The sequence below is a fragment of the Coloeus monedula genome, assembly GCF_965178545.1.
Source record: "Coloeus monedula genome assembly, chromosome: 1".
Classification (NCBI taxonomy): Eukaryota; Metazoa; Chordata; class Aves; order Passeriformes; family Corvidae; genus Coloeus; species Coloeus monedula.
In genome coordinates this window covers 84336779-84408867 of record NC_138781.1, presented here as the reverse complement: position 1 = coordinate 84408867, position 72089 = coordinate 84336779, and positions in this window count along the sequence as shown.

Sequence of the window (72089 nt, the reverse complement as noted above, 5' to 3'; positions counted from 1 at the left end):
TCTATACTGAATGTAGGCCATGACGCTTTGCTGATCACTAAACATTCTTCTAGTACTTGCTTGTGAATCTGAGAGTTTTAACTCAATGTATATGCCTTACTTATAGTTCCACAGTCCATAATTTATTTTATTTTTATAACTCCATCTCTGCACTCCTTATCTACGCCTGCACTTTTCAAGTGTCAGAAAGGTATAAGTGAACAAATGCAACTGAACATGTATTGTTCAAGATGCTCTTTCTTAAGAAAGAGGTGTGTTCATACAGCGTGGTTATAAGGTAACTGACATCTGGTGTCCATGTGAGATGAAGTCTAGTTCTCCATTCCCTTGGCAGTCTTAGGATACTGACTTTTTATGCAGACATGATTTATTTTGACTCTTCCAGGCAGGTTCCTTCACCAGGAACTGCTGAAAGTTAACTTTCCCAAGAGATATGTTTGTGTGACTTGTCTTTTTATATGACCCCATTTAAATGGTCCATCTGAAATTTTTTCATTCCCCAAAAGCCTTCCTAAGATCCAGACAGGAAATAAAAGTCTTATCTATCTCTTTAAGTTAATGCCTTTTTCATGAACAACAGAGACAGTCTGTTTTTGTCAAGTGCATTAGGACTAAAACAAACCCTATATGTTCTTACACAATATTCTTGTGAAACTTGTGTGGTAAATGGATTAAACTATCAAGTTCTGCTATCACTACTAGATGTTTGTGAAAGACAGCTTCTCTATAGGAGGTATGATAAAACCTACAAAAGAACTCATTACACTGCCATTTGCATTAAAAATTTTTCATAATTTTGCAATATTAGTAAAATCATCAACAAATTGTCTTAATTTGACAATGGTTCAAATAATGCTGTAATGTTTGGCCAGAAATTCAAGGTCTTTCAGATTCCAATTTTATTACGTTTGACATCAGACAGAAATTTTGCACAAAATTTCATACAGCAATTTTACTAGAGGAAGGATAAGTTCTCTGATCAAAGATTTCTTCTCAAGATAAACCAGTTCGTTTATGGCTTCATTTTTTTGCTTGCATTTAGCTCAGGCACCCTTTGTTTGAATGGTGTATTGCAGTATTTTCCTCTAAAAATTTGTATCTTTTTTAGCAAATATGTCTAATTTAACATTATGGGCTTCACTTTGATTTGAAATGTAATAGCTGAGAGATATTGACTGAGGTTCACCTCAGCTCTCTTTGTCTAAACCCAGATTTGTAAATATCTATGTGAATTCAGGTCAGAACTGATATAATAGAGCATGTAAGAAACTTCTTTTGAATTTAAATCTGAGGATATTTTCCATTCACACCATGTTCTTGCTACCACATCCACAGAAATAATACTTTTTTGGCTCCATTCTAGGATTAATGGGTGATGAAGCAATTATAGAACATCCTTTCAGCTTTTAAAGGTTGCAGGAAATAAAACATCAAGGATGCAGACTTAGACCTGTAAAGTGTGACAGCTCATACGGCCTACTCAAGCCAGCTTTTTGGTTCTATAGCCCAAAAGAGATGTAGTAGCTATTTTCAACCTCCTAGAGGTGACAGGGCACAGTCAGCACATACATCCTGGTTGCAACCAAAAAACAGTAATTGTGCTCTTTTGCTGACAAGATTAATTTATGGAAAATCTGTGGACAGAGAGGTAATAGAGAGAGCCCTTCACTGTCCAGCACTGATAATCCAAAAGTTTTAGTGGATTGCCAAATCACTCAAGGTGGAAGTCTACATCAGGATCATAGATCATCAAAAAAATTACCAAACATGGAAATCTTACATCTCTTGTGATTCTGACTTTGTATCTGTTTCCACTTCATATTTTTCCTTAAAGAGAGCTTGGTCGGCTTTACAAGACCAGGAAGTTGCATCATCTCTTAAAACTTTGTGCTGCCACTGGAGCTAAATGAGACTATACTGATTTCATTTTTCTGTCTCCTCTGCTCTATTAATACTGAATAGGGACTGAGTTGATACACACTCCAGTCATGTCTTTTATTTCCAGTAGACATTTGATTTTCTAACTATGCTTACATTTTGTTTATAATACCCAAATTTTGAAGCATAAAAATCAATTTATACTTGCTCTGTGCTGCTTGATTTGTTAGTGAAGTACAGTTGTTGCATACTTGAACTAGCTAATAGAAAAAAATGGTTTTGTACAGTTAGTCTCACCAGTACCACCTGCCAACGCATCTTCTGCAGTGCAAATCAGATATGCTAAGTGGGCAAGTGAGTGATTTCTCCCTGCATGTATGAATTTACAACATTGCATTCCTAATAAAACTGCTGGCCAGTGGCATGTGGCATGAATGGCAGATAAATTGGTGGTGGTTTACAAGACTGTTGTGTGCTGTTTTCTGAAAACTGGCTGTAAAGCAGCAATGCTCTGCTTTGCAATTCTTTATTACCAGCTCTGTACATCTGCAGGGGTTTCTGTTCTGTGCAGCAAGCAGAAAGACAGGCAAACAGTCTCTGGATCACCAGCACTGGGTCATCAGCTGCTCATCTGACTGAGGAAATAAAAAGGCAGGGTGCTCTAAAGTGAAAAGAAATAGCTTTTGACAATCCACTGTTGTGGAACACCAAAAATCTGCCATTCATATGACTCCTATAAACTGACTCAAAAAGCTAATTAAATGCTCAAATGAGCCTTGAGTATTATATGGCTGGTCTTGAAGCACATTTGTGCTTCTGCTACATACACCTGAAGTGCAAGACAAATAGATGGAAGCAGTGCTTACCCTTGTTGAAAACAGATTTTCACCTTGTACTGAAGGTCCTCCTGTGACACAATTCTGTCCCACTGCTTTACAGCAGTATGGATTGCCCATCAGTTTTAAAAATCATTTGAACCAGTCCTCTTTGCACTCAGGAATGGCAAAAATTTTCTGTTTTTTCCCTTAAGAGTCAATACTGAATTAGTAGGTGGTATCTTTTAATTCTGTTCTATTTTGAAGTAGTCTGCTTTAAAGTTTTAACTACTGGAAACAAAAGGTTTTCTCAGGTTTTTAAACCCACTAGCTACTATGAGAAAGGTGAGATTGCTTACAGTACATTTACTGATATAGCCATTAGATGACTGTGGTACTGCAAAGGAAGAAGAGAATTCACCTGCATTAATTGTTTCTCAATTTGCCTTTATTTCATATTATTCAACAACATATAAAGTGTTAGAAATTAATTTTAGTAATGTATTTAACTGAAATTCAATATTTTTGATGGTAAAAAAGGGAAAGAGAACATGACCTCAATTTGAAAATGGACCATGACAGTACCCACAGGTTTCCTATTGCTGTGTATAACTGCATAAAGTAATTGCTTACATTTCCCTGTCTATTTTATATTTCTTCTCCTTATCATTCAAATGTGGTAAATTAGAACTGCAAAATTTGGTGTGTTATAAGCCAATTATGTTTTGTTGCTTCTCCAGATTTTTAATTTTCCAATGGAAAGCCGTCTTCCCCTATACTGTAATACAGTTTGCTGAAGCAGAATTCCCTGGTGAAAGACTGAGTAGGAAGCAGCTAATACCTGTGCTGTTCTTAAACAGCCTTTGGTACACTCAGAGAAGAAAATTATCTGCCAAATGATTTTGCGTATTTCTTTTCCCGGTTCTTTAACAGTTCACTGCTTCACATCTAGCCAAAGTCTCTGCAGAAGGCTCTTGAAAGCATTTTCGATTGTGAAGTGCTTTCAGTGATACTGAAACCTTTGAATGTCCTGGACGGTAGTTTTGAGAGATTGGAAACTGAAAATGCCATCATGCTGCTAAAGCATTTCATTATATTTGAATTGTTATAGCTTTTGAATGAAAGTCACAATGCTACCTATAAAGGTATGATCTTATGGGGGATGGCAGCTCTTAGTCTCATTGTCTGATTCTGCTGCTTTTAACTTGTTTGTGTTAGCTGTACAATATCAATTAAAAACAAAACAAAACAAAATTAAACAAAAAAACCTCAAAACTGAAAAACTAAAAAAACCCCCAAAAACCCAACCAAAAACAAAACCAAAAACAAAACAAAGAGATGCATCTCAGATATCCCAAAAGAAGCTCAGCAAAACCATTCAGAACAGTCACTTCATTTTTCTTTTTTTTGTGACTGAGTACTCATTACTGTAAAGGTCAAAGAATTTGCAAAACTCAAAGGTAAAAATCCTGTAGTCAGTTGCAAGACATTGTCCCATTTGGTAATCTTATGAGTTAGTGAGTTCACACCACTGTTGAAGTGATTTTTGTTTTTAACTTAATAGGATGCTACTATTAAATTCTTGTGTTAGAGGATTAGGTTTGGTTAACTGCTGGGGACAAAAAAGATACTTTTTTACCATTAGAACTGAATATGTCTGACTCTGCTTAATGGTTGTATTTTAAAATCCCCAATGAGTTAATTTTCAGTAAATAACTTCAGGTACTGATTCTTGTAGATACTTGTAGATCCAACTCCTTAGTTAAAAATACTTTATTTTTCACTTAGGTCATATGGCGGTTTACACTCACAAAGTAAAGTGAACAATAGTTCAATCTATTATTTAGTATTTTTATGTTTATGTCAAAACTGAGATCCACAATTGTATCCTGAAAGAGTTTGTGAAACTTGCATGTCTGTCTAATGGGTGCAGCATAGAACTGCAACTGAAATGATAAAGAAACTTTGAAAATGGCCCCAGGCAGAGTTTGCTGCAGTCACCTGATTCTGGAGGATATAAAATGCTGTTGACTGCTATTTTTTGACATCTTTGAAAAGAAACATGGCAGGACATGATATATACCAGAAAAATAAATAGTATGCCTACACTGATTCAGACTAAAAATGCAGGTAAATGAGACATGAATGTAGTGATCATTCTCTTTTTATGATCTCCCAGCTCCCGGCAAGTTGTGAGCCAAGTACTTAATGAATTGGATGTCATCTCTTTGTATTGAATACGTCAAGATAGTTATTTTTTTACCATTCATTTTCTTGTTTTCTGAATTCATGCACATTCTTGTCATCATATATCTCTGTGATACCATCTAGTTACATGTTGAATGAAGTACACCTTTTATTTTCAACGTGCCTCCTGTTACTTTGTTTTGATGCCCGCTTTTCCTCATACTCTGAGAGGCAATCTGTAATCAACTCCTCTTCAGCTTAATGTCCTGTCTGTAATGATTTCATAATCAATTACTGCATTTCCTTTGTCATCTTTTATTTGGTAAGAGCCCTTGTCCCTTCAGGAGCTGTTCAGAGAAAAACCTTTAATATGGATCTTGGTTTCTCCTTGTTGGACTTTCCTGCACTTGGTCTTTTTCTACTGTAACTCTTGAGGATGGGAAGTTTTAAGGTTTTAAAGGTTTAAAGTTTTAAAGGTTTTGTTTGTCTTCCTTACCAAGAGTTCTTAATATTCTATACTTTTTTACTGTTTTTCACTATAAGAGGAAGATAGAAATGTGATGGTTTAAACTTTACAGGGCAGATTAACAAGAAGGTAATTTATGATTATGAGCACTCTATTTGATGTGTGTTAGTCACAGTGGTGAGAGGTTATCCAGGTTTTGTATTATATTGGATGGGAGTTAACATGAGCAATTTACAAGGCACATATTAAAGGAGCTTTTGATTTAGTGCAAACAGTACATACAAATATTTATGTTACATTCCTCATTGTGATCTACCAGTTTGCTAAATGCTTGTGGCTGGTCAGTGCTCATATTTGACATTCACTTTTTCAAGCAGGCATAGAACACAGCTAGACTGAAATGTATATTCATACTAATGAATAACTGAAAATGCTAAAGTACACCCAAAACCCAAGACTGCTTGAACAGCTGCAGATAAAATGGGCCGAATTACACTGATAGAGACAGCATTTCTGATGCTAGAGACTGAGGTGTAGGATGATGGTCAGAGAAGAATTTTTAATATAATTTTGAACACAAACCTTATTAAAATTGAGAAATTTGCTGTTCAGTACAATTGCTGTAATTGCTGAAATTGCTGTACACCAGTTTCTTATGGGTTTGGATTTTTGGGTGGTTTGGCCTCTCTGGAAGATTTACATTTTGCCTGCAGTCTGAGTCAGATCATCTGACCTCCCTTGGATACTCATATAACTGTGGAGGAGACTGATGTTGAAAGAGAGGATTTTACATGTTGATATTTTCTTTTCTCTGATTGATGGTGCTTTTTTAAGTATTCAAAACTTGGCTGCAAGAAGGAAAATAATTATTTTATATTTATTTTCTCTCCAACTTTGCAATGGATTCAAATTGGTGATTACTGTTGATGCTACTATCCAGTCCAAACAAACTAAGAATGAAATGAAAGCTTCATCTCTGGGAAACAGCACAAAGCCTGTTACAGAGCTATAGACAATTTGGTAGGAAAGCCAAATATATGGTTTTCTTTTGTGTCTTCTCCTAAGCATGCTAAACAGAAGAATATTTATCCAAGCTATTAAGATTCAGAAATCCCAACCTAAAAAATGTATTCATTTCCTAGAGAACATTAACAATCACATTCAAGTCACTGCTTCCTTAAAAGTAATCACAGCAAAGTAACAAGCTTTGAATATTTCAAAACTAGGACAATTCATTCTAGATTAACTTGTCCTTTGATTGGTTTTCATGTCACCTGTATTTATTTTTTTAAATGAACCTGAAATCGAGTATTTCAGGTACTAAAAGACATACAAGCTAATTAGAAGAATTTGCATTCATACTAATCATTATTTCTTAGACAGAGATGTATTCACTCATGTAAAGCAACTATTTCTAAGTATGATGAAGTGAATGCTACAATTTTTTAAATTGTACTATGCCCTTGAAAACTTTCCATAGGTAAACTTATTGTCTGAAATTAACAAAATATATTTCAGAAACAGAATGTGGATTCATTTTTTTAATTATCTGTATCTAGTTCATTTAGAAAAAAATTCAAACTATCAAGGAACTGTTGTGACATTATCTTGTGGTAAGAAAAAAAAGTTTTAGGATCTCATTTTTTCAGAGTCATCTTATTTCATAACAGTGGTGGAGATTGCAAGGAGTCATTTCAGGAGAGAAATCAGATGTAAAAATCTGCAGCTTTCATCTTTCTCTGATCTTGAGTAGTTTGTAAACTCAGTTTTTAATCCTCCCTTTATCACTTTCTAAACTTGAAAAAAAAAGTTTGAGCACGTTTCTTCTCCTTTGATTCTACAGCAACTTGTGTAGAAGTAAAGGCTGCTTCAAACTGCCTACATCCAACCCCTCTAGTGAATGTGGCAAACCAATGAAATCATGAAGAATGCATTGCTAGGTTGAGAGTATCCAAGTCATCATTTTCTCATACATCAATAGCTTCAATTCAGGATCTTTTTTAAGAGGATGAAAATGTACTAAAAGCAGTCAGTGCTGGATTGACTAGATTATCCTGCTGGATGATCATACAGGTGATACCAAACCAGCTATGCAGGCAAATGAATAAGAAATTCTGTCCACTGAGAAGTGAAAACTCTCCAGTGTGGGAGAAAACATTGAAACATTCAGCTTGGAGACTAAGATATTTCAGGCGATAGAGCATGAAATTATCTCAGTGCTGAAGAAAAACATTGTTCTTATATTGTGAGGTTTAATTAAGTTTTCATTAATTTTTTGACTCTTACATTAAGCTACCTTAAATAATAACAACTTCAACTTAAATTTATGTGTTTACTCCATACCAATATATTCCAGCTGCAACATTTCTAAAGGCTAAATTAGAGATTTTAATGCTTAAACACTTCCAGCATAATTAATTTGCATGCACGCATGCACACACACATACACACATATATATTTGTAAATTCATCCCCTTTTTCATAGCTTGAACTTTTTCTTTGAGAAAGTAATAAGGTTTATAGCATAGTCAATTGGAGGGAAGAGTAATAATTTGAAATCTGATGGATATCAGCCTGTAAAGATTTTGAATGTATTAAATATTATATATTCGTATTGTACTGTTAGAAAATACCTAGTGGAAAAATTAACAACTGAAAAAAATGAAGCGATCTGCATAATATGAAAAATATTCAGTTTGCTAATGTTTTCCACAGACCTGTACTTTCAGCAATTCTTAGGACTGAAAATGAACTGCAGTTATCTTTCCATCCTCTTATTTGCAATAAGGAGGAATTAAAAAATAATAAAATAAAGAAAATTATAGTGAAGGAGGAAGAAGGAGGAAGATAAGTTAAAGCTATTCCTTGGATGCTTTTTATTGATTCATTTTTCTTAGATATGAAGTATTTGGACAAATTAAAAGAATTTATAACATTTCTTTCCTCCCTAGTTAGGGATAAGTTACTGAGTCAAGGGAAATAATATTTTTGTGTAGAAGAGAAGAGAAGCATTTAATGGAAAGTGCCTCACAAATCTGAGTGACCTCACAAGTTTGACAAATTTACTTGTACTTAGTAGGAAAAATAAAGAAGTGTGCTGCTTTCTTCTCCTCCTGTAGGATGATAGGTAAAGACTGGTAGCAGAAGGTTTTTCTCTAAATCACCATGAGAAACAAATGAATCAAAAGCATAAGAGAGAAAGAAAGTTTCAAACCAAGGGAGTCTTCCTCACATTCCTTTTGTTGTCTAGACACAAAGAATATTTCTGGAGGTTCTGTTTCTGAGGAAAAAGACTATTGTATGAAATTACTTAGCTATCTATTCTTATTCCATCATCTAAATGGAGCAAGAAGTTTTTATCACCTTTATAAAAATGGTCTTGTAGATTTAGCTGTGATAAATTGAGCATGACAGCCTAATTCCAGAGACAGTTTTTTTAAAGACAACCACGCACTACACTCCTGTAGACACAATGCATTCTTTCCACAACTGGTGCAAGGGCTTCACCTTGGTGTTTTCTCTTTGCCTCTCAGAAGGTATGGAAAATGTCTGAGAGGCTTTTCTGTGGTCCCTCATTTAACAAGCTATACAGTATCTAATCATGATCAACCTATGCAGGTTTACCAGGGTAATGACATTTTGTTTCATGCAAAATGCATACAAGAAAAATCTCAGAAAATATCAGTAAGTGTTCAGTATTTACTTCCTCTATGCTAAGTGCAGTCTTTTTAGATTTTAAGAAGAGGATTTAATTGTACTCCACCATCAAATTTCATTTATCTTATTTCTTTTATTAATATGGCATCATATTTCTTTCAGTTTCTGCAGTCTCATTTGTATTACTAATTTCTAAGATTTACTGTGCTCTTTATCTTTGCATATTTTCATCTAAGGTATTCAGAAGTTTTGACTTATTAACCATTGCTGCTAGCTGTACCTTGTTCATGAGAATCAAACTACTTTCTTCTACTTTTTGTCACCTTGCTTCTCTTTTCTGTCTTGACAGAGAACTTTTCATATTTACTCTTTTAACTTGTCATTGCTGAAGACTTTTATGCTCTTAATGTTCTCTTCTACTGAAAACGACAGGCTGGCATGTAATTTGCATGAACTGCTTTCAAAGTCTGCTTCTGAACATGACAGTCTGCTAAGCTGCTGTCACAGGTAGAGTGCTAATACCCCTTCCCATTAAAGACACAAACTGGAGGAAGCAGAAAAGGAGGGATGGGTCAGACTGGTGGTAAAGCTGCTCCCCTTATACCTCAAAAAAGCAGAATTCTTTGGCACAGCTGTCACCATGACTGGGTTTCTGGAAAATAAATGTTTAAAACAGGCAAATAATATTTTCTTCCTACATGTGATGTCATCTCAGAGAATAACAAAATAGATTTTCTAAGTAAGTGATAACTTTCTGGACACCAGGATGCCCACGCACTCAAGCACAGCTTGTGAGATGCAGCCTTCAGAGCCAGTTATTGTGCTGAGGTAATTGTGACTCATGAAAAGCCATTTTGGCTACCAGTTCTACAAAGGAATCAATGCCCATTGTGTAGCAGTAGACAATTCAGCTAAATACATGATTTTATGGGTTTTTGTAATAGTAAATCTGCAGCTGAACCAAGTGTGTTGCGTCAAGTATGTTGGATAGGGATATTTCTTTTACCTAATTATGAGCCAATCTAAAGTTTTTGTTGCATTTTATCCCTTCTGTGAAGAAGGAAGACACCAACAGCTTTGATGGGAAGATGGTTTAATATGTTTGTACGCAAAAACTACCTTCTCTGCCTTTTGCTTCTTACAGGGTTGTGATGACAAAATCAAACTACATTTTGTTTCATTTTGGTTTATTGAGCACAGATACAGAGATAATTTCACTGTTTGTGTTAAGCAGGTAACTGCCATGCTGTGATCATCCCTATGCTGGTTCAATCATTCAGTTACTGTGATTTTATCATGTCCTTAATCCAAGTTTGGAAATAATACACAAAATGTGTTTCTTTTTTTCACCTAGTACTACTCTTTCTACTGTGTGGTAATCTTTTGGTGTGCAGATTCTACAATGTGTTTACATTACCCAGGGTGTTCTACTTAAGGCTCTTTTAAAAATAAAGACATCTTTTTGTCTGTTACTTCTTTGAGATGCACTAAGTTGTCTCCATTTTCATTGAATAATGAACTGTTAGAAGACACTGAATGCAGTGGGATGGGGAGGAGAATCAGGAACAAAACCCCTAAATCTCATTACTTGAGACAAAAGCAGTTTAATAATTGAAAAAAAGTACATACAATAATACAAATACAAATTATAGTAATAAAAAAGTTAGATGGAGACTGGTTTCTTCTGCCATTCCTACAGTGACAAGAGGGAAATGGCCTTAAACTGTGCAGGGGATATTCAGATTAGATATTAGGAAAATTTTGTTTCACGGTGTCAAAGACTGAAAATAGTTTATGCCTCAAACATTGATATGAATTTTGCTCATTATAAAGAAGCTACAACCAAAGAAGCCTCCCTGAAGAGTGGGACCTTGAACTGAAAGTCAAAATGCTGATTAGATAAAGGGAAATGCATTATTCAATCATCTCAGGCTGAGGGAAAGGTTTGCATCCACAAAAGACCAAAGCCACCAGCTGCAACTATACCCAACTGAGTTTGGGGTGGGGGGAGAGCACAGCTCACACAAGCCAGGTTCACACAGACTCCCCCCAGCCGAGGGGGGAGGGGGAGGTTTTGGGTGCCTGGTGCAACCTCTAGTGAGAGGCAATAAACACCCATCCTCTGATTACACAAACTGGCCCAGCTGTGGAACCCCCAGCCCCACAGGGCACATCCAAGGGACATTCCCATGAGAGGCTTGGCCCCACAGGGCTGCACGTGGTGCAACAGACCCAGAGTCTGCTGTGAGAGACTGACCCCCACCCCAGGGGGACATGGCTGGACATGCCCACCCAGCCTGAGCATGTACACCCATGGGACTCTGTGCCTTCTGGGGGACCTTCACCACCGAGAGAGCAGCTGGAGAGGATCAACGAACATCGCTGGGATCCACGGAGTGGTGATATTTTCCTTATTCTGACCCTGTCACTCTTTCTGTCCCCCCCACCTATTTTCTACTTCTTTCTTTTTTTCTCTCTCTCTCTCATATTTACCATCAAATAAAACCCTTACTATTGTCACTGGCATATGGTCTCATTTGCACCTTAATTTGGGCAGAGGCACTTCTAAGAACCTTAAAACTGGATCATAACACACTTTTAGGGCAGTCAGGGATTAGAATAGTTTCTCTGGGGAAGTAGTGGCATCACCATCCTTGAGGAGCTGAAGAGGCATCTGAACCTGGCACTGGGTGATCTGGGTTAGTGGTTTAGGGGTTACATTGTTGGTGGGTGGTTGGACTGGATGATCTTGAAGGCCTCTTCCAACCTTGATGATTCTAGGAATCAATTCTATGATTCTGTGAGAAGCTCAAGAAGTGGGCAAATGAGAATCATATTAAAACCAAAACACACAACTGTACTAGGTACTATGGGGAAAACTTACTCTATCCCAGCCATAACCAGCTGGGATAACACACACAAATATGTAAAAGGATGGATAAGCGGTTAGGAAAAATTTTTATTTCTAAAATGTTGTAGAGTTCTTCTGAAATCTCACTTACATCAGGCCTCATTCAATGTAAAGATGAAAATGATAATCTGCTTAATTAATTTTCTTGCTATGTAGTTTACATAAATGAGAATTGTATTCCTTGGTCATTCAAGGAACTTATCCTTTATTGCACAATATCTGGCACATAAGACAGAAAATACTCCAAAACTTCTTTCCCTCTGTAAGTTAGCATAACATTTACAGAAAGATTGTGGGATGAGAATTTTGAGAAGCAGCCGTCTTGGATTCAAAGTGACAGTGCAGTGTGTAAGAGCAAAATTAATTCCATTATAGAGCAGAGGCTCAGTAAAAACACAAAGCAGATAAAGCAGGATTTCACAAGGAAAGGAATGTAGACTAAGATAATGTAAAAGCATGTAAATGCCAAATTATCCCTACAAACAATGCACTGCTGGCAGCTCTACTACATAGAGAAAGCAGTAAGCCTGATGGTAATTTCTGCTACAGATTAATTCAGTTAGAAATTCCTACCTTCTCTATCATAAATAGTGTGTTTTAAAAAACATACTTTTCTTTAGTAAGATCCTAGTACCGTTTTTTCAACTTTTTATAGGTCAGAATAGCCAGATGACAGATACATGCAGAGATAAGTACTAACATGGAAAAGGAAAATAAATTTGCTTTTCTTTTCTATCCTAGATTTTTTTTCTACACAAAGTGGATTTTGTTGACAATGACTCTCTTTACATTTGTGTCTACAGTTCACTGTTTGTACCACATATTCCTCTGGGAACAGGTTCTACAATGAATATTTAATGTTTCTCTTTACTATAGTTACCACCAAGATACCTGATAGAAGACTACTCTCAGTCTTTTGAGAGCCAACCTTGTCCTGGGGTATATCAGGAACAGCATCACCAGCTGGTCAATGGAGGGGATTGTCCCACTCTATTATGTGCTGATGTGGCCTCACCTCGAGTCCTTTGTGCATCCTGTGTGCCAGGTTATAAAAATGACATTAAACTCTTAGAGAGCATCCAAAGGAGAGCCATGAGGATGGTGAAGGGCCTCAAGGGGAAACCATATGAGGAGCAGCTGAGGTCACTTTGTTCATCCTGGAGGAGACTGAGGGGAGACATCATTGCAGTTACAACTTCCTGATGACGGGAAGAAGAGACAAAGACACTGATCTCTTCTCTCTGTTGACCAGTGACAAGACCCAAAGGAATGGCAGAAAGATGTGTCAGGAGAGATTTAGGTTAGATATTGGGAAAAGGTTCTTCTCCCAGAGAGTGTTGGGCATGGGAACAGGCTCCGTAGGGAAGTGGTCACAGCACCAAGACCAACAGAGTTCAAGAAGCATTTGGACAACATTTTTAGTCACCTGGTGTGACTCTTGGGGTTGTCCTGTGTGGGGCCAGGATTGTGGGTCCTTTCCTGCTCAGGATATTCTATGATTCTATGACTCATTACAAACAGGTATTGTATTTTGGAAAACAAAAAAAAAGTTGTTTTCAAGTACTTTTTTGCATTTCTTTTTGGATTTTTGTTTAAAATAATTATTTCCCTTCACTGGACTCATCAGTCTTCACTTCTAAACTCTATTCTAATTCAGCTTCTTTTTAGTATCTCTAAGTTATGTTATTTTATGAAAATACAGTGTTTCAGGATCTTAATTGGTATGGTTAAGTGGATCATTGATGCCAGTTTGGAAAATTATAAAAAAAGCATCACTTCATTAAATTGGATTACAGACAAGAGCTGAAAGTTTGATTTAAGTGTATCAGAGTACATTACATGAATCAAACATCAAGTGTTTCTGTGTTAGCATTACTGATCATATTTAAGTGCCAGGATAACACTTTTCTTTTTGGAAATGCTTAAGGAAAAGAGGGTAGTTCACCTAGTAACCTAGCAGACTTTATTTCTGTTGCTTTCCCCAAATCCCCAATCAAATCTGCAACTCAAAATTTTCATATATTTTTGCCTTGCAGTTTGTTTGCAGTTATAGCTCTATTATGGTAACTCCTACGCAATTAGTTTTCATAGGGCTTTCTGCAGCCATTAAGTATCTTGACATCCACTGCCTGGAGACATCATCACCCTTAAAAAGATTTGCACTTATATACAGCAATCAGAGTGTACAGGATGAAATAATACAATGTACTAGGCCAACTATTCATTGTAAAGCATATTTTAGTTTTCAGGTTCAGTCATGTGCCATGAGGGTTCTCAGACAATGTGTAAGTCTGTGCATAAAATACCACCCCATGCACACACAAACTAATGCATACATAATTAAAATATCATTTCAGCCTTATGGAGAGAAAGGAATGTAGGACATGGCACATGAGATTAATCTACTCTTCTACCAATTTAATGAGATACTTTGTCTTCTCTAAACGAGAATTGATGCAAAATGGGCAGAATATTTGCTTGGATTAGTTTTTAGACAACATAACTCTGTGACTTGTTGTTTCCCTACCTGTTATCTTTGTGTGGTTCTGTAATAAAAAAGCATACAAGCCCTAAGTTTGCTTAGAATCAAACCAAGGGAAGATCTGATTTCTCACTCAGACCAACCAGAGCTGATGTAGTTCTTTCTGTTATGAAAAGGATTTCTATGGTTTTGAGAGCAGGGAGAGATCAGCCTGCTTTGAGTGGCTGCTCTTGTGAGACATTAAAAGAAAGAAGAAAAAAAAGCCATAAAGGAAAAGATGTTCTTAGATCACTCCACTAGTGGAGCAGATATAAGGACAGGGCAACATTCAGCAAAAGCATTTTGAGGATAATCAGTCACAGAAATATTAAGGATACCTGAAACCCCAGTGAATTCCATTTTCAAGGTCAGAACAGTGTGTTTTAATTTTATAAAACCACATATCTTAGCAATAAAACACCATTACAGTTTTCATCTTGAGATGGTATATGTTATGAAGAAAAAAGTTAATTTCATCAAGTCTGACATGTAAAGTGTTGATAAGAAGCTATTTAAATGTGAATTCCAGGGACACACGTACCTTAGAGGTAAAAACATGTTATGCTATTATGTTGAAATTTGAAACAAATATATATACTTATCAAGGAAGTGAAGTGACGTTTCTTTATACTGCACAACATTAACTGCATAACAGTTGCGAACATCTTAAACCATAAGCAGAAAATATACAAGTAATGTGTTCTTTTTCTGTGAATAGAGAGTTGTAATTCAGATGATGAAATGACAAACTTTAGAAAGGGTTATGTACAATCAGCTTCAATTTTTTCAAAATGGTCAGAATGTGTCAAAGCGGAAACTATCAAAGCAACCTTGTAAAAGTCAGTGATTATTAGAAACTGTTCATTGTGCTTGCTTTGGTTCCCTTGCTAAACGATAACATCACCATACTTCAGCACTGATAGGACAAAAACATTTTCTGGAAGTAGAAGATGTCTAGAAGTTTAATTTTATATGCATTTTTATTTAAATAATTACAATCACTTAGATCTGCAGTATTTACTGCATTCTCAAAGACATGGAAAATAATGGCATGAATGTTCAGGAATAACTATGATGCACAAAATGGAGAAATTGACTGTTCTGCTACTACTGCGCAAGTTCTCCTGCTTGCAAATTAGGACAGACTCTGTCCCTGGTACTGAAGTTGAAGTTCCTCAGCCTCTGGATATCACTCCTGGGCTTATTTTGTAATGTTGTGATTTCTTCACACCATAGTCTGAAGGCTGATGGATGTAGCATCTCAGACTGGCCCCTTTAGATATGCTGATAAAGAAAAAAATCAAACCAGTCTATACAGTGCAGTGTCTGATGAACACATAATGCAATGCACTTCTCCCACACATCTTTTTCACAGGCATCACAAGATGACAGCTTGCAGAGCAGGTGGGATGGCAACTCATTCTTTTGAGGGCCATATCCCAGGAGGACTGAGAAGACAGCATGACTTCCAAAGTGCTGGCAGGTGTCCCTTACGTTGGTGTGCATGACAATGCCCTCGGACAACCAGCAGAAGTTGCACACCCACAGCAATCTCCTGCCAAGACTATGTGTGGCTTCAGTTTTGAAAGTAGTTCATGTCCTTTTTCTCATGTAGAAAAGCAAATATACATGCACAGTCATACTTAGTTGTTGTAAACAATCTTTACTGAGACCTGCAACTCTTTTCTTTGTGGTGATATACCCTGCTATTTGCTCACAACATTTGCCATGCAAAAGTATTTCAGCCCCATTGCCGGGTTGTGCTATCAAACAGGCATATGAGCATATTTGGTGAAGGGCTTACTTTTCACTGCAATGCCCGTTTCCTCTACAGCAACAGCTATCTAATCTCATGCAACATACTTCCAGGGGAACCTTCCTTCCATCTCTTTATTAAGTCTCCCTTCCTTCAAAAAAATTTAAAGTAATCCTTATAGTCACCAGAGCTGGATTTCTCTCCTTTGATGGAGAAACCAGCTTAGAATTCTAGCCATGATTGTGAAGTGAGGAGAAGCACTGACCTATGTGAAGAGAATACCTGCCTCTACAGTCATTCAGAGTCATACAGTCACCCTCCATAGCTTCTGTGCTCCTACTTCTCTCTGGTTTCACAAAAGTCCCAGTTTCAAACCAGAACTTCAACAGCTAGAGTTTACTTCCCAACTCTATTTTTATTTGCAAAAAATTAAATTATTTTCCCCCAAACCTAGTAAGCCTGTTTTGCCAAAGACAGTAATTGGTAAGCGATCTCCCTGTCTTTATCACAACCCAGGAGATTTTTCATCCTATTTTCTCCTTCTGTCCTGTTCAGAAGGGGGAATGTGAGAGTGTCTGGATGGGAATTCGGGCTTTAGCCAAGGTCAACAATGCTAATTCGAGTTTATTAAAAATCTAGTTGCATATTCTTCTAGTGACACATGCATAGATTAACCCGACACATCTGGTCTCAGAGTGCTCATAAGTATAAAATAAACCACTGAATCATTCCTGTAGCAGCAAAATCTTCCCTTGTCTTCCACATTTTACTGACATATTTCAAGTTATTTAAATAAGGGGTGGGTTTGGGAATGGCAATAGCTCAAAAAAAAATTCCTTGTCAGTAAAACAGTTCATCCAACCCAAGATGAGGAAATGCTTCAGAAAGATGGAAGTCAGCTATATGGTTTGTTCCAATGGTAGGTATCTCTTGACTGGTATTTTCCCAGTAGGAGGTAGCTTGTTGGAAGAACACCTGTATCCCATGTGTGACTAATATTCCAAGAAGGACTTGAACATAATGTACATGCAGAGATCACACAGTGCATATCCATCAAGATGCATGCTTGTAAATGTCCATTTGGTTTTCTAAACCATGAGGCCTACTGCAGAGATTCAATGCATTCAAATATGTTGCCAGAGACAGTTGTTTTAGAGAGTAGTAGTTTTTTTCATCTGCTTAGAGAAATGAAGTGCCTTTATTGGTTAAGCAGCTAGTAGACCTCATTATTTGAGCTCTACTTGATGTGGTCACAGCTAAGCATCTAAAGAAATTTTCCAGCTGATAATGGACTGTACTTAGAAATCACCTTAATATGTCTAGGAACTAGAGAAAACTGTATTACTTGTTCCAGAAAGCCATATTAGGATGTTTGGGGAAACCACCTTCTGAAAAAAAAAGAACAAAGCCAAAGACCAACAAACAAGACATAAACCACAAAACAAATTAAACCAAATTACTTACTTTCTGGTGGAGTTTTTTTGAAAAGTTCATGAAATTTGTCTTAAAAATCTGTAGGTTTTTGACTCTGGTTCCATCAGACAACTGTTTTGAAACTTCCCTCCTTGTTGTACCTAATACCAAGTAAACTCTTCCTGAGGCTTTATTTTGCTATGAGAAAATGATTGAAAAAAGGGCCAAGACTCCCTAGAATGCATTTTTTTGTTGGGTCATGAGTATTTTCTCTGCCTCTTCTTGGCACGAGCAATCTGGGGTATAAACAGTTTTATTTATATAACATCATAGTTTCCAATCACACCAAATCCGCAAAGAGAGCTTGCTTATATATGCCTGTAAAATACCACAGATACATACTTGTTCCTGTAATAACTAGCTCTTTCTTCTTATCATCCCAATAGGTCTCTTCTACATCTGTTGCACATAAATTTCTTTTTTTTTCCCAAAGACTCTGTAATTACAGAGCTCTCATTCTAACAGGTTCTCTGAAGATTAAGACTACTGAAGTGTTTTGCATATCATTTTAGTTATGCAAAAGGCATGCCTCAGAGAGAGAAATTGTAAAGCCTGAACCTCAATAGTCTAATTGAATAGATAAGTCTTAAAAAACTGACTTCAGAGAATCATATTAAATCAGAGTAAAGGGGGTAGCATAATATTATCATATCATCACATCTTTCTTCACCTTTGTCTTGCTTTTGCCCTATGAATATATTGGTGTTCTCTCTCTGGTTTGTTGTGGAGTTTTTTTGCCTTGTAAACTAAAGTTAATGTCTAAGTAAGCTGTGCTTCATGATAATAATAATCACTTTTCTCCTTGAGCTGGTAATTCCAAACTTTTATAAATCTCTGTTGCAATTTCTTTTCTTTTAATTAGATTGTTTTAATAGACATGGACTCTGTTGTGTAATCAAGTTTATTCCATTCTTTACCACACAGCTGCTAAGAAAAAGGAGGGAAAAAGCACTAAGTCACTACAGCATTCGATATTTATTTTCCAAATATAGCCTAAGAATGTCAGTGCTACTGGGATTGAGCCGAAAGGTTATTCAAGATGCCTTACCATGCTAACCTTTATTCATGACTGGAGCAGACCAGCCAGTGAGCCTATATGCAGTTCAGGATTTTATTCCTTCTTTCTTCTCACTCTGTTTGTAACCTGTCCATAAGAAATTTCCTTGAGAGAATGATAGTCTTGTAAAAAGCACTAATTAGCTGTTGAACTGATTCTAGCATATGGTGCGGCAGAACTTTCACAAAACTGGCTTGAATAGAATGGTGCCATCTGTCTGGGTTGAGTTCAGCTAACAATCTGTCAGATTTTGTTGTTTTAACCTCCTCAGTAATTAAAGAGAAATTGGCATGGACTGCTAAGAAAATGGAACCTTCCAAAAAACTACCAAACCTCCAGTTTCTGAGTAATCAAGGGTCCTTATGAATCATAAACAACCATTCAGTATAGTAAAAACAAGTTAATATGGACCATTTTCTCTCACATCCTTGAACCTAGAATTTTGATATAAATCATGCTGGCGCTACAGAAGATCACTTGGTTTCTGTGTTCTGGAACATCGCCTAAAGTTATAAATACTGTTTAATTTAATCTCCTTTATTATGAGTACCTTATCACTTCCATTAATGGTAGCTATCTGCTGATTAGAAATATGACAATTGAAATTGAAACTTAAAATTTAAAAATATGCTGAATATTTGTCTATCAGTAAACAAAACATGCCAAAGAGATTTAGTTTTCTACCTTGCTAAAATCTATCACAGATTTCCAACATCAGATCATATAAATTCCTTCTTTCTTTAGGCCTAAACCTCCGTGAGATTCAGCTGAATTACATTATTTCAGAATGAAAATAACAAGCTTGTATTTCTGTGAAGAGTTTTAGACCAATGCCATTAGCCAAAATAGTGTAATATGCTTACTGAACTTATTAAAAATATGAAATTTATCTTATTAAAGCAGCTACTAAAGCAAAGAAAGAGTTTTTAGCTTAGTAGGATAGGGGTAGAGAATTCTTCCAAAAAATGAGAACAATAAACTAGAAATGACAATTCATTGATATTTTTTCCTTCAAATTAAAATCAGCTTCAGTAATACCTGTTTACATTTCTGGAGCAGCAATGAATGTTTTTAAATGGTTTACTAAAGGAATAATTTTTAAAATAGTATCTGCAGGTAAAAAGCTCACTCAGAAAATGTCTTTCCACCTCCTGGAAGCATACTTCTTCCCAAGGATTTCGTAATCCCATATAGCTCTTCTTCTCGATGCAGAACTAGCTGTCTTGATCTGTCACTTTCTTTTGCATCAGAGCATGATGTTCATTCTGTATAATGAGATTTTGCAGATGTAGTCATTCTAAAATTTGTGAGGTTATCCACCCATTAGTCTTAAATATCCAGCAAATTCTGCACACAACAATAAGAACCATGCAGAGACCAGAGAGAATGTTTTGCTTCAGATCTCCTTCCCACGCATATCTGACAAGGTGCAAAGGCAGAAGTCTGGCCACGTGGTTGGCCAGGTATGCAGCTGGACACTTTTTGCACTCTAGCAAGGATATCCATTTTCAAGCTTCAGAGAAGTGACGAACTTCTGAAGCTTTCCTAGATTTTGATGTAAACTAATAAAATGAGAATAGAGGCCTATATGCACCCCACTTATTTAATCTCTGGTCACAGAATCCTATAATGAATAATAGAATTATAGCATGGTTTGGGTCAGAAGGGGACCATGAAGATTATCTAGTTCCAATCCCTGTGCCTTGGGCAGGAACAGCTTCAAGGTCTTCACCCTAATATTTCAACTGTTTTAGTTTAGGTGTATCTACACTAGTTATTTCTAGGCTGAAGTAAACTGTGATTTTTACTACCAATCTACCAACACCAGTTTTAGACTACTCTTTTCAGAGTTCTTTCAAATAGATTTTTTTCAACTGAATTAGTGTGCTCCCATTCCAGAAGGTATTAGTAACTGTCATGGGTTAGCAAAGCATAGTCCCAGAAGTGATGTCCTTGCAAAGGGGTGCTTACAGCTTCCTCTGTGACCTGACAGAACCTATCAGCTGGCCAGTTTGAAAATAGACAATTCTTTAAGCCACCTAAAGTTGTGACCGCCTCTGTGAGCCACACTTAAGAATATACAAACTCCCCCATAACTCTGTCTCGTTTCCAGTGCTGGCACAGGTGGCTGCGGGCCCTGTGCAGGGGCCGGCGGGCCTGGCCCAGGCCCTGCTTGGGCCAGGCCAGGCCAGGACACGGCCATCCTGGAGCCATGGACCTGTTCCACCCACAGAACCCCCCCACAGCCCTGCTGTGGGCAGACACAGCCCCCCCCCCCCCCCCCTCCACTTCGATAAGCCACATTCCAGCTGCAAGGAGAGATTAACCCTTTTAGTGCTGTGAAGAGCTGAAAACCAGAGGGAAGAGAAAGAGGAGATGCTTAAAGCTGAAATTCTGTTGTGAAGCTATGACGTATCAGAGTACCCGTTGTAATTTCATGAAGGCATGGGGGGTGGAGCGTTCAACTTGTACTTGTGAGCAAAAGCACCTGCACTGAGATAGGCAGATGCTGAAGCAGCTGTAATTTAATGAGAAGTTTGAACAGGGAGAGATGGAATCGATGAGGACTTTTGCTCCAAACAGGAAAGGAGAAAACCTCAGTCCCTAGAGATGAACCAGATGAGGACTTTTGCTCCAAACGGGAAAGGAGAAAACCTCAGTTCCTAGAGATGCTCCCAGAGATAGTCCTAAAGATGAAGATGAAGAAAACCCTTTGCTCCCAGGGAAGGAGAAGGGCCTCTGTTCTTAGAGATTAAATGCTCCCAGACATGGGTGAAGAGAACTTTTATTTCTGAACAGCTCAACCTTAAAATTGTACCCCAGTAATTCAAGAGTGGACTCTCAAAAGCAGTTGTGGGAAAAGCTGCAAGTCGGGGAAGGGATTCACATGCGAGCAGAGAACCAACCCGGGCGGCTGTCTCGTTGTGATAATGTTTTCATAGCATGGGCAAGAGAGACTCCTCTTCCTAAGTGGACTGAACAAGGTTATTATGGAAGTGGTAAACAGACTGAACATCTCAAGGGTTGTCTTTTTACATTGTCAGTGGGAGAAAGGAGGAAGGTGGGGGAAGGAGAAGTGTTCTGAAAGTGTGGTATGATTTTTTTTTCTTCTTTTAGGTCTGTTAATAAACTTCTTTATATTCTTTCAAGTTTGGTGCCTGCTTTGCATTTCTCCTAATTCTTATCTCACAGAAGATAAACATTAATGAGTATTTTGGACCAAACCAATACACTAAATTGGTGTTTCTGCCCGGTTACAAACACAACCCGCTACAGTAACCATAAGGGATTTAATCTTCCCATTTTCCAGCAGTGGTGAGAGTATAATTACACAACGTAAATTTCATTTTTCTTTTTGAGAAATACTACTAATAATTACAAAAAAGATTAACAAGCCCTAGCACTGTAGGCATTCAGCCTTTCATAAAATTCCATTAAACGGACTGTACTAATACTAATAGTGTATTTTTTCTAAAGCACAAATATTTTTAAGATTAAATGAGAATTTGAGGAATTTTTTTTGAGCTAACAAATGGCCATTTTAATTTCTTGTCAATACAGTAAAATACTTGAGACAATGGGAAATTGTTCTTAGTTACAGCTAATAAAATATTCAAGTCCAAAGTTCATAAAGGTAGGAAATTGTTTGCAGAACCTGATTTATTTAAAATAAGATCTACTAAAATACTGATTTCTGACAAATATATCGAAGACTTGTCCAAAATTTACATTGGTAGTTTAAAAATTATACATAGAATTTCTCTCAGAGAAACAGTGTATGTGAAGAAATGATCAAGAATAAGATAATAGGAGAAAACTACCAACAGTAAAACAGTGCCATCCACTCCGGATTAATGAAAGGAATGTTGATGAGCTAGTTAAATCAAGAAATTGAATTAGAGGATAGAAGTGTTTGATATTATTTTGTTAAATGTCTCAAAAATAAGAGTAACAGAAAGGCAATGGAAATTTTCAAAGTGAAATGTGAATATTCTGCCTATCCCAAAAACTGAATAGTAATATTAAACGGGCTCCTGCTACTTAATTTTATAACTCATAGCTTTTATGTGAATACACATGTTCGGTTTCAATCTTCTCCCACACCATTTTTAGACAGCAGTGAAAATGAAATTTTAGTTTTTTAAAAAACTCAGTTAAAAATTGTAACAGATCTTAAATGGGGTACTACTAGACCATTTAAATCTACAGAAAACAGCCTTTAATCTTCACTACTGTAAAACTCTCTAATCTCAATCACTGTCTTGAATGCTGAATCATTTTATGCAATACAGAACAAGAACTCTGATACTTGAATGCCTCATAGAATCCCTCCAGCTTAACAAAGAGCCTGAGAACTGATAGGTTATCTCCATCTTTATTTGAGAACTTTCAATATTGCCTCATGTCACATTTTGAGGTATCTTACTGCCTCTATTCATCTACTGGTTGAATTCTTATAACTGAAATAGTGCCAAACCCAACTGTCTCAAAAATGGTTTCTGACAGCACTTCATTCCCTTGAGTGTGTTGCACTGTTACTTGTGTAGTTCCACCTGCGTAGTAACCACTGTATTGCTGGATATTTCCCACTGTGGACAAGTGATGGCAAGGCACTGAACAAGTTGGAACCCCTGCCTAGAAAACTGATTTTGGCCAGATAAAAGGCAGATAATTCAAGAATACATTGATAGGGAACTTGTGTGTTGGGCATCGTTGAAGTAACAACATCAACACTAAAAGCAGCAAACGGGAAGTGTGGAACTTGGAGAAAAAGTCCTATTTGAATTGTTCTGAGGTACTCTTTAATTAAAACCGATGTGAAAGATATCTTCAGATATCTTGAGGTAAGCTAAACCTTATCCACGTTTCGGCTATTTTGGAATAACAAATTCCTCCTCAGAATTAAGAACCTGAAGAATGCTCAATTATTGATCAGTGTAGGACCTTTGAGAAATGGAAGGTACTTCATTAGTATTTTATTGTTTTCTAAACAGTGACAAGTTAAAAGTTCCAATTTAGACAATTAAGTAATAATAAGTACCAAGAAGCTCTCTATGAAAGTTGATAGACTTTGAATTCTTATGAAGAAAATTCCATTTTTGAACTTTTGAGTGTAAAGTTCTGGGCTGCCAACATCAGTCTTTCATCTGTTTTCCTTTTCAGAAAACCGCCTCTGGAAACAGATGTTAAATTTTTTTTAAATGGCTATCTACTTTGAACAGCTGGTGATAGCTTACAGGACATTTACTGCTTTATTTTCAACTGTATATTTCCAAACATAAATATACTAGCCTGAAATACTAGTAATTAAATTAAATAATAATTTTTTGAAGTGTTTTTACTTTTGTAGCTTACAGCTTGACTCATAATAATTTTCTTTATAAAATTACTTATTTTTAAGCAAATTTAAAACACTTAGGGACCAAGAGAGACTTCACACTCCTAAAACTCAAACCTTATAAATGTAATATGGAGACAGCCTTGCTGACTCTGTGTTGACTTAGAACTAACAAGTCTTTCCCAGATCCTAAACAAGGTTGAAAATAAATAAGTAAGGTTGTTTGTCTGTGGTGGAAATAATTATCCAAGACAAAGTGAGAAATTAACTCACTTTGTGAGTGAGTGTTAGCTCCTCAGCATTGTGTCTATTTGGTTGCAACAAGGACCTGCTGCATATCTCATCAATTATTAGAAATCACTACTCTTCTCTGAACCTGAGAAAGAGCTGTGCAAGAAGAGTCCTATGTAAACCACTTAGGTTTCTTTTTGCATTAATGTGACCAAATAGAATAATTCTCTTTTAGCACTTAAGCTAAATGTTCCCTTTGAGATCTGTCACGTTTCTTTTAATATCTTGAAGCAATACATTTTTTTTAAATCTTCCCCACACACACTTTTTTTTTTTCTCCTTTTTTTTTCCACTGGAGAGAAATCACTTTGTAGACCACAATTGATTTAGCTATGAAGTAGTAAAGAAATACAATGCACATATTTAAGCATTTACTCTATGCATTTGCCTTGTCTGTAAAATAAATATTCCTGTACTAGCAAATTTGGTTTTCTTTGCTTACATACTACAATTCTGCTTCACATTAAAGTTCTCAAACAGTCCCTTTCGCCTAAAAGCAAACACAGTCTGGTTCAGTGAAAGCAGTAAAATTAGGCATGCAAGAATCAAATCTAATTGATTTTTGGTCACTAATGAACCCTCACATAAAACAATTTCCTCCTTTTTTCCAAATTCCTACACAAAAATAAGCTTTTTCTGGTTTTGCACCATATAGCAAAGATAGTGAAAATAACTTCATTTAAATTTCCCCACATGCATTTTGATTAAATCCAAACCACAGTTCAAGAAATGGGAAAAAAGTTTAAAAATTGGAATTGAACATAATGAACTCTCAGCATAATATCTAAGGAAAAGAGGCTCAGTTATTCTGACTTAGCAGACACTAATTATATATAATATATATATTTTATAGAGAGAGAGATTAGCCATGAAAAATTAAGTCAAGTACAGAAATTGCTTGGGTTTTTTTAAATACCTCCAAAAGATTTTCCATCTTTTAACAAGCATTTATTATGTGAAATTAGTGAAAGGTGGTTTTTAATTTGGTCTATAAACCTGATACTATGTTTACTTCATTTCAAATAGCTAGTACTTAAATAAATGTTACATGGGCTTAATAAAAAAGAAAGAATAGTAGCTTGGAGAATATGAGCTATAGCAACTTCAATGTTAGATTGACCAAACCACTTTATAAAACAGCACAGTGAAGTGTTATAAAACATACTCAGTGAAGAAACATAAGTCAAATGATGCCACCTCATACATATATCACCTCATTGGGATAGCTGAAGCTCAGGTTGGAACCATCTGCTGATGAACCTCAGCTACAGAAGAGAGCACTTTCTCTAAATAACACTCATCAAAAAGACAATAAATTCTAATTTTTCCATCTTACTTTATGAAAAGTGTATCTTGTCAGCATTTCCTATGCCCCTTCAATGCCCTTTCACATATCTGGATTTTTATATTATATTGCTTTTTACTTACTTATTTAATTCAATACAAGCATATTGTTCTGATATTAATATATTATAGTATTATTATTTCTTCCATCTTCTAATTTTTAAACATTTGGGTTTTAAATAAGGACTCGTGCCCTGTCCCTCAAAGGTCAGTCACACATTCTTGAAAGTTTAACTAAACAGTTGTTGGAAATCTCATTATATTCAATTGGTTAGCCACACCAATTTTAAAAAATTGTTTTAAAACTTCTTGATGGGCTATAGTGACATTGAGTTTATTTGGAGTGAACACAGCTAGAAGCAGACATAAAGACAAATTTTCATACTCTGTGTCCTTTGCAGCTAAATCCTTTGATTGTCACCAGCAGCTTCTAAATATTTTATCTGTAGCTTACTTACGCATAAATTCCTCAAGGATTTTGGTTTCCTAGGGTGATCCCATAAACCAAAAAGAATAGTTATAGAAACTAGAAAAATAGGTCATCTATAGTTTACATATAGGAAAATGTTTTCTAATGTGTTTTAAGTGTTTATCACCATCTAGGTAGCAGATTATTGCCTCTGCTGGTGTTTTTTCATCACCTAATACTATTGCTATGGAGTCAAGGTTTATCTGGCTGTACTTTCCTCACACTAAGCATCTCAAAACAAGCCAGAAAATTTCCCAGGTAAAACAGCATGACTTGGAATCCAAACTAAGGTATTTTAAGATTCTAAACAGAGAAATCTCAAAGAAACTATGCCAGATTAATACCAGTAAGATAAACTTCATAAACATTTCTTTGAGTGTGCCCTTGCATTCAGACTGTCAGAGGTCTCAGTGGCTTACTGCATTGCAGGAAATGCCACAAAAGCTACCCAAAGTGCAGAGGTAACTACTCTGCACTGGCTCCCAGTTGTTTTTATTTTGACTTTCTGACTGCTTTCTTCCATTTGACCCCTACTGACATGTCTCTGAACTTTCTTCTCTTAAGCTTTCTCAGCCAAACCTAGGAAAAACAGCAATTACTCGCTTCTAGAGGAATCCTCTCAAATATTTACTACAGCCGATGAATGTGGAAAGAAATAAAACAAATGTTGTCCACAATCAGTCTCATAATCCATTCCTCACTGATTTAAATGTGTCTTCAGAATTTCTCTTCTACATCCACCCCTCTTAGACTACACTTCTCTGTCATGCCTAAAAACAAATATCCAGCTCACATACACTACCTTTCTATGCAAAAGCTCAGGTTTGTTTATTACTGTGGCAACTTCATTATCTTTTTTCTGGTTTTTACTAGCAGGACATTAATGTGAGTTGCCAGCATCAGGTCAAGATTTTTCTTTAGGGTGACAATTGCAGATCAGTTTAATTTGCCATTTCTGTGGCAAATTAGTCATGAGAAGGTTGCCCAGAGTGCCAGGCTAGTCAAAACTATCATGAGAGACCCCTCCCTCTTCACTCCAAATGCAAAGATTGAGCAAAGCTACAAAAGATATAAAAACAAGTAGCTCCCTCTGGTACCAGTACATCAGATTAACTACAAATTAATTGCAAGTTGGGCAAAAGATAAGGTGCACTTCCATTATCATTCTTTCCATTAAGACACAGGTACTTACCATAAAGCCATTTTTTTATAATAGAACTTTATATTGATTTTGGTATTGTTGTAGTAATTTTGTTGTTATTATATTATTATTATTATTATTTCATTATAGCACTATACCATTCTCTGATGCACTAAAGAGTTCTCAGTTACTTGTCAAGGGTTGGAAGCTCTGCCTAGGACACAAAAATATGTGGATGCCAGGTTATCAGTTAGACCCCCAAGCTTTTTAGTGGAGCAATGATATCACAGGTGCTCATGTTAAGAGTTGAGAGACTGGCTTTCTTCTGTGGGAGTTTCTGCTGTGTTGGGAGAGTTTTGTCTATGTGTAGAGTTTCTGTAAGAGTGTGACTGAGTGTTAGTAAAGTTTTACTTCACTATAACTGAGACTGAAAAAGAAACAAAAGGACAGTTTAAATCACTGGGAAAATCCAAAGGATCTGAGTAGAACTCAGTGGTTATAAAAAAGAAGAGCGTATATTAAACCCACTGTGCACATAGATAAAATGTCAGGCCTTTGGTACAGAAAGAAAAAAAATCTCATTTAATTCTAATCGGTTACATTGGAGATAAACTTCAACCAAGACTCATCTGCACAAATATATTGAAGAATACTTCCTTAACCTTTTCTTAGTAATAACAAGGGAAAATAACTATTCCCTAGCTTTCCTCTTTTAAGTGAAGGGGGGGAAAAAAGTTCAAAGCAAACAAAACCACAAGATGAATAAGGAAAATCAATTCCATATACAGAGGGGTAATCTTTGACTTGCCATTAAGTGGTATTTATAAGTGCTTAAAGAGTCAAATGGGATGATCAAGAAGATATGATTTTTTTTTTTTTTCCAATAGTAGAGAAGGAAAACCAGAGGAATAGGTATAGATTAGACATTTTTCAAAGCAACATCCCTGTTCAGTTGACACATTTTTTAGTGGGAGAAAAAAATTAAGCAAAAGAAGATCTGAAGTGTTCTTTTGCTTTCTTTTCATCAATTTTTTTCTGTTCTGAATGGTTTCTCATTTTTGTAGTCTATGACCTGTTTATACAATATGTAAGTACTTGCTTCTTCAAATGGAAATTGGTAGAAATAAGAACTAGTGCCACTAAGATGAAGAAGACCTGTGAATTCTATTTAATGACAAACTACATATGTTCCCTTTCCTAGCTGTACAGCTGGAGAACAGGTGCTCACAGTTCTTTGTACCTTCCAATTGTGGAGTAGGACCCCAGGTATAAACCATTGTCAGACAACTTCATTTCCAATGAATATTGGATGTGTTTTGGAAACAAACACAAATTTTGTCACACAGTCAGGGCTGAGAGTAGGAAGGGGATGAAAAATAGAAATCTAGACATGTTATTTCTTTTCCTTTTAATTTAAAATAATTTTTTGCCTTGGAATATTCTAATGTGTAAAAATATACCAAATTAAGTGTTTAAGAGAGTCTGACATACTTTCAAAAGTAAAGTGATTTTTGAACTTCATTTGAGAGAGGAGGTGTGTTATTAAAAAAATAAGAAATTAAAAGTGTTATCATGGTAGTCATGATCACTTTTCACTTTTTATCATTTTAGTATAACCATTTTGTTAACTATTATTTTGTTCTTTGACTCTAAGATAGTCTTCTTTTATGTGTGATGATGCCATACAAGTAGTATTAAATTATTTCCTTGTCATTCTTCTTAAATTGTATCTAAGATGTAATAAACAATATGTGCATGAAAATCAGTATTTTCTTACAGTACACTGATTTGAATTGCCACTGATTAAGGCAAACAAGTTCCAATTCTTCTTCCTGCTAAAATGGACAGATATTTTTTTCCATTTGAGGTTAGGTTGGAATTGTCAGGAAAGAAAAACAAAGAAAAATATCTGTTTGAAATGAGATGTTTAATAGCATTAAATCTTATTTTGAAACAAAAAAATTGAAGTTCAAAGTTGGCTTTTAGGTATTAGAATAATTAACTGTGTTTAAAGTATACTATATATGTACTTGGATGTTACACACATAAACTTTGAGTCACTAGTTCTTGCTAACCTTTCTTTCATACAGTAGTGCATTATTCTAGCATCTATTTTGAGGGAAGTGGAAAAGAGCTAAATGGAAAGCTGTTAATCCTATACCAAAACATTTCTTTCTATGTGCACATGTATTATATAATGGACACACAGTCTAGAAGCTACTTAATGATTATGTTCATAGTTAATTAAGTGGCACTCAGTAATGAATATGGCATACAACATTTATTTTCTCAGCCAAATAAGTCCAAAGTCCATTAGCCTACAGTCACAGTAAGGATTTTTCCACCTTCAGCATCTATCTTTTGCTTTTACAGCACATTTTTTGAAATGTCTTAACCTTGTACATTGCCAAGATGCTGCTCGAATGTTTTCTCATTAGCAGTTCTTTGTCAGCCTCATTTCCCATTTTAGAGTCTTACACCGTTTTTTAAGATCTTTTGCTCTTGCTAGGTTTAAAACATGCAGTTTTTCATTATGTAATTTTTTTCCATGTGACTATTTATGGAACTGCTTACATCTCTCTTACACATCCTATTTGCATTCTTTTGCTTTTCCCCATCTTTTTATGCTCCTTACATCACTACTTCTGCTACCTTCCCTTCAGAGAATAATTCCCCAAGGAATTGTTGAGCCTGCCTGATACTTTGAAAGACAATTCTGAGTTTTGAACACAAAACAAGCTTTTTTTTCATGGCTGCTTGGAGGAGACTATCATTCGAAGCATATGGAAATCATCAAATTAACACAATGGTGCTAAAAAATATGTTTATTCTAAATGATCATTAAAAAGAGTTAAAGTTCAGCTCAAATCCATGTAGTTTCCATCCTTTACTTAAATTACAGAAGTTGAAATGTTTTATATTGATTAAAGAAACCTCTTTGCAGAATTTAATGTGTTTTTAGAGAAGTCAGGCTTGTGAATGAGAAAGGAATAAAGTTCATTGGAAAAGAGTCTCAATATGGTCTAAAACTGAAAATATTTAGAATTTCTCCATGAATAGAGGCATGGTGTTGTCATAATGGCATTAAAGGGGTGGAAAGGCTGGCTTCATGTTTGTCTTGACAAACATGTAGTTGAACTCAGGGCAGATCTGCTTATGAAGGTTAGAAAAATCTTTAGGCCACAACTTCTGATCTTCAATTTCCTTTAAGTTTACATTTCTTTTAAGCCTCATAATGTGTAATACCAATTTGCAGGGCAAAGATATTTTTCTTCATGTGTTAATTTTATTTCTAAATTTGAGAGGTCATTACTCTGCCTTTTTTTGATTTAGTGCAGTAGCACTTTCATTTTTCATTAATGCTTTTGTTTCCTACAGTACAGGAAATAGGAAGGGCTTTAGGGTTTCTAACTTTAGATTGTATATCATGGATTCTTATATTTGTCAAAAGAACAGCACATATTATTCTGAAAGGCGTGAACAACATGGTCAGGGAGCATAGGCTAATCAACCCCCCTTCATGAAAAGCACCTAGAAAGTATCTGAGTAAGATTGCTGAAACAGAAAATCAAGCTTTGAAGTAGAAGTTAAGTCTGTTAATCTCTAAACTACTAATTTGTACTTAAGGAATCCCTGGAGAAGAATATGTAACAGATCCTACTGAGTCCTAACATTCTTGGGAAACCGACTATTTCAACGTCCCAATAAGGCATGGCAATAACACATCCATTTCTTTTGATAGATGTTCTCCTTTCTTCGTTCACAGTGGGACAGATAAAATGGTCTCATGACTCCATCCCACTCCTACCTCTATGGAGCCTTCCAAGTTGTTTGGTACCTTTTAGAAATGAAGTGCCATTCCAAACTTGTTTCTTCTTTAGATGACTGATACCATACTCAGATGTCCAAGAAATCTGTGCTGTAGAGTGGACAGCAATTTTACTAAACCAATTTGTTAAATATTACATGTCTCAGGCTCTGATTTCTATAATTCTTATACCCCTTGCTGAGTGCCTTTGTCACAAAGCAGTCAGACTCTGCTTGAAATTTAACACCCAAATGTTTTAGCTGCAGCCATTATGTCTTTTTGTTTTGCCATAAGACAGAAGGCCTAAAGGCAAAGGTTACCTGTTTACATCCATCTAATTCTCCTGAGTTTTCTGTTAAATCCACCAGTAAAAACTCCATCCCTTTTGAATCTATCCATATAGCATTGCTTCCTAGTTCAGGACCTGCTTTGTCTTTTCAGGTTCACAGCAAATTACCCCTATGTGATAGTGCAAAGTCATTTTTTATATTCTTCATTTTCCATTCAGCTTTGGTGTAGTTAAAAACCTCATCTTTTATTATCATTTGGCATTTCTCCTCTTGTTGGAAAAGCTTTTGTCATTGCCCTTTAATAAAGCATTTTTCAAGGGAAAATTGACACTTGAATCCTACCTGTAAAATAATGTGAGATACTCAGCAGACCTAATAAAACAATAAATCAAGTTTGTTGGTGGCAGCAAACACATACTAAAATTAGGAGTTTTCAGGTGACACAGGGGGAATAACAGAAAAAAAAAAGAAAACAAAACCCAAACCTAAGGTGTGGAAGGAAAAGAAGCTGTCAGCAGTTTGAGTTCCTGAAATGCCAATAAGTAAATCATGAGCTGAGCCCACATGATCCATGCTGGCCTCCCAGCAGGGAAGGGATGTTGTCAGGGAACCATCTAAGTCTTGGTATTATTCTGAAACCTAAGAGACAAAACTTACTACTACCATGAGTTATAGAACTTGCTAAATGGTCTAATGCCATTCATCACATCTTTCCTGATGCCCTGCTTCTAGCTGGGATCAATATATAATGCTTCTGAGAAAGTGAAAGAAACAAACACTGTTTATTTGACTAATGGAGACATGGGGGAACTTTTGCCCTTTGCTGACAACTACTGAATCCATGAATCAAAGGGTTTGATATCTCTATCTTATTGTCAACAAACACCTTTAACACAACATGAGCAATTTCTATATCTATCGCTTTCAATGGTATAGAAGCTTCAGGCTATCTCTTGCTATTTGTGTTTTATTAGCTCACTAAATAGTGTACATCTGTACATCTTCTGAAAGACTTTCGAATTCCAATACTGGCCACATTTAATAAGATCTCTTAATCCAGCATGTGACAGCCTAACCCAATACCCTTGGATAGAATGCTAATTTGATTTTCAGCAGAAATTATCATGTGGTAAGTTACTGGTACTCCAAGGCACCAGTACGGTACTTGTACTAACTTTTAAGGTATTCACTGCTATGGTAAGCCTGGCTCAGTGGTGGCAGCGTACCTAGAAACAACTGCATGCTTCAGGAAGGAATGTGAGTAACTTATCCACATTGGCCTTGAAGTTGTAGCTTTTTTCAGTAATGTTTTAATTGAATGAGAAATTAGTGTGTGATGAAAGTAATGGGTTCCAGGGTTGGTCCAAAATATTAAAATCTGTGCATGTTTCCTAAACCCATCCTTTCTAGAACAGTAGATCCTGAACTATCTCATTAGTACAGATCCATCTTTCCAATAACCTTGTACTTAGGTGCTTTCCCCAGTCGAGCTACCAGTTATTGGGGTATGTGTTGTTTACGATGACAGTCTCCAATATATTTTAGACCTTCAGATATGCAAAAAAAATATCTGGAAAAAACATCTGAGAATGTTGTGTAAGATAAGCGAATTATACTAATTATAAAACTTCTGGTTTTACCCATGAAGCTACAATACCCCATCTGTCAGGAAAAAAAGGAAAAAAGATAAAATATCAGTGTTGTTGTTAGTGTTATTTTTTGTTTAGTAAGCTACAATGAAATGCAAATCAAAATAATAGACATAATGATACTACTATTGATAAGGGCTAATAGTATTTTTGTACCACTGCAAATCTTGGTTTAGAGCCAACACAATTCAGTATTCTACCATGCATTAGCCATGTAAGAGTTGAGAAGCAACAGAAAAAAAATACTGTGAGGTTCATATTGTATAAAAGATATCTTTGGGGAAGTGGTTTGATACACTGCTCTAAAGGTACTTTTGATACCTGTGCACTCTGGAGTCTGATGTTAAACTTAGGAATATAAGCTCATATTGCAAATATGAAACAGCACTAAATAATTTTATTTCTTTGGAAAAAATAGCCTTGATTTCAATAACTGTAACTTGTGTCTTCATTTTTTACTGTGGTGCTTTTGTGACTTCATGGGATATGCTGTATATGTAATATTTCCCATAAAGCCATTTGGTTTATTAATTTTTTCTCTTCCCCATTAAGGAACCAGCTGCAGGTAAAATAGCAAACAGGCAGAGGGGTGGTAAATGTCCTCAGATATATGGAATGGCTGAGAAGAATAACTAAAAAGGATTTAAGCCAAAAACTTGAAACAAAAAAAAGAAGATTACTGAACAGGTTCATAAACTCACTAGTGACACTGACCAATATAGAATCATAGAATATCCTGTGCTGGAAGGGACCTACAAGGACCAATGACTCCAGCTCCCGGACTTGTGCAGGACAATTCCAAGAATCACAGACCATGTGCCCGACTAAGATGGTTTCAGAAATGACTGAGCAGTCTTTATTTCTGTAAAGTATGTGGAGAAAATTATAAAAATGAGATAACTAGAGCCGTAAGGTAAAAAACCTATTGCAAAACTGAGCTATTCTTCCAAGGAAGCACTGTAAAATTGTACCTACTACCTTTCATTATTCAGTTGCTAACGTACTGGCACATTTTTCTTACTGTCTGGGAAATGATTGAGATTATATAATGCTATTGCTTTCCATTTCTAGATAAACAATGAACTCTCCTTACCCTTAGTAACTTAACTAATTTAATCTCAAATACTTTTTTCCTTCCCCACCTAAGTTCCTTTGAGGTAAAGGAATTCCCAAATCCAGGGAGACACACTTAGAAGTCTCAGAAAAAATGAAACCATCTACCACTTGAAAAACTGCTCTCCACTAATTTTTGCGACCGGGCCTTTCAGGAACAAATTTTATGATGTAAAAATATCTTTTGCAGTGTGCTGACTTAGAGCATGTCTAGAGTAAAAGGGAGTTCTATTCCTTCCAACTCCGTCAGGATTTATGATGTAGCTCTGATTTTCTCAAAAGAATGTTACTGTTTGTTTTACTACAGTAGAGGGAGGGTTCTAAAGAAGAGAGAATTTAGATGGAAATATTTCTTAATGTTGGAAAAATTATCAGCAGAATGTCTAGAAAGGAAATTTTTCTTCCCCCAACTTTTGTTCTTACCTGAATTACTCTGTTATTGTATACTTAGGTAAAAATAGAACACACAGAGAGTATTTAGCCATTTGTTGATATATGTTTTCAGGCGCTAATAACCCAGTTCCCAATTGACTAAATAGGAGGAATCATGAGCTTGTAGTTTCCATTGAAATCCATTTTTAGATGCTAGGGACTTTGTCTGTAACTTCCTCAGGAGTCACAAATCATAAATATTTATGACTTGCTGAAGAGAGTGGAAAGGAGGATGAGATAAAATATCAGTATATTGAAAAGGTAGCCTAACTTTTAAAAGAAGCCTTGAAACAGCAGACTAGCAAACCATGAAGAACAGTAGTAACTTGGTCCCCAGCTTGGTCTTCAGAAGACACCATCTCTATCATAGGAGGTTCTTTTTAAAGGGAACATGTAAGGGTTTTAAAAAATTGGGGGGGGGGGGGGGGGGGGTGTTCCCCCAGCAAATACAGTAAAACTAACTGAAGAGAAACATGAACATTAGGTAAACATGACACTGTTAAGCTGAACTTATTAAGTGGTCCAAGTGACCACCTGTATCAGGAAAAATCACTGCACTTCCCCTGCACAAATGCACCTGCAGTAACTGAGTACAGCTCTATACACCTCTCCAATGACTTAGTGTTGTAGAATCTAGGAAAGCTGCAACACTTAACTGCAGCCAGTCTCAGTGTCAGGCTCCAGGCAGTGGCTTGGCACCAATGTGAAGTTGCTTCATCTCAGGCAATTTGCTTCTACATGATGCTGGATGGCCAAGTAATGATATTCCACCAATTTTTACCACTGAGGTCTTCTCCAGGCAGATGTCTACACAAGCTGCCAATCAAATCAGTTCATGATGATATCCCAGTATATGTTTCCAGAATGCTAAGGCATCATTCTCCAGCCACTTGTTGGTCTGTGGCCAGCATCTAGGCTCACCATAGTCTGTACTTTCTTTTCTTTCCCTGTTGGACCTGGTTTATCATACCCAGGGGTTGTGTCTATTGTTCTCTCAGACACAGCTCATTATACTCTATTATTAAACACATGAGGAAGGCAAGTACACATGGCAGGAGCTCTTACCTATTCAGACCTGACTTTGAGTGCCATCCTGAGGAAAAGGCAGTGAAGTTGTCACAGGTGCTCTGTTAGAACATTTCAGCACAAGAATTTGGAATCTCCTAGGTTGTGTCCTGAAGGGTGACAGCAAAAACTTACTTCTCTGCCTTCCATAACTGATAGGAATACTTTGTTCTGCAGACAGTGACCTGAGGAAAAAAAAACCACAAACCGAACACTAAAAATAAAAACCTGCATGTCCCACTAATAATACCCATAAAACCACCTGGATAAAATACTCTTCATCCAAAACACCAATTTCAATCCCTTTGTAAAATCTTAACAAAACAGAATGGAGGAACACACTTTAGAAAAGGAAATCCTACCTTTTCCACTTGGAATTTACAGGGAGAAAATGAGATGGGTTGCTGTACTCATTTCAAAAGGTATGAGGCTTGTGTTCCCAAGGCTGAGGTCTGCTCTGGACCTCTGGTGGCTCTGCTGGATCCACCTCAGCCTGGCCCTGGACACCATCTACTGAGGTAGAACATCATTGTCAGGAACATCCTGGTAAGACATTTGCTCAAATAGATTTTGCTTCTCTTTTGTTGTTCATGAGTTTTTAGTGAGAAGAATCATTTGTCTTGGGCAGCAACTCGAAGCAGGTTAAAACATCCAGTGCTATAAAACATTGGGGAAATGTAACAGTAGAGCTTTTCTTTGTCCTGACCCTAGCAAAAAAAAAAACCAAAACATTAACAGTCTCAATCAGGTTACCCAGGGGTGGACCAGGAGCTGCCAGAAGAAAAGTGTCTTTTGTTTGGGATTTTTAAAATGAAGTCTGTAGGAGTACATACTGCTAACTGGATAGTTTCACATTATTGTGTTTAAATGTTTATTATCTGTTTATATACAATTAGAAGATAAAACTTTCTCTGGAGAAAAGGAACTTGTGTGTTTTGCCCTGAGCTACCTTCTGTTTGTTAGGCTGTGACATAAACATAAACACTTTGCATTGCTGCAGGGTGAAAGTTGTCCTTCTTTGTCCTTCTGGCTGATTGCTGTTGATTGGGCGGTACCTGTGTTATTCCAGGATGTAAGATTTTGCAACTAATGCCCAGGAGAAGCTCATTAGAGACAGACAGTAAATTCTGGATTAAGCAAGCACAAGGACTGTAGGGATTTCACTTTCACAGATAGACCACAGCTGAAGATAGTTCAAAATTACAGGTGTTTTGCAGAAATGAGGAAGAATCACAGAATTGGAGTTCAAGGAGCATTTAGAGAAGCACATGGGCAATGCTCTTAGGCACAGGGTGGGATACTTGGGGCTGTGAGAAATGAGACAACTCTTAAAAAGATTAATTTATTGAAAACAGAAAAATTGAAAAATTACAGAAATCAAAAAAATATAAAAATTTGGGATCCTATGGCTCAGTAGATGGTATGCCCCAGGAGCGCAGGGATGTGAGATCTTCTGGCTGAGACAGCACTAGACCTCAGGTAGAGAAAAAAAACTTGCAGTGCTGGGTTGACTTTAAAAAATTACTAAAAGCCCCTTAAAAGGGGTAAGGCTTTTAATGCCCAGCACCGACGTCTCCCACAGCTAGTCTGGAGAGAGCAAGAGGGGAAGAGAGAAGAGAGCCTGCCTCTTTGCTTCGTTCTTTTTATAGTTTTTGCTCCGCCCCCAGTCCGCCCACAGCCCGCCCCTTCGGTCCAAGGCGATTGGTGCTTTCCCTTTGATGGATCATCTCCGTCCACCAATGGCTCATCGTTGTCAAGGGGGGGGGGGGGGGGTGGTATCAGTTAGAGATAAGGGAATACAATGCCTTCATTAAAATTCAGGTATTCAGGTTGCCATGGAACTTGCCTGCAGAGTAATGGCTCTGTAGCTAAAAATAGCTGCTGGCTATTAAGACTGGGTGGGGGGTTTGGCCTTGGAATCAAAATGCAAGTGAAACACCTACAAAAAGTATTAAAATACATCTAACACACCTCAAAACACTTGTAAAAGTATACAGTAAACATAGGAAAGGTAACTCTTATGGTGTACCAGTGGTTTGTAGCTTGAAAAGGGGCAAGTTTGTGATTTTTTTACTGGGAAAAATTTTAACTGGGAAGGGTGCAACTCTATTAATAAACTTTAAACAAATGGAAACACTGATAATGGAACTGGATTTTTGTACCTGGGCTGATGGGTTAATTGTAACATTCAATTTAAAAATAATTAACTCAAAATTAATTACTTAAAGCTTTTAATATGCAAAGACCAAGCACAAATAGGGATTTCATGTATGACAGGGCTGACCTATGCAGAACCAGAAGTTAGACTTTGATGATACTTGTGGGTCCCTTCCAACCCAGAATATTATATGATTCTATGTTTCCTATAACTCTTGAAAAATGAGGATACTCCAAAATTCTGCTGTAGTTCCAATATTTAGAAAAGGAGAGAGGAATAATACCCCAAAAAATCTGTATATCAGTTAGCTTGAGTTGGTTCTTACAGAAAATGAGACTTGATGTAACTGATTCTCTGGCATCAATAATATCTAATTCAACATATTTAATTTTTTTAAGTTTAAAGATGAAAGTTCATTGAGACCAACAGAGTTCTCTTAATTTCTCTTGTTCTTTACCAAGAAAAATAGAAACCCATATCAGAATGTGTGTACAGAGGAGAGATAATAGGTATGTTGGATTTTTCAAAGAGAAACAAATTTCTTGATGCCACTTGTTGAACAAAGATATTTAACTAAACAAGTGAATCTTCATCTACATTTCCGAGGAAAAATAAAATTTCAGATTAATGCTAAAATAGGAGAAAGGGTCACCCTAACTAAGCAGCAGCCTGGAATGCCTTGGCTGGAATCTAAGCGGGCTGTTTTCCCCACTAGAGATTGTGCCCTAATGACATTTTCTGTGTAAGGGATATGCATATTGCTAACACCCAGTTCTAAGGCAGCTTGAAAACAGATTCAGCTTTGTGAAGGACAAGAATTTTCAAATTTTTGGTGAAGAGATACAAAGTAGTCAAAGAGTAGGAGCTTTCCTGTTTAACATAAACCAAGAAATTGTTTATGAGGTTGCTAAGACTCTATTATTTAGGGATGCCTCTGCCCAAATTAAGGTGCAAAGAAGTTCATATGCTGCAGTCAATAATACAGATTTTATTTAACAATGAATGTGAGGTAAAGAAATTAAAAAGATAGAGGGAAAAGAGAGAGAGGTCTCCTTTATTTTCTTGACAGGAACATGCAAAAGAGTAGAAATTATTGTCAGTCGTCTAACTAATTATATCAATTAATTGCTGGTGTGACTTGATTGCTGATGATTGGTGAGACAATAATTTACGAGTGAGATAAAATACTCTTGCAGAATTTCCTATAATTAAGAGATAGTAAGACAACATATTCCCAGCACAGCCATAGGCAGTGTAGTGGAATGTGAACCAAGAATGCAAGAAGTCTTCTATCATTCATGCCAAAAATATCTAAAAAAATTGATTTACCAAAATATGAATATTGATCTAGTATCGATATCCAACTGAGATGGACAAAAACTCTCTAACAGTTTAAAGTTAGAAAGTGCATATTTATTGGTGCCGGACAGCTGCGTGGAATAGCTTCCTAATATGCAGTGTCGAAGTATAAACAAGTGCAAAGTTTATTTATCCACAAAAGTTACGAATATCCAAAGTACAAATACATATTTATAACAATGATGCCTCCTATTCTCCACTTAGTATAAAAGTTAGCTTTAATGTCATTAAGCATGCGTACTATAGTTCTTAAATTGGGTCGGTGGTCATCATTAATTGAGGAGTGGTCTTGAACTTTCCACCCCTCTGGGTTTTGACCATACAAATGGCCTCTTGGGGAACATCCAGTTTCTTCCTTATGACTTCTGAGTAGTATCTAAAAAGAAAAAATTAACAATTGTATTAAATTTCTTTAAATCTATTTATCAATGCTTTCTGGTTCTTATTATAAACACAGATAAGCAAATATAAAAAGACAATTAATTATCTGCAACTTAAAGGCTTGTTTTTAACTTAACTTTTATTAACTCTTAGTTAGTTTCAAATGAACCTACTTCCTCTAACTAATTTTAGCAAAATTTATCTTTAACTAAAATTTTAGAGTCTTAATGTTTCCTTCAGTATCTGCGTTTTAAAACTGTGAGGATGTCAGAGGTAGCTTTCTCATCATGAACCCTGAACATAAGTATGAAAAAAAGAGAAAACTATTTCCTTGATTCTTTGAAAACACAGATATAAAGCTGATCTTACCTCTGTAAATGGCATTGTCAAAACCATAAAGAAATTGTCTCTCTGGTACTTCTTTTTGCTTTTAAAGTATACTCAGAAATGTCAAGGTTGAAAAGAAAGCACATCCCAGTGACAGAGAAGCTGTAAAACAAGTCTGAAAATAGAGTAGGAGAACGATATGTTCTCTAAATAAACATACAGGAAAGACACCTGTCAAAAGCATGCTCATTTCCAAGAGTGTGAAGTTGGAATTTAGACCACTACAGCCTTAAAAGAGTCTTTTTTATGTATTTTGGTTGCTCTTAATCCCTGTTCCTGCTGGCATCTGGTTTTGATGATTCATGAGCTGTTGTACCCCTGGAGACAACTTGGCAAACAGGATTCAGAAGCTTCCACTGTTCCTGTACCTGAATTTTTGAAGAACTTAAGCCACTTATGTTTTTGCCAGCATGAAGGTTGGCTTGATGCTGAGCTTGATCTTCAAGCTTTGGTGATTCTGTTTTCTGTGGTAAACTGCTGGTGTGACCCAGCCCACTGCGGGGCTGGGGCTGCGTAATGCCAATCAATCCCAGCCCCTCCCCTGGATCGAATTCCCCGAAGAGGCAGACTCAGAGGGTGGGTCGAGGGGCGGCTCAGAAGCCTAAGCCTCACCCCCTGGGTGGTGCCCGGGTACAAGCCACCTCCCCCGGTTCGGGAAAATTCCCGGTTACTCGGTTGTTCACTGGGTCTTTGTTATAGCTCCCGCCTCTCGGTTTACCCCAGTGGTTCTTGTTACATTGTATCCTCCCCCTGGCTTGTAACTCATTGGTTGTTTTCCCCTTTCTCCGGGGTTTTCAAATTCCCTATAAAACTGAGGACAAGGCACGGGGGGGCGATCCCATCACATCCCATCATTCCCATCACATCAGATTCCAGCCTTCCAAGCTCGTTCGGGTTGCAAAACTTCTAACAATAAACCTGTTAGAAGCCAGACCAGAACAGCCTCTCTCTTCCTTTGTCTCCGAGCTAACGTGAGCTGATACCATCGGCTCCTGCCGTGTTTCCTGTGCCGAGAAGCCAGCTAGCTAGCCCAGCAAGCAGCTCTTTTCCTGATTCTGAAGTCGCTTCAGCGACCCGCAGAAGTAGCGCAGCTGGACTGTCTCTGACCTGGGGCACGCCAGAGTTGGTGCCTCGAGCACCAAACCCTGTGTTAGTAAACCATTAGGAAACATGACTTGTTTAACACTCATCAGACAATTATGCAGTGAAGTCAACAGTCTAGAAACGTCAATCCCGGAATTCAAACGACAATTCTGCTCTTTATCCTCTACACCATTACCTCATGCACTTTGCTGTGCCATTCCATGCTGCATATAATTTTCTGCCAAGAAAGTATTAATAATTCCATGTAACCATGTTCTAAGCACAGAACTCAGAACCTGTTAGTAGTTGTGGTATATGTTTAGTTCATACTAGTTCATTCTGTGTGTCCTTTGAAAGATGTTTTGGGACATTTTGATACCAGAGTAACTAGATGTTCTCGTTCATCTTTTGAAGTACAAACATGTTGCTCATTGGTCGTTTATCTTGCTACTTAGGAGACATATTATCAACTTCTTATTTCTTCTTTTACAAATCTGTAAAAATCAGACATCATACTTTTAGGCCTGTTTAGCTTTGCTTTTGCCTACATCTAGCAGGATAGTTCAACATCAAAACAATTTTTTCACACTAGTGTGCTTCTGTTAGGAGATTTAAATGTTCACTAGATAAAGCTTGTCTCTCCCCTTGTAAGTCTGCCTTAAGCTCAAAAATTAGTCTTTATTTACCTAGATAAAATAATTTAAATTACTCCAATAAGACCAAAATCATTTCAATGTGAGAGATCGGAAGCCCCTACTGAAAATATCCCAAAACTCAGTATTATGCTGAATCTTCTGGAAAGTAGCGACTCGGGTTCTCAAATAACCTTTGGCCGAGGAAGAATTTGAACCTAGGCCCTCTATGTGCTAGCTTGTTTTTCTACTTACTTTTCTAGTAGCATGTGGAAAATGGGCCAAAATATCTTCTGATGGGCTTGACCTGGATCACTTCAAGGCTGTTGCTGCCTATAGATGAATTCTGAGGAAGTACTTATCAATTTTTGTTAGATTTTTCTAACTAGCCAAATTAGACTGTTCTCTGCTTACTATATTTTTTTTTATGTGTGCTTGTGTGTATTTTGCTCTTCTGTGCACTACTGTGATAGCTAAGGAAAATGAGAACACACTTCCTGCAGTGAGCATTTAAAATTCCAGCTTTCAAACATCTCTTCCTCTGGCATAACTCATAGCCTTGATTTCCTGCCGAAAAACCAGGACAATTTGATTTCCTGGAAACTGTAACAATTACAATTTTGGGTCCTAGTAGAAACTAACCAGTTGAAACTCAAGGACTTCAGGTGACAGGTGAACTGACTAAACACTCCAGTGTCTGGAGCAAATGAAAGGTCACATGCAATGTGTCACACAGAGTATTCTGAAAGGTTTTCTTCTCTCTCTTGGAACACATTAACAGGATATTCAATGGCACTAAAAATTAACAAACACCACTAATACTTCGAAAATTATCCATTTTGCAGGAAAGTAGGGATCCCAATAGATTTGATTTAAAAATGGTTAGAAGATAAAATACTTGTGGGATATTCTTCACTATGTACTAAACTGAATCTCCATTACAGCAGTGAGGGTCTTGAGTGCATGAACAGTCCTTAATGGATCTGATCTGCTTCAACTGAAGTATTCACTCACTGGAGTCTCATATCCATAGGCTGAGCAGTCCCTTTTCAGTTCAGCATTTTGTCCTTGAGTCCCTGCCTGAGATACCTTATCAGAATGCCAGTTTCCAGTCCAGCCCGAGCCTATACTCACCCCTGTTTATGGTCCCTCTTGATCCAGATTCTGACATGTCTTGATTTCTTCTTTTATGAAAGCACATATAACTGAATTGATAGCAACAGCAAAACCATGTCAGTTAAAATTAGCACTCTGGAAAGATCAGAAAGGGCTCACTACTCGTGAGTTCTCAAAGACAACAAGGATTTCCCTAAAAATGGATATAGACATTTCAGCTAATGTGGTTTAGATTGAAAGTGTAACCAAAGATCCACTACCTTGTTTTCTATAAAACTTGTATCAAAATACTAAACACCGTAAGATGTCACTCTTTTAAAATTATTTTTTTAATGATGCATTTAATCAGGAGCTCCTGGTTGTTTGCTTGCAAAGAATATTGACAGATGTATAACTGCACTGTAGATGTAAGAAGACCTGAAAAATTATGCTGAAAGGGTGGAATGGGACAAAGAAGGAAAATACAGGATGGTCCATACTTGAAGGAAGAAAGACAACCAAAAGCACAAGACACTTGAACTTCTTAGGAGGCACGAGACTTAATTTAGACAGACCTGCATTCATGTAAACAAAACTAACTTCTAGGAAAACCCTGACATGGGCCAGTATTTTAAATCACTGTATCTCCTAGATAGTCTTAATTTACTCTATTTTTACTTTTCATAATATCACAGAAAAATAATGAAAACACCCTGTAGACTGATTACTGTTGCACCTCATGCCTTGAGTAATTTACCTTCTTTAATCCAATTAGTTTTGCACTTTTTTTTAATTACTATTATTCTTTTGTGAATATGAAGGTGATTAAATTAAAGAAAAATTAAGTGTTCTCATTCTCTCTCAGAAAACTTCTCATTTGTAGCTTCTGGTGAAGCTGTAATTCCTAGATTTATTACTGCACAATTGAAATCCATTTATAAATTGCCATTACAGACAGCTTTATGAAATTTTCTAAAAAAGGCACAATTCACAGTACCCCTTGGATAGCTTCTAAATGTACACTAAAATGTTGTCAAAAATTTAATGTGCATTTTTACCCCAAATTTTCAGAAAGAACACTGAAGAGTAAGAAATTTGATTATTTTTTCTTTGATATGTTTGGTAGCTATTATATGAGTTTCATAAAGCTCCTATATTCACCCAGAGCTATCATTGCATTAAATTAACAACTAAAATTTGAGGAAGAGAGCTCTCATGTTTTCCATGTGGATTTGTCATGATTTTACATAAAGCATTTCCCAAAATACATTAAAACTAAGCTTTCAATAAATCTTTTTGGGTATAAAATAATCAAATAAACTTATTGATTTTAACAGCATCAAGTTTTCATATCACTTTCTGTTAAAAATCAATGGCGTCTCATTCTTCGTTACAGAATTGATTCTTTGGTAACAAACATTCTTTGTCTGTCTAATGCTGCTTTTAAAGCACAGACAAAGGACGAGATGAGGTGATAGTTTCATTTTTCTTCAAGCTCCAGCATGTCAAAATATGATTTTAGATAACAACTGAAATGGAAGATAAACTGAAGTAATTGTCCACATGGCAATTCTGTAAAATGTTGGTTATAAACCACATTACTAAAATATTTCCATGGCAAAAGCTTGAACTGTACCTTTTTCCCATTAGTTAGCTACTCCCAAGAAAGATCCCCAAATACAATTGTACTTTTTTTAGCTTATTTTCAAATGTATTGTATACATTAAAAATATATGTGCAGAGGGTTACAGATTCACAAAACCACCTTTTGCCTTCACTTCCTAAAGCAGAGGTAGTAAATGGTGATTCAAAATTTTAACTATGCTGACATAATTATAAAAATAGTTCTCTCTCATCTTAAACTTGTGAGGCAAAGAATTTCAAATTATTAAATATTAATTATTTATAACATTTTTATAGCAGTTCCAAAATCAAAAATATTTCTACTTGTTTCTTCCACTTGAGGTCAGCAATTTGAAGGGGAAGATAAATCTTCCTTATGAGCCCCCAAGTATATGAATATTGGAAGAGCTTCATTGTAGACTGAGGAAGGCAGGGACATAAAAGCATTCCTTTAGGAGCCTGAAGCAAGATTTAGACTTGAGTTCAAAGTGTGTTAGCCCATCTGATGCAGAGGGAATATTCAAAGTCAGGTCCTTGAGTTGTTGCAAAGGAGTAAATTTTGCTATATGCACTTCAAGGACTACTGGTAGCTGTTTCAACCCAAGAGCCTGGGCCACTTGTATGAATGTAGGAGATAATGTCTCTATTTCTTCCCTATGCAAAAGTAGCCTGGCATTTAATTTAATCTTACACAACAGTGCTGGGTTTCCTATTGGCAGATCTGTCTTCTAATTTTGACTGACTTGGGATACTGCTGATTCAATGCAAGCCAAGAAGTGGCTCATATCAAGTGTAGCTAACTGACCATAGAGAACTGATAAACACTTAAGATAATAACCCTCTAAACAGTGTAAGTGAAGAGACACCATGATTATGTATCTCAGGCAGGGCAAGAGAAAAATGGCAGTGTTTCCATAAGCAAAATTAACTTGGGACAAAGATATTTTAATGTCTAGGTCTGCAAATTATCAGTAATAGTAGTGTATGTAAAGAAGTTAGATGACTAGTTTTATAATATGCTCAGGCAGGCTTTGAGAATATCTGGCTTTTCAGTGTCTAACATTATATGCACACATCAAAAATAAGAGAGTGCAGTGAGAAAACAGATAAAATATACTTAGAAATTATATTAAAGGTCTTTTAGAAGGTTTGGGGCTATATGTGGGTTTTTTATTTACTACAATGAGCAGCAGTTTTGACACTACCTCTAGTGAATTATTTTAGTCATTACAGTAATATACTAGCAGTTCCTTTTGATTTATGGACAAATTCCGCATGAAATACAGTCTTACCGTATTTCAGAGACACATAGGAGCAAAAGAATGTTCAAAACAAAGTCTCTTATACACATCTGAAATTTTATTCCCCTCCCTGCTTCCCCTACCAACTGGATAGGACACCTGGAAATTAAACTTAAGCATAAACTCCAACTACTAAATTGGTCTAATCTCTTACCCAGAATCATAAAGCCAAATACTATTCTACTGACTTCACTGACCTCCTTTTGTAGCTTGAGCTTTACTAAAAATTTCCACAGAATAAAAATCTACGATATTTTGGTAGTGTCAAACTAATTATGTATAAACAATCATTTTCCTTTTTCATATGTCGATTCATTTTTCTTGTGGAATATTGTAGGTTCTCACAAGAGATGTATCTTTAGTAGTGCTATTATTTTTAATCACTGTGGTCAAGATTATATGATTTTTCAATTTTTTTTTTTTTTTTTTTAGATATTGGGTACTATAGAAGAGAAATTGTGGGATAATTTAAAAAAACATTATAACAACAGTAAAGAAACATTTTTCACTGAAGTGATCAGCCTGTCATTAGAAAATGTAATAATGTAAAGATCTTACTTTTGCTTTCTCTCTTTTTATTAAAATCCACTGTTTGGGTTTTATCATTATGATTTTAGCCATGAAATTTATTTATTTATAAATGTAAACAATTGTTTGTCCATAAATGGACCAGCAAAATTGTACTCACTGCATTTTCATCTAAAATGTTAATGAATGGCACAAAAGCTTACATTCTTTTCTCATAATGATTCATTTTTATATGGTCAGAATCTCAAGAATGAGAGAAGAGGGGAAAATTCATGCATTATTTGCTTTTCATTAGGAACATGCAAAACTTACCAAGCTCTTTTCTTGTAAACTCTAATTTGCATGATTATGTTTAAGCTCTGCTGTCCTAGATCAATGAAAAAACTATTCAAAAATGTTTGTATTTCTTGCCTCACAAGGAAATACTGCCCACTTTCTTAAAGAACTGTCTGTTTCCTTGCTATTTACTGTGGTGTTGCCCCCTATAACAGCAAGAAACTGTTACTAGGAACTTTCAGAGACAGCATGAACTAAGATTTAGAGGATACTAAGAATGACATAAAAGTCAGGGTAAGAACGCAATGATAGTCAAAGGATGTTGTAATTCTTCTGTCAAAGAAATCTGTCAGTGAAACAACCTAAATATAGGCTCATATTTCATTCATTTTATTTCAAGGTAAAGTAAAAATTGGACAAGTAGCTCTTCCTTTACACTGAATGTATGAATTTAAACTATTTAAACTTGTAAGTAGATAGGAAAAATTACAGAATTTTTTTATGGACAGAACACCTTCATATGTGCCTGTCCATACAAAAACACACACTCGCTGTACTACACTATAGTTTATCAACCTACCTATAAAAATTTCATGGTGAACAGAAAAAAATGCTAGTGATTGAAATATTTTCAAATTCAACTTCTCCTAATCAGGTTAAAATTCTAAAACTGATTAAAAAAAAATCACCATTTTGATAAGGAGAGGACAGTCATGTCTATGATGTAATGGATTGGCAAGTTGCTCAGGAATTCAGAAAAAGAGCTAGAAACAAAATTCATGTGACTTCAAAAGCTATTTGCTTCTCTTTGAACTTGCTAGAAATTAATTCACAAATATTTGCATAGCTGCAAAAAAAAAATCTTCAACTTTTATTGGAATTTCTTTCTAAAAAAGATTTTGCAAAACCTAATTCCAATGCCTCAATAAAGCAAACATCTAGATAATTTATAAGAAACCCCCCAAACTTGCAGTAATTAACATGCAGAATGATACTATTACAGACTGCACAAATATTAAACTTTTCATATATTTTCATAGATATTCTCTTTGCTTTCTTGTAAGTAGTTTCATATATATATATCTTCCTTTCATTAAAGTTTCATATGAATTTATAATTTTATAAATTATACCAAAAAACAGGTGACAGAAAATGAAAAACACTAAAAAGCCCAAAGTATTTGAAAAGCACTTGGAAGATAACAGAAAAATAATCATCAGCACAGATCTGCCAAGAACTGTTTTTGACAAACAAGTTTAATTAATTTTTCACATTGTAACTGGCTTTAAATGTTGAAGAGGTGTAAGGGGTATCCAGTCTCGTCTTGAGTACAACTTTCAATATTCAGGTAAAAAGTTCAGTAAAATGCAGATACAAAGCTCTTTGGAACCATATTGAAAGATTTACTGGAAGTTCAGAAAAACTGAAGGATTTATGGTTTTGTTCTTAGTCTGGTAATAGATGATTTCTTAAATAATCTGGCCAATAGAATAGAGACTTCAGGACTAAATTTGGATTATATCAAACTTCAGAACAGTTTGTAGGGGCTGAAACAGAAGGTTAGAAATCCACAATCTTAAAAAAAAATATATCAGAGATAAGGTTCCAAACAAAAAAAGAAACAAACAAACAAAACAACAAACAAACTCCCTTATTTCACTTAAGACTGCTACACAATACAAATGGAGGAATACTAAACTGTACTTAGACTACAAAGTAAATGAGCAACCGTGTAGGAGTTCTGCAGAAAGTTTTCTGAGAGCTAAGCGTGAATCAAAAGCACCATTATGCCTTAAACAGTAGTACACCTCAGTAGTATTTTTTTTCATGAATAGGAGAATAGGCTATAATATGTACTAACATTATCCTTCTGCTGTACTCAACATCACTAAAGTTTCTCCTGCAACATTGTTTAGTGGCAAAGTTCAGAAAGATGGGAATAGATATGGAGAGACACTTGAGAAGGAGAAAGGCAAAATGGAGTAAGTTTTTTTTCTTTTTATTTTTTTTTCCATCTTCTGTGAGGTATAGAACAAGAAAAAACGGACATAAATTGCAGTCAGGATGTCAGGTTAGACACTAGAGATTTTTCTATCACTAAGGATAGCAAGAAATGTAATAGATTGCCTGGGGAGGCTGTGGATTTCTCTGTCATTAAAGCCCTTTAGAACAGATGGTGAGTATCTGACAGAAGTGATGCAGCAATGCCTAATTCTCTCTTGGGACAGAAGGATAGATTAAATGACCCCTTAAGGTTCTCTCAGCTTCTTCTGCCCTTTTTTCTTTTCAGGTCTAAAATATTTTACAGTACATTAAATTTTCATATGCGCTTTGATTACTGAAGGTGTTTTGTACAATCTCTAGTCTACTTTCCAATATCCCCTTGCCACAGTGTTCTCCTCTTCCTGAAGACAAAAAATTGGACATTTATTTTCCCCAGTGGTACTGGAAAAACTGAGGGATGTATGTGTGACTATGGCAGGTCAACTAACACTTCTCTACCAAACAACTTTTGGTGCATTGAGCCCAAGGAAGAGAAGAATGCAGAGCTGATTTAGGAAAGCATGCTGTAAGTAAGCTTTCGAAAGTTTGTGGTGTTTCAGAAAGTGCATCAGTGTTATAATCCAGCATAAAATGTTTGTAGGTACTGGACTTCTTTCAGTTGACCTTTCAAGGTGAGAAATGTTTTTCTACCTTTTTTCCAGGAGTTGTTTTCTGCTGCATTCTTATTAAGTCAAAGTAGAAAAGAATGAGTCTCCAAATACCAGAGCAATACCCACTTATATAGGAATTCAGCAAATGTATTCAAATTGAAAAATGGATTTGGAAGTAAAGGTAAGCTTTGGAGACAGGACAGCATATTTTGCATTAATGGACATTGACTTCACATTTAAGCAATTTATATTTCATCTTCTATGTTTGATGAACTATGGTCAGATTTTTCATGTTAATATACTTCTTTCCTAGTGCTTAACTCAAAATCTCCAAAGGAAATTTTGGGTTGATATGTCACTTTTCAAGGGAAACTTCGTGAAACATGGGGTTTGATAAATCTCTTTATATTTTTTTTATTGCCATAGGGTAGAGAAATTTTAAATTGCAATGTATTAATTGCAGTATTGCAGTACTTTACTGTTCACTGTTTCAGTAGGCAGAGAAAAAACAAAATAAAAATAATTTTAAAAATAAGTGATACTGTAGGTAAAATTCATTGTAGCTTCTGGTAAGCAAACACAGTAATTGGACTAAGCTTTCTTATGATTAGAAAGACTCAGAGACCAAGTGTGTTTCTGAGTACTACAGCTATTTTCCTTTTGAAGTTTTACTTTTCATAAATAATTAACATGTCATTCAAAACTGTTCAAATTAGACATAGAGCAGCTTTTCACTCCTTTTTTTCTCTCTATGGCTTATAGTTTTTAATTTTTTACAACTAATAAAGTATTTTATTAACATTTTAGTATTTTTGAGTTCTAAATTTTATTAAAGTCCTCAATAGAAACACAAAATATGCTATTTAGTTTTCAAGAGAAAGATAATTAAGTATAATTTGACTGTAAATAATCAGAAACCTAGTATGTAATTCTACTGGCGAAAAAAAATGCTGGTTATTTTGAATAGCAAGGAAAAGGTTTGTTTCAGAGCCTTCTTTATTGTATAAGAGCAAATGTATCCACTCTGTTACTAAAGATGCTCTTTAATACTGTTTCATTTGTACATTTTAATTTAATATTCTGCATACAACCACAGATGCAATAATTCTATATGGATCATGATTAACAAGTCATGCAAAAAGAATGAATACTGAGACATCTTCTGTGCTGCCCTGTATTCCCCTTTTTTGGAATCTTCTCTCTGTCTCAAAATTCAGTGAGTGTATAGAGGTTTTGTCGAACACAGTGAATAATCTATTTCTAAAACACTATTACTTATTTAAAAGGAAAACCTAACCAGAGTGGGGGAACATGACTGAGGGTAGAAAGATAATGGTATGGGAGTTCTAGAGAAAAGTGCAGTTGCTACTCCCATATGGAATGCAGTCAGCATGTCCACCCTCACCCACACAATACAATCCAAGGGGGACTAAAATGGATGACAGAGCAGAGTGGAGCCAACACTGCCAGGCTCTGTCAAAACCCTTGCAGAGGAGAGAACTCAGTGGTACTTTCCAGCTGATAAACCACACCGCAGTGAAAACCAAGGGAGATAAAGGAAGATGTCCTGCTGTTGAATCAGCAACAGCAGCAAAATCTTAGACTGACCCATGTCCCCATCCCAAGGTTATCTCAGGTACTATCCTGAGATATCCACCCCCAAGATACAACCACCACTCACTAGTAAGATGTGTGACTAAAATCACCCAAGCTCCACCTAAATGTAAAGAAATAGTGTAGAAGAAAGCTAAGAATGGGGAGAAGTGGGGGAAGACTCTGGCATAATTTCTGGGATCAGTTGAGGGGCTGAACTTGTCTTGACCCCCGCAGAGATGCCTTTTGGTTAAAGAACTGTGTTCTCTGCATGCTGAGTGATCATCTCAAGCCAGCTTTTACCAGGGATTAGAGTTTGTTAGTATATTGCTTTGAATTAGTATTACTTTGAATATATATTTGCAGTCAGGTACTATCATCGGCAGATCTCAAACCTTAAATTCCCACAATTTCACTAATTAAGACTCTTATTCTGTAAACTGTTAATGTGAGTCCTTCAAGGGTGTTGGCAGTGGGTAAAGGTGTGGAGACCCAGGGGGTGGTTCTGTTTGGTGTGTGACCCTGACCAAGACGCTTGAACCACCCTCCAATCCAGTGGGACTGTTGAGTGAAGGGTCCCCATAATGGGATACTGACAGGCTGGTCGGGCACAAGGGTCTTGGCTTTCCTGGAGTGCTGACAGACTGATCAAACACAAAGGGCTTGAGGAAATTTCTCCTTTTCCTGACACAGAGCCTAACAGAATAAAGTATCAGGTAATTAAGAATCAGGAAATGCAAATGACAGAGGATTTGTATAAATTAGTAATATACATTTTTGTGTTAGAAAAAGGAAGTGTGATCTTTCTACATAACATTAAAAATTGTATTTTCAAATTCTTGAGTCTAAATGCCACCATTAAAGAGATCAGTCTGAAGAATTCCATACTGCTATAGAGACTGCATTTGTGTCAAACAAATGTGCTTATAAAAATTCCCATTACAAGGGTAGAAAAAATGATCCACATCTGTAACAAATAATAAGTAAGAATACCTATTTATAGATAGGGCCTTAATCGAGTGACTGATTATCCAAGTGAAATGCATCTGTATCTATAAGCATTGAGGGTAGAACACAGGGTGAAAAAGATTAATAACTGAGGTATGGGAAATTATACAGGCCTGGCAAACCTATAGACAGTGGAAGATGGAAAACTATTCATTTTTTTAGATGCTAGATCCAGGTTTCTGCCATGGGAGTCTCCCCAGCCCTTCCCGAAATATATGCACACAGAGGTGGGGAAAGTGTTTTCTGTGGCCTTATCTCCTTCTCTTGAAATTATCTATTGGCCTTGTGGGTTCTCTGGAAGGAATTTTTGATCCTCAGAACCTTGGCAAATTTTGTCACAGTTTTATTTAAAGTTTTTAACACCCTTCTCTTAACATTTCGGCTACCATAAAATGTAGCTGCTCTCCTAGAATTTAGAATGACACTTGTATTTATGTCCTTGTCTACCTTAAGCTTGTTTGCATTTTCATTATATCTGTACTACAGTGCAGCTACAATTCCACTGTAGCTACACTGCAATTATCAGTCCAAATACTCTTACAATACACAGAGGACTCCATATTTCCGGGTTCCAATTACAGCAGTGAAATCTCAGCAATCAAGCTTTCTTCAGTTCATGCAAGCACTTTCTATCAGTCTTGACAGGGCTGGATGAAATGTACCCTGAGTCATCTCAGACTACTGAATTTGCCAGGTTTGATCTTCTGTTATAGTCACAAACACAGCACGGAGACAAATCTAACTCTTCCCTGCGATGTACCGTATCCACAGTGGTAGATTAAATTAACCATACTTGTAACTAAATAATTTTCCAAAAGGTTTAGTACTACAGTGAGACCACAGGGAACTATTGTCATGTTATGTTTGTCTCCAGTCTTTCCTATCATAATCTGGACAAGTGAATATCCCCATTTAGCCTAAAGGAAATTTTATGTTAAAGTACCTAGCTGGAACAAGATGACCTCTGTACATCATACACTGTGAAATGCCGTCTGATATCCTGAGCAGGGGTAATTTTTCAAGTGGCAAGTCTCATTTAGTAGAGGAATTTTCAGGAGTTCACAGGACTTTTTGAGAGTGTCTACTTTAGCAGAATTATAGAATGATAGAATGGTTTAGGCTGGAAGGGACCTTAAAGATAATTTATTTCCGACCTCTCTGCCATGGGCAGGGGCACCTTCCACTAGACCAGATTGCTCCAAGTCCCATCCAATCTGGCCTTGAACACTTTCAGGGATGAGGTGTCCACAGCTTTTCTGGGCAGCCTGTTCCAATTCCTCAGTAAAGAATTTCTTCCTAGTCGAAGTCTTTTAAAGACTCTTTCCTTTTAAAATTGATACCATACTCTACCACTAAATTATTCAATTCAACATGTAACAAGTAAAGAAATATTTGAGCTGTTTGCTTTGGTCAGATCGTCAACTGGTTTAGAGCCATCAAGCTATTGAAGTAAATAGGATTATGACAATTTGCAGAAGTTAAAAAGTTTGCACTCTGATGAAAAAACCTATGTATGTCAGGTCAAAAAGAGCTCACAGATAGATGACTTTGGATGCTTGTCTATTGTAAACAAGCTTAGCTGCAATATATGAAGAGACATGACAAGCAGTGGTATTTGGGAAACCAGTTCTGAAGAGGAGAAGGATCTTTGAACAAAGGAGACATCAGCTTTCTTTGGGTTACTAAGTTACACTTTCCTGGGTTACCGGATTTCAGTGGAGCCCTCTTAGTCATACCCTGGTTGCATACACCTCTGTATATTTTATCTAACTAATATACTCTATTTATTATACTAAGAAAGAAAGAAAAAGAGATAACTGAAGAAAGAAATAAGAGAACATCGATGAGTTTGCCTTATTTTTCCAAGAAAACTAAAGGAGCAGAGGAATGAGCTGGAGAGCTGCTTTAAGAGAGCAAAAGAATTACCTTCACCTGGGATATGAGAAAACAGTTCTGGGAGTGTGAGAATTTCTTTTGGGTAGAGAAGAAGGAGTATATACATTGAGAAGAAACTAAACTGAAACTGGACTATTTTAACGGTATTTACCCGGAATAATCTGAGCCTCATCGTACACTACTTAATGCTTTGTCAGCAATAGTAGGGGGGCATTTTGACAAACTTAATAAGAACAGGAAACTGCAAACTTTCTGTAAATACCTTTCCTCATAGATGGGGCAAGCAGCTGTATGTATGATGATACATATGCATATGCATATGCATCAATATTTATATGGACATATTTGGCATTTTGGAGTTGTTTCTGTTGAATATTTACAAACATTCAGATTCAACAGCTGCTAAATTGCTGGCAGAATATACATGGTTACTGGCTATTTAAAAAAAAATAAGATCAGATTTTTTCCATATAAAATATTATTGTGATTATTTAACAAGGAAAGACTATTTCAGTACAAAGTGCCTATGTTCTTTGAACATGAGTTTGCTAATTATGGATGTAGAAGACTAACCTTTCTGTGATTTAACCCCATCCAGCAACTAAGCCCCATGCAGCCACTTATCCTCCCTCTTGGTGAGATGGGGGAGAGAATCAGAAGGTTGAAAGTGAGCTTATGGGTTGCAATACCATCAGTTCAATATGGAAAGCAAAAGCAGCTCATGCAAGCAAAGCAAAGGAAGAAATTCATTCAATGACACTCTACCGTGCCATAAATCGAGTCTCTCCTGATGGGAGAGAATTTACTGAAAGTCCTTGCAAGGAGTTTGAGAGATAAAGCGAGACATCTTCTTTAGTTTCAATGCTTCTAGATAGTTGTTTATTAAGTCTTATCAGAGGAACAGAGCCACTAGCATCACCCAGGTACAGCATGGAAGGAGGAAAAGCAGGAGGGAGAGCCATTATCAAGATTTACACAGCCTTTTAAAGATATTTTAACCAATAGTTACTAAAAACGTACATTATTTTCACTTTCTTACAAATTATTCAGTAACACAACTAGGAACTGCGGAATTTTCTATCAAATCAATCCAAACTACTTTTACTGCAGAATATGGAGTAGTAGAAGAAGGAGAAGAAGGTCTAGAGAACAACAACAATCCTCCATTTTGGTATTTTTTTTACTTTTATCTATTTACTATAAAAAGAAGCCTAAAACCTCTAAATTTTTCACCCTGTGACAATCTTATATAGTAGTCTATCACCTAATTCACACCACTGTATTTTCTAGTTCTTGTCTGACTGTTGGTAATTTTTTCCAAGGTTTGAAGCTAAAACAGTGTTGTTCAGGGGGTTAGGAACCCTTAAAAACAGGCAGAGAAATATTCTTGGCACTCTGGGTTCCTACAATTCAACAGTTCCCATCGGCAGGCAGGTATTCAGTTATCCTCAAGAAAGCAGAGTTTCATCACACATAACTGTAACTTGAAAAGACAAATGTGATCACTCTGAACATCCTTCCCTGTCTCCTTCTTCACCCAGGTGTATATGCTGAGTGTGATGCCAGATGCTGTGGAATGTCCTTTTGGTCAGTTGTAGTCAATTGTCCTGGCTGTGTCCCCTTTGAACTCCCTGTGCCTCCCCCAGCCTCCTCACTGATTGGGTGGGGTGAGGAACAGAAAAGACCTTGATGCTGTGTAAGCTCAGCATCAACAAAGCTGCTGCCCAGCATCAACAAAGACATCCTTGCATTACCAACACTGGTTTCAATGCAAATTCAAAATGTAGCCCCATACCAGCTACCGTGAATAAAAATAATTCTATCCAAGTCAAAACCATCACAAGCTCTGTGAATAACTTGTTTGGAAACTATTGGGAGTATAGAAGCCCTTCTAATATGTGAAATACAACTTAGATAGAATTCATTCTGTTAGATAATATTCTTATGATGCTTTAAAATGGAAACCTCTTGGTTTCATATGATAAAGTTCAACATAAATTTAAGCAATTATAATATATATCTTTCCTGTTTCATTTCTCTGAATCTCTAAATTTCAATATTGGGCTATCCTGTTCTGCCTCCTGAATTTGAAATATTTCAACAGAGATAGACACTATGAAAATTATCCACATTACTCTCTGACTGATAGGTCTGCCACAGTTTGAAACAGCTGAATTCCCAGTGTGCCAGTTGTCACTTCTGTTATCAGCAGAGGCATTTATTTCTATACTCAGAGTGCAGCACATTTTAATGACTCTGATATACAAGAAGACATGCAAAACTGATTTTGCATTCCATGCCCTTAAGCAAGCCTATTATCCATGTTGTGAAAACAGCAAGTTAGCATTTTTGTTGTAATTATTTGAGCTGATTATGTATTATGTTTCTACTCAGAGGCATTTTCTTCCAAAGCAGTTTATGCAACTACTAGCTGAGCAAAGGCAAAGCAGCACTCCAGAGGCATCTGCCTTAAGATAGCCTCATGCAAGTTTCCCTTGACAAAGCTGGCATGCTTTATGATGGAAAAAAGCCCACAATGTACCTATTGTATGTCTCAGATAAGAGTGATTCAGGACTGCTTGTGAAAGAACACTTTTTCAACATTTATACTAATGATTATAATAATCCTTAAACTATGTATGTTTATACCGAGCAGGAGTATGATACTAGTATCATCCAGAGATGTAAAAGGCAATGTTTTAATTAACCAATAGGTTCCCTACAGTAATCCACATTTCCAAAAAAATGTATTTTGGTGAAATAAAAAAGGACCCCATGAGCATCATTTTCATAAAGAAAAGCTTCTGCAGCTGCTAGGAAGAGCTGAAGCCTGCTCAAAGATCATATTTACTTTTTCATCTAGTAAGCTGTAAGGCCTTTATCCTACTTTTCCTTCATACTGGTCTAAGTGCAGAAAAGTACAGAGAGACCAGCAATGGAGCTGGCTTGCTGAAGAAATGAAACAACTGCACTGCTGACTGAAAAGTGCTGCAAACCTGATGTCTGAGGTCATTGTAGCAAATGTCCTTATTTGGGCATGGAGTATAAGGATGGGGGCATCTGGTTTCCTTTCTCTTCCAAGAAAAAGGAGGGGTTGCTCACTCTGCAGAAAGAAAAAGCCACAATTACTGGGTTTAGGGAAGGGTAAGAGGATAATTTGGCTAGAGGAGTCCACACAAGGAGCTGCCCCAGCTGTGTAGGTGGGAGAGCAGGATAGGACAATCAGATGTTTGCTGTGGAGCCCTTTAATGACAGCAAAGATTGGCAACCAGAACCAACGTCAAATCAGCTAGGAGGATGGAATTCCTGTTTCAGTGAAGAAGCATTGTCTAAAGGAGTAAGGGGTCAGTAGCCATCGTGTTGTGGGAGTAGAAAAAAAGAGTAGAAAAAACCACAGGTGGAAACATTGAGATAGACCCACTTGTGCAGAAGTACCCACCAAACACAGACAAGTCTTGTTGTTAGTGTAGTGAACAGACACATTACAAACAACCAGACCTTAGGAGATAAATATAGGGGTGAAGCCATAATAAATACAGCATTAGCTTCAGTAAGCTGGCTCTCCAACAAAGGGGAGTATATTCTGTTTATAATATTAACCCTATTGTCTGGACATCAAGGAGGAAGTGTACAATAGCAAATGATTTGGAAAGGAATTCATAGAACTAACCCAGATGAACTACCCCGTTAATCTCCACTTGTCAGCTCATTCTCAAACCACAACAAGGATACTGAATAAAACTATAAAGAAAAATTGCTCAAAATTGGTAGCAAAAGTGTAATTACTAATGGGAGAATACACAATGAAACAGTCACAATGAAACAGTCTTCAAAATCCATAAAGAAAAATATTGACTATTACAGCTTGAAATCGGTAATGGAGTCAAAACATTCATAAGGTATTCCTTCCTCATTAGCCAGGCATATCCATATCTAGAACAGCTGGCCTTGAAAGTAGTTGCAAAGGTATTTTTTCTGCTCTGACACAATTTTGTATGTGATAGCCTCTCCTGATAGACAATTTTAAAATTAATTTCTGGCTCTGTCGACCTCTAATTACATAGCATGGAGGAAAAAAGGTAATGGAGTTCAATTAATAATGAGAAGTCCTCTTTGATTCTAAAACATGATAAGTAACATATTCTAGCCTGTCATCAATGTATGAAATGTGCAGTGAAACTTTTTACATAATAGCTTTCCAATTTTTTTTAATTACTTATTTGGGAAAAAATTTTACATAAAGTTGGTTTTTATTGTATTATTTTAAAATTATTGGTATAGACAACTATCATTATTTAGGATGACAAAAACATGAAAACTTCAAAAGGGAGTAGTATATTGAATGTCCAACCATGATTTTAGGAAATTCAACCTTTCTTTGTAGGGTAATCAAATGGAATTGGGTTTGATAATTCCAATTTTCAAAAATATTCACTTTATTGTTCTCTGAAATATCTTTTTATTTGAAGTACTAAGTGCAGTTTTGAAAATACATCTTACACATCAACATATATGATTAAAATACTGTTAGCATACAATTGCACTACTTAATCAAAATATGCTGTATAATAATGTAAGTAGATAATATTTTTGAAGATAACTAGAGACTCAGATTTTGTTATTATTTGGGGTCTTAGTTGATTTTCTTTACAAGGAATGACCTTCAAAGTGTATTTGATCATTACTTTCTGAAAATGGGCCTGTTTCATCTGTTTCCACTTAACTTGGACATGACTTGGGATATATAAAAGCTTCACATTGCTTTTGAGTTCTTGAACATTGACAAAGATTAAAGTTACCAAATGATAAAAGGAGGAAGGGAGAGAGATGGTGATAAGAACGCAGAATAAAGTATTATTCTTTTAAATAATTTTATAAGACAAAGAAGATTTATTCAGATCTACTGTTGAAAAAGATACAATTATATGATTGAATGAATTTTAAAATAAATTTTTTAAAATTGTAGATTCTTCTTTGACCAAGAATGCTGAGACAGTGAGGAAACAAAGAAAATATAGGTAATAGTGTGTGCTATGATTCATTTCAGCAGATAATGTAACCCATTACTGGTTAGCCCACAAACAACAGTGAACCACAAGGCACATGGTATGGCAGTCTGTGCTGTGAAGGACTGAGGAGAATAAAGATTCCACAGTAGAACTGAAACCTACGGAAACATGACAGAGTCTGGATTGTATGCTGCACATAGGTTCATAACTGCCAACATGACATGAAAATGCAAACAACAGGATAAAGAGGAGAAATTAGACAACCAGGAGTACATGGATAATTTAACAGTGGTGAAAAGTTGACATTCAATTTCCTCTAAAAGCAATAAGAGAAACCAGTAATGTACTGTTCATGTTTTCAGGACATCTCTATAGGTAAGGATGTATCTTTATACCAAAGTTTGTGTCTTAAAAGTTCTATGGGCCAATTAATGGTTGTTTTCAAAAATGGAAAAGAGTACAAAAACAAATTGAGAACATTTGTCTGATGTAATATCCTCAGTTTTTTAGATGGCAAGCTGTTCTGCTGGTTTTCTGTTATTGTGCATCATATCTCGAGAGAAGAGTGTGGGTGGTTAGAAGCAACATTTTTGCCTAAAACTACAGGTTCTAAATTTCTAACATGCTATTCTATATTTGAATACTAGCAAAAAGTGTAACTTGTTAAATATTATGATGCTTTTCCTTACTCCAAAATTACAAAATGCTGGAGGAGGGAAAAGTAATTCATAAGAAGCAGAAACTGAAATATTCTGTCCCGGTATCTGAGTTTCTGATTGAACGTGCAGTTTTAAAAGTGTTATAACTTCAGGATCTTAACAACATAAAATAAGTTGAGATATCTCTATGTTCAACTAAAAACTGTGTAATAGTTCAACCCCTAAATTATATTGTGCTAGTATAATGAAGAAATGAGTATCATAAGGCCAGCTGGTTTAAGAACTTTCTATACAATGAGAGAAAGGCTTCAAATCTCTGCTTATTTCTGTCTTTCTTTATCCCTCTGTCTTGGACAATGGGTTAGGAGACAGCATGTTTTTAATCATGCTTCATCATTGTTTTAATTTGAATGGCCAAAAAAGCTCCAAAACTATTAGCTGCTTTCCTAATTTTTTAGGAAACCATATTCTGACTATCAGATATGGGGATCTGATGCTGATTTGGACCTTTTTATCTCTTATGAAATAACATTTAGCTCTTTTTTCTCCTTTACTGTCAAAAAATATTCCGATCCAAAAATCGTCCTTTCCACTTATGTGCGATTGTCACTTTTCTTTTTGAGAGGGAAAAGTGCAAAATTTTCCACAATTTACTTCTGCCTGGCTTTTTTGGTTTTTTTGTTGAAGATTTTCCTGTAGCATTTTATGGTACCTCTTTCCTGCATCTTCTTTTCCAGAAATAAAGCAGCTAAGCAAAAAGACCTGTCAAAAACCTCCTCATACCAGAAGTACCAGCATTTATTTTCAGATATAAAGTCATTCTAATAAGAATAGAACATCTAATGATGGAAGGTTTAATTATAAAAGAATAAAAGTTTAGAGACCTAGTCAGTGCTATTGTCTTTAGATTGTAGTCAATCTGCAATACTAAATCCTGTAGCAATTTACTTGGAATCTTAAAAAATGTCTGCATTGGAAAAAGGATTGAGATCACATCTTCAAAAACATTGGTGGGATTTGTTTTGTTGGTTTTTGGTTGCTTTGTTGCTTGCTTTTAACACACCTCAATGAGATTAATTACTTGTTAAACATCTAGTTCAGGATACAAAAAAATCTGTCCATACTGAATGTTTTAGGTAGTCTTCATTTATCTTCTAGTGAACAGGCAGCTCTACTATAAGAAAGAACCTAAATAAAATCTCTGGAGCAAAATGTTCAGAACCTGTGTCTGGAAGCAAATAAACCAGTCACTTCTCTAGAGCAACCTCAATGCTATTTGTAAAGCTTATGAAAAAATTATTAGTAATCAGGTAAACTTTCATTAATAGGGAAAATATTCACCAAATCAGAACAAAAAACTTCTTGTAATAGCCAGGTAGCTGTAAAATGCTGTTTGGTTTTTGTTTGTTAGTTTTTGTTTTTAATTTATGATATTACACTTTCTGGAATTAGCAAATTAAGAGCTCAAAGGAAAGCCTCTCTCAGCAGATAAAAAAAGGAGTGAAACATAAACAGCAAAATTGCTATTTTGTGGAGACATACCTGAATGGAAGCAAAAAGGACAGAGAAAATAAAGAGCCCATAAATGAAAGAAAGAAGTAGATATAGCAATATGTTCACTCAAGTGCTTTTGCCTTAGCCAAAAGAGAATAAAGAAACAAATAAATGGTTGGCATAACTATTTTGAGCAGTTAGACCTCTAAAATAAGAATACAAAGTCTGGTGACTCTGGGTTTTCTATGTAATTTTATTTTATTTGTGTGATTTTTTTAATGTTTCCAGATGAACTCCTCAAGCTGGATTTTTTTAATGTGTAAAATAACTTTAAAATGAAAGCCTGTGTTTACTTCAAGCCTCTATTTTTAGAAGTTATTTTATTCTTTCATTAAAAATGGCTGATACTTTGCTTGTTTCATTACTTTTGGTAATGTGAAAATTTTAATTAAGTATGGTATTGCAGCAATCAAGGGGAGCACTAAAAAAACACATACAGATAGAAGCTAGTAAGGTTTTATGTCACTTAATTTGTAGCAAAGTCCAACAAACTCACTTTGCCAAGCAGTGAAAATGTGGCTTGCTTTTGCTTGAAAACACTCTACTAATTGTAAGTAAGAGGAATTATCAATAACAAATACTGTTGATTTCTGTGCACCACAGTATCTACATACAGAGTACTTTAAAATTCAGCTCGATTTTTTGCAAGCTTTTTGTACTAAGAGAAAAGTATAGTACATGAAAACATTAATAGACTTGTATTGGCTGGTGAAGGAGAAATTTCTGAGTTCAGAACTTAGTTTTTGTTATATGACCCCATTTTGGCCTTAGCTTAAATAGTGAAAGCAGTAAATAATATGGTATAATCAGATAGCAAGAACAATAGTGAGTGTTGAGTTGCTAATCCTAGAGGAGCGAAACTGAAACAGAGCTAAAGAGATGACATAAGCTCTGCTTTTGTCAGACAAACGTTAGTGATTCTGCCACTCAAGAAGATAATATCAGATATACAAGGCCATTCTGAAGTTTCTCCTTTTGAAGATGTAGTCATTTATAAAGAAAGAAAAGAAAGAAAGGTACTTGATAGAACCGTCCAGGTTCTTTCTGCTGCACTGGGCTTTCACTTAGTGCACTTGCCTATTCTGGAGAATTTATGCTTTAATATTTTCAACTTCCTTCCAGTACGTACTTCTTGACACAACAGCAATGCTTCCTTTTTTCCTATAATCTATTTTTGCATAACTGTGATGAAATTCTTTTTCATCCCAGCAACAAGAGCTGTTTTGTGATCGTTCAAGCCTATGCATCTTTGAAGAATATAACTATAGCTGAGAAATTTTCTTTGGTCATATTCAGAGCAGAGATATTGTTTTTCCCTTGGTATTTAGGTTAATGTGCATATGTTTGTCTCATTAAAATAAGTTAGGAATAGTCATCAAATCATTAATCTGAACAGGTTCTTTATACTTTTTAAGTTATGGACATTTCTGACTAACAGGTAAATCAGGCATGATTACCAGTTCAAAAGATTATGGAACAAGAACCTTTCTCAAAAATGTTAAAGTCTTTTTTAGTCAGAAACAAAGAACAGTTCCCTTGACATAATTTCCCACTTCTTGCTTTTCTTCTGAGGCAAGGAAGTTTTGTAAACCTGCATGGCTGTATTTTCATTATTTGGAGAGCAAACATAAAGATGGAAGAAGTTTTAATATTGTTGTGTCATATTTGCACTGAGGTTTTAGGAATCTGATAAGGCATTTCTCAATACTGGAAACAATAAATAATTAAAGTAAATGAGGAGGGGTATAAGAAAGAGAGTAAAAATATGTGAAAACAAAGTGTCAAATAAGGACTTTGTAAGTTAGAGAAAATTCTGTTAAATTAAGATAGAGACGAACACTTTATAAGGAAGATGAATGGTTGAAAAAATGAATTACCAGGAAAAAATTGTAAACAAGTAATAGAGATTCATCAATATCCATAGGTAGTTTTCCCTGACAGTAAATATAAATGTAAAAATTGTAATAAACCAAAATGCAAGTCATTTTACTTTGGCTAAAACTTCTGATGTGGTTAGCACAGTTACAGCTTCTTACATTAGAGAAGAAGTTTTACAGTGATAGTGCTACAAAACTTTTAATTTCTTTTTAAGAAAATACATCTGTTAGTAAGAAAAATGAAACTTCCTGAGATTTATAAAACCAGAAAAGTTTCAAGCATCTCTTCCTTGAAAATCAAAGAAATCAAGTGCACTGTGGACATGAAATAACAGATTTAAGTAGCACAATGTGTTGTATATCCACAAACCAGATCTCTGATAGACACAATTACAAAAGACCCAAAGTGAAAAAAGAATGTGGAAAGTTATTATTTGCAGCCAAAGTCCCACAATTAAGAAACTGAAGAATAGTGGTTAATAGGTCAAACTTTGTCCCCATAAAAAAGCTTAAACATTTTAGGGAAGTTGGAAATCATTTAAAGAGAAGATAAATTCTTGATTTGAAAAACTCATATATGACTCATCTGATATTATTCCAAAAAGACAGTCTTTGGAAATCAAAAAGAATAGATCCTTAGAACTAGAAATAACAGGTGGAAAAATTACAAAATCATGCACAGAAAAATTGGTGGATAATAAATTAAATCATTTACATGTTTCTATAAAGATTTCCAGGGGGTTTAAGAATTAAGCACATTCAGAAATCAGCAACAATTTCATTGAGAGCTTCCTTGGTTACCCTACCAATATCTGCATAAATATCATATATGTCTATATTCAGAACCAATGTATTTAAATTCTCTTCCAGGCTGTCCCAAGAGGTATGTTTTCAAACATTCATACCTGTGTTCTTTGTTCTAGGTTCATTTCAATATAGTATCTTTTGTCTTTCCCTCATTATACTTTCCTTCTCCAAGTTTATTGTCAGTCCACTTCTAAAAGAGTTATGCCTGTTGAATTTTCTTTCAGAAGTGTACAGAAATTGAACTAAGATGAAGATATCTCTTGTAATGGCATAAAAACATATCGCTCATCTCATAAATGTGCTTTTATTCAGATACATATTCACAGGTATTTTTCATTAAAAGTATTTTCTTTTTTATCCTGTTTTGTTTTATCCTATAGATTCAATGGCACATCGCTTTCTGAACTGTTTTTGCATAGAAGGACAGCTATTTGATCTCATTACAACACTCAGTGTTTTTTGGGGGGGGCATTACTGCTTTCCAGGGCTGCATTTTTTCAGACCATCAGTATAATTGTCTTCAGTATGATGACAATCTGTCATGGAGACAACTTCCCTAGGGCACACACAACACTGTTACCAGCCAGTGATGATGTTGCATTTCATCTCAGCCAGGCTTCTTGTTGCCCCTAGGACAATGCAGCTGCACAATTGCATTCACACGTGTCAATTCTTCTAGACCATATTACTGAATATTTTTTTGACTAATGCTGTGGATAACACCTCTGTAAAGACTTAAGAATTACACTGTGTCTTCCCTTGTGATTTGATGCTAGCTGGAATGCTTGATGATCAGGAGCAGACTCTGCCAGAGATCTTAACATGAGAAACTTGTGCAAACATAAATTGAAGTCTCTTATCACTTTTGCTTGCCATTTCAAGTCAGAATCTGAATATTCAGAGGTTATTTATTAGCTTATGTATAAGTTGCTTTTCTCAAGGAACCCAATCCTTCTGATTTTCAGACTAAATGGATTTAAAAATGAAAGTTATGCATATAGACATCAAGATCTAATGTGGTTCTGATTCTGAATCAAATCAGATTGGTACTTCTGGGTACCTATGCAAGCTTAAAAAAAAGCTTTAAAATGTATTAGATAATTAATTTCAAAGGAAAGAAATATAGATTTATTTCACACTATATTCAAGACAGGGTAAGAAGTACAAAAGTCTTTCTCCTTTATTGTTGAAAACAATAATCTTGATCATTCTGTCACTTTCAGATTTCAAGACTGGATCTCGCTGTGTTGTAAATTACTTACAAATACTAACTCAAGCAGAAAGAGTGCTAGTCAGAATCATATACTGACCTTTTCTGTGTGTTCTGATGTTATCAAACGGTAAATCATGACAAAGGGTCTGTGCAAGCCAGTAAAGAAGTAAATACAACTTCTAAGGCTGTGCACTTGAGACATAAAATGTTAGAACCATATATCATGTGGTAGGTAGCAAATGGCTATGTCATGAATTAAAAATAATGCAGGTGTAGAAGTGTAGTCACAGGTACAGCCAGCTTTCTAGATATGAGGTAATTTCAAGTAAAAGTATTGAAAAGTTACTACCCATAGAATTATCTTTTCTTTTGTTTAAAACTTTTCATATGTTCTCTCCACAAATTTGGGATGCTAATGTCCATTAACTAAAATATTTCCTGTTGTGAGGTATCTCAATTCCCAAGTGAGATCCAAAGTATTTGGCAAAAGTTTTATTAAGGAGGGCTCTTTTGGGGACCTTTTCAAACTGACAGTTTCAAAGTCAATAGCCAAAATGTCTTCCTACAATTATGAAGTACTAAATGGATGTTGCAATTATTAAAGGATCAGGGGCATGGATCATTGATAGAATTATGGGATCAACAGAAGAACTGTACAAGCAATAGGCCTGAAAGCAAAGGGCCTGTGTGTGAGAAAAAACTCTCCATGAGAAAGTCCCTGTGTGAAGAAAACAAGCAGGGCTGGGAATGAAGAGGGAGTTTTGAAACGATGCAGCTGTCTTGATAAGATGTGCTAACCAGGGAAAAAGGGGGGTGAACTTTGAATTCTTTTAATCATAACATAACTGTGGAAGCTTGCCAATGTAAGTCCAATTATGTAGAAGTAGAAATGTGCTTTGATAAGCTTTAAGCCACTTAGGAGTTAACAAGCTGGTATACTATATAAGAGCCTTTGGATTGCTAATAAACAGAGTTTTGCACTTATCAACCATATTGGCTTGGACTGCATTCTTCTCCCCCCGCCAGGATCCCCGGGCTCTCGTCCTTTTACAATTCCAACACATGGGGAAGAAAACTCTTTAGGGGAAGCCTTAGCTAGAAATTGCCCATGTCATCACAGGCATTGATGTTAGGTGTTTTTCAGTGTATATTCTTCATGTTACATACTTTCATATTTAGTATATTTGTATAAATACTTGTGTCTATGTAGTGTTTTCACTGACTTGACCAGGCTACTCAAGTTAAGCATGGTTATCTGTTTATACAATAAGGTACCTCTTTTTTCCAGTGTTTGTTGTGAAGTCCTAAAATTCACGATGTATCATATATTTAATTCTGAAATAAAAGGCAAAATCAGGACTGATTTCTTAGCTCCAGGATCACTTCTCAGCAAGGTATATGGGTTAATGTGACTATGGTACATTAGCAAATAGAACAGCATAGCAAAAGCAAATCTGTCTAGTGAAACAATTGATAGCGGACTCCGTGTTTGCACTGTGCATGTTTGGTGAGAATGGGAGAAAGGCATGGACTTTACACCCAGGACTGAATGTTCATAGGTGATTGAAAAACATTAAGTGGGCTCCTGGGGCACACTTTCCAATTTATTTTCATCTGGAATTAATCCAGTTTGCGTAGTCTGCAACTACTCTGTGATATAAATCAAGGCACGAGAAGTGGGAACATTTAGGAGTTTTACTTGAAAAGCACATTCCTGGTGCAAATTTACAGCACCAATGTAGACATTCTCTGTTTCAGCTTTAGAGTATGACTAAGTCCACAAGCAAAATGGAACCGGGAAGGGAAGGGAAACGTTGAAAGGCATTATCTACCGTGAGGATATGAAGTATCCCAATTCATTTCTCTGCAAGAAATGCACAGAAACATGAGGAGATAGATGTCTGGTGCAGAACTGTGAATGAATAGTGTCTGTCTTCACAAAGTGTCTGTCTTAATTTCTTCTAAATGGGTACTGAAAGCTGTAGATGGCCAAGTCTAGAAACACTTTGCCCTATGTCTGTAAGTTATGCACATTCCAAATATTCATCCCATGAGAACAGAAATGTTTCAAAAAATTTGCATTAATTATTATCTTCACATCATGAATGTTGGGGTCCCTCCCCTGCCATGGAGCCCTGGGAGATGGGCCCTGGGGGGGAGACACAGGGTTTCCCTGCCCCTGGTCAGCCTCGTTACCCATTGGTTGGTTTGTGTTCCCCGGGGTGGCCAAGGACCCTTGGGTCCCGTGACCGGGAACTTCCTGAGCTGAGCCCCGGCCATGCGGCTGGAGAAATAAACATCTCTGAAACATCTACCACGAATCTGTCCATATCTACTTCGGTTTCCACGGGACTCCTGGTTTGAAATATACTTGTTGCAGTAAATGGTGGAGGAATGCGAGCAAGATACCGATCCCTGAGGAAGATTCGTGAGTAACATAATCACTCTAGACCTCTCTCTTCTCATCTTGGTTTGGATATTCTCTCTGGACTATGGAAGAATCGTGGGAAATGGGGCTCTCTGAGCCACAGAGAAAAATGTATCTAGAAGTCAAAGGAATCCTTGAACAACAAAACAAAAAAGTAATGCAACCGGGAGATCTAGAACATTTCTTTATCTGGCTTTTCAAAAGGTTCTCCGATACTTCTCGAGACTTACTTTTTAATATCGAACCTCCTGTATCTTGTGAGGGGTGTTTCTGGGACGAGATCTGGGATAAAGTATGGGATCAAAGAGAAGCCTTCCGTGCATACCTTATAATCAGGGAAGCTCTTGAGGAGCATTTGAATGGTCCCATTACCCCTAATGCAGAGGATCCTACTTATCCCGTGGCCAAGGCCGCGCGGCCGCCATCCCGGGAGCACATGACTGCAGCCGTGCTGGCGGAGGTGCCTGTGCTGGATGCACCCGGCCCCCTCGGGAGCCCGTGCCTTATCACGGACCCCATCCCTGTCTCGGGGTCCCCGGCCACGCGCCCGCGAGTGAGGGAGCGATGCCGCAGGCGCCGCGGGTGCCGTGGGCCACGAGCAGCCAGGAACCGGCATCGGCGTGGCAGCCCGCTCTGAGCACACGGCTCGGAGAGCCCTGCAGAGGGAGAAGCGGCGCTTTCCACAGCGACACGAGAAGCAGCGCAGCGCCGAGCCGGAACAGGGCCGCACCCAAACCAGCGTGGAGTTGGCCGAGTGGAACCGCTCACAGGGCACGGAGCCAGCGGCGATGGCAACGCGGGGCCGCGCAGAGCCCAGACACGCCGGAGCAGCGCCGCTCGGAGAGCGCGGAGCAGCCGCAACGCGGGGGCCCGGCCGAGACGTCGGAGTCGGCGAGGCAGCAGCCACACGGGACCAGCAGCCACGACAAACACGCAAGCACGTGATAGGAGGAGTTGTAGCCACGAAAGTCACAGGAACTGTGAAATGGTACAATGTCAAAAACAACTATGGGTTTATAACACGAGATGATACAGGGGGAGATCTATTCATCCATAGAACTGCCATTAAAAGGAATAACCCTAAAAATTACCTGCAAAGTGTAGGAGATGGGGAGGTTGTACAGTTTGATATAGTGCAAGGAAAGAAGGGTTTACAAGCAGCAAATGTTACTGGGCCTGGGGGTATTCCAGTCAAAGGCAGCCGTTATGCACAAAATTATAAACAATATCCATCCCAGCAATTTCCCTACCCACAGCCTACTTCCCCCTTTTACCCTACACCCAATATGAACCCCTTCCTAAGTTTACCCTATCCCCAGTTTATTCCTAATCCGTTTTTCACCCCATGGCTTCCCTATACAATTCCATTTCCCTACAATCCCTCTCTGCTACCAAGGGGGGGATGAAAAGGGGGAGGGAAGAAATTAAACCCTCTCCTACCTCAGTTTCCCCACAAGGCATGCCCAGAGAGTTCTGTCTCCCTTCTGTCAGCCCAGTTCCAGAGAATCTGTTTGGACATTTAAAGACTCAGGAGGGTGGCTTGTTTTGTCTTGAAACTGTTCTTGTTATGTTTATCCAGTTGTTTTCATTCTCCTTTTATTAAAATAAAACGGGTGAGATGTTGGAGTCCCTCCCCTGCCATGGAGCCCTGGGAGATGGGCCCTGGGGGGGAGACACAGGGTTTCCCTACCCCTGGTCACCTTTGTTCCCCATTGGTTGGTTTGTGTTCCCCGGGGTGGCCAAGGACCCTTGGGTCCCGTGACCAGGAACTTCCTGAGCTGAGCCCCGGCCATGCGGCTGGAGAAATAAACATCTCTGAAACATCTACCACGAATCTGTCCATATCTACTTCGGTTTCCACGGGACTCCTGGTTTGAAATATACTTGTTGCAGTAATCCCCGCTGCAACACATGAAGATGAAGAGAAGGTTTTCAGAAAATAAGGTTAATTATTGCTAAATCTTTTTCGTCGTGGTTATTGTTTCTGCAATATCCCTTTCTTTGCTTGCTGCAATATTGCATTTCTTCCAGCACTTAACAAAAAGAGAGTCTTATATAGGTTTTTTTTAGCCAAGGGAAATTATTCACTTTGTTCTTAATGAGAATCTGGGCTCTACTGGGTGTTCTCTTGTCTATTGCATGAACAGTGGTCTTTCACTTTCAGTGTGCTTTAGTATGTTTAACTACTCCACGTACTTTATTCAATCAGCTCCAAAAATTCAACCAGATTTTGTCTCATTACACTTACTGTGATGATAGAATACAGCAAGAAAATAAATGAACAAAGCACAAAAATATAGCCACAGTCCTTGAATCTCCTATAATACCAAATTGAAAAATCAGGTTTCATGCTGCTTTTTACCATTTTTGCTTTATAGTACCTGGTATCTCATTTGGCTGCTTGTGCCACTTTCATGTGTTCATGACATACACTTTCAAATGTAACTATCCTCATGACATATGCTAAAGTTCCCAAGTAAATGGATATGTGATTTGTTGGTGGGCAAGTAAAACTTATCTTCTTCTTCAAGAAAATGTACAAAAAGATTTAAAACCAATCATCATTCTAAATATTTCTGTCCAAAAGAACCATCCTAATGAATTAAAATTTAAAGGAGCAGTCATGCAAGTTTTATTTCAATGCATTTGATTTTTTTCTGCACTGAAATGTTAAATTCACTTCCAACTATATTCTACCTAGTGAACATATATTAAAAAAAAAAAAACTGTGTTCAAAGAACTGTTGGCACCTTAACTTATTCTCATTTAAAATCCAAATTATAGCTCATTAGGGATCTCATATTCTGGGGGGAATGCCCATCGTTGGTTTTGTTAATGATTCTTTAATACTATAATTCTGTATGAGTACATGCATTAATTTACATGTAAATCTACCAGTATGATTAAACTAGATTTGCTATAATGTCACAACCTCTAGAACTAAATTTAGATGAAGACAGAAAGAATTCTGTCTTCAATATGTAAAAAGATTAAAATCCGAAGTGACATTAGCTTTAACTGAGCTGTTTTTACTTAAAATCTGGAGGACAAAACCTAATTCATCTATTACTTTGGAAACTTTCTATTGTAAATTAATACATAATATATAAAATACCACAAAACATATTAGTCAGCTATTAATTTTAATTAATATTTTATCTAGGTGATTGGATTATTTTTTAATTTTTTTTTTAAATCCTTTTTGTTGCAGTTACTGAGAACAGCTATGACTGTTTGTATTTTTAAGGTCATTTTGTGACTTGGAATTCAAGCTGGTAACCAAAAAAGTCTAACTCATTTCATCTGAAGACATTTTAGAAGTTAAAGTCAGGGTAGTTTTTGCATAAGTGACAATCCTTCACAAATGTTGGTGTTATATCAAAGTGCTAATGAAAAAAATTACTTAGACATTTATAAAAAATCAGGAGATATTGTTCTTGTGATATTTTGTTAAAACAACAAGGATGCAGAATTAAACATTTCACCATTACCCCACTCCTTTGACACTTCCTCACTCTTGTACAGGCAGATTGTAAAATCCTAGTAATTCTGATTGGTTTTATTTGATGCCCAGTTTGACAATTTCCATTTAGAGCTTTAACCTAGAAGCAAGTCATGAAACAACTAGGGGTTTTCTCGTCTACTGTTTTATATTTTGCTTTTATGTTATGGAAAGGTGAAAGATGCACCATTTTGTCTTAAGGTCTGTCTAATACACCATCTGACTTATGAGTGAAGGCATAGTGGTTGTTAAGATTCATAACAGAAAACTGTATGTCATTATTAAATTAAGTCTTATGGACAGTTCCCAAAACAACTTAATTAACACACTGATATCAAAATATAATATTAGTTTTAAAAGTTTTGTATGAATCTGTCTATAATGTAGTTTTTAAAAATGCAGTTCCTGTATAACTGTCTGTTGGGTGGCTGCCCCCTTCAGACATCCTACAAGTGTTTCTTTTGGCACAGGACTAAAGAGCAGGGGAAAATTAGCTGTGTTCTAACATGACTTAACTGATTTAGTTGGGTATCTCTGGACAAGGCTCAGATGTGTAAAAAGCATATTTTAAAGTAATGAGCTATGCAGTGATCTGCAAGCTGAGAACTACTTATTCCTTCCTGTTCTCCAGTAACATTTTGACCTGATCCTATAATTACCAATATAGATAAGAGATACATGGAAGCCACCAACAATTAGAGGTAATACTTCAAACAGGAAAGGTGAAGCAGTGTCCAGTAGCTGTGAAGTGTTTTGAAGGAAATTAAAATAAAGCACAGCTTTGTAACTGTGAGGGTAAGTTACCATAAGAACTTTATACATACTTAATCCTCTGAATCAGATGAGAAATATTTCTAAACCTTTACATTTTTAATTAAAAATTGCTATGCTAACCTGAGGAATATGCTACGTGAAATCTCTAGATTTATGGAGGATTTTTAGTTCCTACTTCCCAAGTCTCATTTCTACATCTTAACTTTGTGTGGCTAGAGTTTGTGTAATATTTTATCGACAGGTTGTAGATATTCCAAAAGGGCAAGACTTCAAATTCTATATGACTTACTCAGGTACGCTTTTTAGAAACAAGAGTACTGTGAACATACTTAATGACAAAATGTATTCGGTAATAGAATGCACGCAAGTCTCTACATGTGTAGTCAAAAGACAGCTTTAAGTTCTTGCACACTGTAAAGTTCTTTCAGTCAAAACTGTATGCAAAATCTAATGTAGCATGGTTACATGAGGATTTGCAGGGATCATTTAGTGTGATCCTTAGTTCACTTGAACTCATGGTTAAAATTAAATGACCGATACTGGAACATAAAATCCAACCTGCAAAGGATCATTGCTTGCTGCTTTTCTGTTGCAACGGTACCATTTGAATTTGTCGTACATGACACAAGAA